This window comes from Rhinopithecus roxellana, chromosome 10 (genome assembly GCF_007565055.1).
Source record: "Rhinopithecus roxellana isolate Shanxi Qingling chromosome 10, ASM756505v1, whole genome shotgun sequence".
In the NCBI taxonomy this organism is placed as follows: domain Eukaryota; kingdom Metazoa; phylum Chordata; class Mammalia; order Primates; family Cercopithecidae; genus Rhinopithecus; species Rhinopithecus roxellana.
Genome location: NC_044558.1, coordinates 105,108,383 through 105,179,576, shown reverse-complemented (window position 1 = coordinate 105,179,576; position 71,194 = coordinate 105,108,383). Strand labels below are relative to the sequence as shown.

At 50.5% G+C, this 71,194-nt stretch overlaps 1 protein-coding gene and 1 long non-coding RNA gene across 3 annotated transcripts; one reads left to right on the top strand and one right to left on the bottom strand.

Moving 5' to 3' along the window:
* Positions 1-51,896: 51,896 nt before the first annotated feature.
* LOC115899893 lies at positions 51,897-54,942 on the bottom strand. Of its 2 annotated transcripts, XR_004059478.1 has the most exons (4): positions 54,703-54,942; positions 54,341-54,588; positions 53,077-53,157; positions 51,897-52,085 (listed from the first exon to the last, which is right to left on the bottom strand). It is a non-coding gene; the product is annotated as an uncharacterized LOC115899893 (long non-coding RNA). The 2 variants fall into 2 exon arrangements; XR_004059477.1 differs by lacking the exon at positions 51,897-52,085 and having other exon boundaries at positions 52,657-53,157.
* Positions 54,943-59,562: 4,620 nt separating this feature from the next.
* Positions 59,563-62,837, top strand: FZD10 (frizzled class receptor 10). The gene has a single exon (XM_010354981.2). It carries the CDS (start codon positions 60,041-60,043, stop codon positions 61,784-61,786), a length of 1,746 nt encoding a protein of 581 aa, XP_010353283.2. The 5' UTR covers positions 59,563-60,040; the 3' UTR covers positions 61,787-62,837.
* Positions 62,838-71,194: the final 8,357 nt, after the last annotated feature.

The window sequence follows — 71,194 nt, the reverse complement described above, 5'->3', positions numbered from 1 at the left end:
TCAGCACTCGCAGGGGACCCCCAGTCCTGAATGTTCACCTTCCAGGACAGCATCTTCTGACGGGTCCTAGGCATGAGTGCCGCGCTCCTGGGGAAGCATGCTGAAGTGTTTTTATTGAATCATCTGTGATGTCTCAGAGTGGGGAGTCAAGTCGTTGGCACTCCCTGACAGGCTGTGCTATTTCAGGCACCCTCCCTTAACCTCTAGCTGCAAAGCTTCCTCCTCTAACCTTCCTTCTGCTGTGCTTTCCCCAAACATGGTTCTCAAAGTTTTCTGTCCATTGGAATCTGCCGGGCAGCTGGCTACAAAACTCGACTGCTTTCATACATCACTGATGGAAGTGTGGGCTGATACAACGTACGGGGAATGCAATGGTGTCAAAACTATCGAACATTTCAAATGCCTACACCATTTGACCCTAAAATAGGAATCTGTCTCAGACAGACTTGCCCATGTGGATTTTTTATTACACCGAAAGACCTGGAAGCCATCTAAAATGGCCACATAAAAACAGGGATGGGAGTCCTTCCATACGATGTGATATAATGCAGGCATTAAAAAGAAAAAGGGAAATTTCTAAAAAAGATAGCAGCAGGGCCGGGCGCGGTGGCTCACGCCTGTAATCCCAGCACTTTGGGAGGCCGAGACGGGCGGATCACGAGGTCAGGAGATCGAGACCATCCTGGCTAACATGGTGAAACCCCGTCTCTACTAAAAAATACAAAAATCTAGCCAGGCGAGGTGGCGGCGCCTGTAGTCCCAGCTACTCCGGAGGCTGAGGCAGGAGAATGGCGTGAACCCGGGAGGCGGAGCTTGCAGTGAGCTGAGATCTGGCCACTGCACTCCAGCCTGGGCGACAGAGCCAGACTCCGTCTCAAAAAAAAAAAAAAAAAAAAAGCAGCGAGGTGCATAACTGTGGAAACAATGTTACCATGGGAGGAATGAAGACAGAATATATATGTGTGTGTCCTTGTGTGTAGGTATCAATATATAAATACAGATACTGTGATGGTTCATTTCTTGTGTCAACTTAACTGGACTAAGGGATTCCCAGGTAGCTGGTTAACATTCTTTCTGGGTGTGTCTGTGAGAATGTGTCTGGAAAAGATTGTCATTTGAATTGTTAGATTGAGTAAAGAAGGTCTGCTCTTGCCAGCGTGGGTGGCATCATCCAGTGTGTGGAAAGTCCGAATGGAACACAGAGGCAGAGGAGGGGCGAAGTTACTTGCCCTGTGTGATCTGGAAGATCCATCCTCTTCGGCCTGTGGGAATCACAGCTCCTGGGCCGCCAGCCTTTGGATTCGGATCAAGACTTACACTGCCTGCCCCTGCTTCTTGGGCCTTCGGACTTGCACCAAATCACTCTACAAGTTTTTCTGGTTCTCCAACTTGTAGGTGGTAGATCATAAGGCTTCTTGGCCTTCATAGTCTCATACATCACTTCCTACAATAAATAAGTAAATATTATATGTATGTGTATATAAATATATGTGTGTATGTGTGTGTGTGTGCGGGTGTGTATTGGTTCCGTTTCTCTGGAGAAACCTAATAGAGATACACTTACATATCTATCTTCATAAAGGAAACCGAATGTATTTACACGCATAGATTATATGTCTATAATAGACACGTACTTGCCTATACTCAAATCCACCATTTAACCCTTTTCCCATTCGCACTGAGAATACCTGCCAGCAGCACTTGTGGGCAGTGCGGCATTCTCCCCAAGATAACTTTGTCGTGAAATATCTCACTCTTGTTATCATTTTCACATCGCTCTAGTATGTCGACGTTGGAAACAAAATACATCGTTCTATTTATAGCCTTCTGTTTTCAGCAGTGGCAATTCCATTTACAAAATATGGTAATTCTCCATCACTGGAAATGTCATATCCTAGAACATGTAGCGTTTCTATGCGTGATGTTAACATGGTTCTTGAACAGTTATTAGCTGAGGATTCACTTGATGAATCTGGTTTTTCTGAAGTAGACGATTCTTCATATGATTCTGATGTTCGTTCTGTTTAGAAATAACACCCTGAAGTTGGGTGCGGGGGCTCAGGCCTGTAATCCCAGCACTTTGGGAGGCCGAGGTGGGCGGATCACTTGAGGTCAGGAGTTTGAGACCAGCCTGGCCAACATGGCGAAAATCCGTCTCTACTGAAAATACAAAAATTAGTCAGGCATGGTGGCCGGCACCTGTAGTCCCAGCTACTCGGGAGGCTGAGGCACGAGAATCACTTGAACCTGAGAGGCAAAGTTTGCAGGGAGCTGAGTTCATGCCACTGCACTCCAGCCTGGCCAAAACGAGACTCTATCTGAAAAAATAAATAAATAAGTAACTCCCTGGACAGGTTTTATATTTTATTTTCCCATGGAAAATCAGACAGACTTGCTTCAGCCTCAAAGAATGTGTTTATGTAAAATTCAGTGAGTGCTGGCAGTGAGCTGCACTTTTTTTTCTAAACAGGAAAAGTGTTAAACATATGTGTGTATAGGCCTAAAATATCTCTGTAGAGATACCAAAGCAATTGAACCCATGTCCATTTGCTTCTGAGTAGGGGAACGTAGTGGCTGGAGGTCAAGAGTGAGTAGGAGGATGATTTATGTTTTATAATACATTCTTTGGTACTGATAAATTTGGTACTATATACATATATCCCCTTTACATAAAGATAAATAAAGTGATTTGTTTATTTCCATTGCCCAGACCCCTCTCCAGACCTACTCAAGCAGCCTCTTCAACCATCCAGCCCAGGCATTCGTTTTTTTAAAACACACCTGCTCTTGTTCTCCTGACACACTCCCGCGTTGAGAATCTCTGCCCTCGGGTTCTGCACTTCTGATATAGATTAACATGCATTTACAGCGTGGGCAAGTGGCTATGCTTTGTCTCCCCAACTACCTAAGCTTTTGAGGGCAAGGACTGAATTTTTCACAGCTATGCATGGAAGATGGGAAAATTTTGAATGTATTCACTTCAATAAATGCCAAGAATACTGCAGTACCATAGCCTGATACTCACACTACTGCTTGGACCAACTGTGGTAGACAAAAAATGACTACAAATTCTTTGCTCCTTCTCCCATTGAGAGGTGGAATTAAATTCCCTTTTTCTTGAACATGAGCTGGCCTTGGTGATGATTTGCTTGATCCGTAGAATAAAGTAGAAGGAATGCTCTGAGCCTTCTGGGACTATGGGATAAGAAGCCTTGCAGCTTTCACTCGGGCCTCCTGTAACACTCACTCTGGGAGAAGTCAGCCACCATGAAACAAGTCAGTCTATCCTGAGACCACCATGCTGTAAGGAAGCCCAAGAAGCTCTGTGGAGAAGACTATGTGGAAGGAGCAGAGGCCTCCAGCCAGCAGCCCCAGCTGAGCTCCCAACTGAGAGCCAATACCAACCTACTGCCCACGTGAGTGAGCCATCCAGGCAGCAGATCCTCCAGCCAGGTCAGGTAGCCCAGCCAACACTGCATGAAGCTAAGATGAGCACCCTCCACCAAGTTCCACCCAAACTGCAGATTCATAAGCAAAATAAATGATTGTTGTTTCTTTAGGCCACTAAGTTTCAGAGTAGTTTGTCTTTCAATAAGAGATAACTAGAATACTCTCTGCCCAGTACAATTGCATCCAAGTGTCCTATTACACAATTTGTGTCAGAAGGTTCTATTAGTTCTCACTGATGAATAATTACAACCAGTTTAGGGCATTCACCATTTGCCAGCCTTCATGCCAAATACACTCTTTAAAACCTATGAGATACTTATTATCCCCATTTGACAAATTTTACAGAGAACATAAATGCAGTGAACACCACCAAGAGACATCTACTCAGCCTCCCTTTTCTTGAAACAGGCTCTCTTCAACCATACGGTTGCATCCAGGGACTGCCAGTAACTGTGTTCAAACAGTGTGGACCAGCAGCCACACACCAGTCGATGGAACCAGGAAAGGGCGTTTCACCTAAGTGGGACCAGAGAGTTTCTTCCCTGGGAATCGGGAAGTGGAGCTACGAGGTTGTTGGCTTCATTTGACTTGAAAAGATAGACTTCAACATAAGAGAGACGCTGGTGGCATTGCACCCCACGGACTGAGAAGCGATGAGGGTCAGGTCAGAACCGTGAGCGGAGTGTGTGGCAAACACACGCAGAGAAAAGTGAAGCAAGGAGAAAGCAGGCCCAGGTCCAGCCGCTCCGCTCCTCCTGGGCTTCCATGTTGGGTCCCCGCTCTTTTCCTGTGGGCTCTGCTGTTTTTTATCAGTTTTGAGGAAAGGGAATCTGCTTACATTCCGAGAGGAACATTTGCCCAGGACCCCAGCGCCGACTCGCTGCAGAGCCAAGATGGAAACCCCGGCCTGTGCTCCTGACCTCGACCCCTCAGTCGCTGCGGTGGCGGGTGGGTCCTTTTCTGCGCCCTCCACAATTTAATGAAAATCCAGCAAAGTTCAAGCATCCACAAGAACACTCAGCTTTCCCTCTAGCACTACAAGTGGGAGCCCTCTCTCCATTCATCCTGCTGACTTTTAGATCTATTTTAGACGAGGTAGCTGACATCCGTATCCTCCATCTGTAAATATTGAATATGCAGACCTTCCTCAATCTCCCTCCATAACAGAAGCAAACACCACATATCCCCACTACTCAGTGTTGACAACTCTTCCTGCTTCGTCCACCCTTGTGAGCCGCAGGAGTTTGTAACCAGCAGCAGAACAGAGGAGGTGAACATTCTCTTCAAGACCCTATCTTTATAGCATTTTACAACAGCAACTTTAAAACATGCATTCAAGTTGGAAGATCTACAGCGTGAATACCCACTGCACCCATGGGTAGCACATACCCTTTTCACCATTGATATTTTCCCCATTTGATCTATCACACATCTCCCCATTATCCATCCCTCTATCCATCCATTCCTGCATCTTATTTTTAATATCATTTCCCCATCCTTTGCAGACCTCAGTGTCCTCCCCACCTCACGCATCAGCAAGCACCTTTCTTGGACTGTGCTCTAGAACCGTGACCTCTGAGGTACCTCCCCACCACCCCATCGTCAGGGGCAGTTTTAAAAGGAGAAAGAAAAAAAACAACTTTGGAGCAGAAATTTAGAAGAAACTACAATGTTTGTGATATAACTCGTAAAATCATTGAGTGGATCGATTTCTCCTTGAGATGTCCTCCATAGTAACTGTCCCTGTGCAAACACACAACAAAATTAAAGGAAATACAATATAGGTTTGCCTCTCTATTACTGCATGAAATTAAGTAGCAGATTTGATTTTTGCAAAAATTAATTCCTATTTCAGAAGCGCCACATTATACAGGCACTTTACCAACTATACTACACCCATCCTTTTTTTCCCCCTCTAAGGAGCATTTTTATTAGTTACCAGATCTCTAACATAAAACATGTGCTTAAGAGAAAACAGCCCTAAGATCCCTTCCCCTTCGCCTAAGGTCTGTCGTTGGCATCTCTGGACTGACAGAGATTAATGGGCCATTCCCCACGTATGTTCTCCCTCTGTTTCATGCTCCGCAAGTTTTATTTTTCGCAGCAGTTGTAAGCTTTTGGAGATCAGATATGACTCGTAGACCTTAGCAGCACTGAGCTTAAAGAGCATTGCAGGAGAAAAATGGGCAGGGATACATCTCACGTGTAATAAATACATGATGTAATTCTCTTGAAGAGTATTGGTAATCGTCATAAAGATTTATGGAGCACTCACTACATGTCCAGCTCTATGCTGCACTTTGCACGTAGCTTCTTATCTAATCCTATCAAGGACAGGGAGGCCATGAGCAAGTTGCTCCCTTCTTTAGGATCTAAGGCCAATCCTTTAAGTTGAAATTAACGTAATAAAGGGTCCATTTCTCTGTTGGCTGCACAAAATCAAGATTAGTACTTCTGGTGAAAATGAACTTTGAGTGATGCACCTACCTTCGGAAAGAATAATCACAGATAACATCCACTGCACACTTGCAGTGTTCCGGGCACTGGACCAAGCACAGAGCTTTCTATCTGTCCCGCAGTGTTCCGGGCGTCTTCTCCATTTTACACATGAGGAAGGGGAATTCACAAGAAGCTAAAGACATCTAAGTATCTCTAGAGAGTAAATGTTTTGAAAGCCGGCTATCTGGCTTATCAGTTGGTTCCATTTCTAAGTTTGATGAGGCCAGGAATGGCATCATGCATTCCATTGACACAGGTCGATTGAAGGCCTCCCAGGTGCAAGCAGGTGTGAATGTGGGGTGAGCTCAAACAACAACACACAGCCTCATGTCTTCTCCCTGGCATCCAGCACAGCCAGATGGGTTGTGGAAGAGTCACCCATCTGTTTCTGTGCCGGCCCACTGACACCCTCTGTACATCCGGCCAGTGTAATTTATTTTGTTCCTCCTTTTTGATAATGAGTGTATTGCTCTTTGTCTCCAGACAGCATTTTTCACTCCCTCTTCTCTCTTGTCTGTAAATTAGTTGGTTGTATCTCCAGGAAGCAGAGACCAAACCAGAGAGCATCACTCTAGATGTCTAGCAGGGAGTGCCCCTGGGGTCAATACCCTTGGCACATGGTATGTGCCAGAAATAACCTCAGCAGTGTTTCCCATCCCAGCACTGGTGACTTCCCCATCAAAGGGTGGGGTCTATGCTCTATTGACGACGTCTTTTATTTTCTGTACCCTGAGGCTTTGACATCTGGGCCTTGTTGACCCTGGAGAGACTGGCCCTCCCTGACTTAGCCAACGTCTAGTGGTAGTGAACAATTCACCTGCAAGTGGTATTTTCAAACGCAAACCAGTCAACCGGAGTCCATACCCCAACCACTACTCTGCAGGGCTCTCACACCCTGGATCACTATCCACCTGTTCCAGTCATGCCAGGACCAGGCACCAGACAACGAGGGAAGCTCCTAGGTCCAGTACCTACCAGAGTTACTCAGGCCAGTCAATGATGAGCACACTTACCCTGCCTTGCCTGCTGGATTAGTTCATTTTCATGCTGCTAATAAAGACATACCTGAGGCTGGGTAATTTATAAAGGAAAGAGGTTTAGTGGACTCACAGGTCTACATGGCTGGGGAGGCCTCGCAGTCATGGCAGAAGGTGAAGGAGGAGCAAAGGCAGGTCTTACATGGTGGCAGGCAAGAGAGGGTGTGCAGGGGAATTGCCCTTTGTAAAACCATCAGATCTCATGAGACTTATTCACTACCACAAGAACAGCACGAGACAGACTCACATCTGTGATTCAGTTACCTCCCACTGGGTCCCTCCCACAACACATAGAATTATGGAAGCTGCAGTTCAGGATGAGACTTGGGTGGGGACACAGTCAACCCCTATCACCTGCTCCTCCTACAGAAATCCCCAGAAAGGCTCTGGCCCACAGCTTCTCCCTCTGCCTCTGCCTTCAGCTCTATCTGGTGCTCCTGAGTGGCCTGGCATGGCCTGGCATGGTGTGGCCTGTCCCTTCCTCTTGGGAACTGTAACAAACTGTCTTTTCAAAGGCCGACGTTTCCTGATTTGTTGGTCTTACTGTACTTCAAATGCTCTATTATACTCTGTATTTAAAACATGCCTTCTCCCCTTAAACTGGGTCTCCATGCCTGGCTTTCTAATGAAGTCTAGCAGGACCAGGGCTGCCCGGCTTCCAAGACTGGGCTGTGAAAGGTGACACATCCTTCCCTGGTGCTCTTGGCAGGCACACTTAAGATGTGTGCGCCACCATGCAGGGAGTCCAGGTGCTCCGGGGCATACTCTGGAGGGTCACATGCAGAGGCTGCCGAGAACTGGAATGGCCCAGAGAGCCCAGTGCTCCAGCCCCAGCTGCGTATCCCCTGGAGGCCAGCCCTACACCCTCTTTCTGCATAAAAACCACTCCAGTGCGTCTAGAATTCTGCCATTTATAATAAGATGACTGTGCTCTAAGCCCCCAGAGTTTGGAAGGATTCTTTACACAGCTGGAGGGGTGTGGGACAGCACCTGCTGAGGGGGAAAGAGGCAGGCTGGGTGATGGGAGACACTGAGGTGGGTGCGGCCCCATGGAGGCAACAGCAACCCCCGGAGGCCCTGACACCGGGCCCTGCAGAGTCCTCCCACGCTGAGGAGGGGGGATGTGCCTTCATGCCCCCAGAGGCCCGCTGTCCATGCAGAGCAGCATGACCTTGGGGCAGGGAAGACTGCAGGGGGGACTCAGCCTCGAGATCTCTGCTGTCAGGTCAGCTGGGAAGCAGGGCTGGGTCTACAACCAGTGGAATCTGGCGGCATGGCGTCCATCAGCCCCAAAACTAATGGTGCCTCCTGGGCAGCACCTGTCGGGGTCATACAGAGGAGTGCCCATGAAAGGATGGGTGTTTGCTGTGTGGAAAAATCTGATGGTTTCTCAAAAGGTCAAACTCAGAGGAATCCCATGAACTGACCAGTCCACCCAAGGGAAATGAAAGTGCATGTCCTCACCCAAATGTACACGCAGAGGGATGTTCATCGCAGCACCATTCCCAAGACCCAAAATGCGGAAACAGCCCCAAAGTCCTTCAATGGACGCCTGGATGAATAAACGTGGTGTGCACATGTGACGGAATATGATTCCGCCATGAAAAGGAATGCGTCACCAACACGAGTGCCAGGCTGGGGGGGCCAGGAAAGCAGACTTGGAGACAGAAGCCAGACACGGAAAGCCACATGGCCTAAGTCCATGTGTGTGAAGTGTCCAGAGGAGGAAAACCCGTGGAGACTGGAAGGGAGAGGGCTGCGTGCCACAGGCTGGGTGAGGGGACAGGGACATGGGGAGTGACTGCTTAGTGGGTACATGGTTTCTTTTGGGGGTGATGGAAGTGTTCTAAAATTTGATATTGCCCATTATCACCGGACCTGTGAATATTTTAAAAACCATGATGAGTTCGAGATTAGCCTGGCTAACATAGTGAAACCCCACCGTTCCTACTAAAAACACAAAAAATTAGCCAGGTGTGGTGTCACACGTCTGTAATCCCAGCTGCTCAGGAGGGTGAGGCAGGAGAATCGCTTGAACCAAGGGGGCGGAGGTTGTAGTGAGCTGAGATCACGCCTTGCACTCCAGCTTGGGTGACAAGAACAAAACTCCTTCTCAAAAAAAAAAAATGAAATTTTACATATTAAAATGGTGAATTGTGTGGCTGTGGATTAGATCTCACTTTATAGTAGATACAGAAAGCTCTGTTAGCAGAATGCCAGGGCTGGAAACCCAACTGCCACCCACAAGCTCTGTGACCCTAAGGAGGGTTCTCAGCTTCTCAGGGCTCAGTTTCTTCATCTGGAAAGTGGGGGCAACAATTGGGCTGACCACACAGGGTCTGGACTGAAATGACTGATGTGTGTGCAGAGCTTAGGGCGGTGGTGGGCAGGTGGGGTGCGTGCCCTCCGTGTCGGCTGTGACTGTCCTGCCTTCCCTCTCTCTCTCCAATTCCCATGTCCAGACCCTCCTCCCTCATTCCTGGGCAGCAGCGCACAATGCCTGCTCCAACTTCAGCCTGGAGGAGTCTGTTTCCTTTGCCTGAGAAAGCATTTGCTCATAGAAGCCTGCGTGGATGCAGCAGGTAGCAGGCTCTGGCCAAGGTGCCTCCCGCAAGCCCCCTCTGCCGTCTCTCCCACTCTTAGACAGTAGATGCCGTCAGGACCCCTGCCCGGGGCTTGGGGCATGGAATTGTCTGCAGGTCTAGCTAGAGGCAGGGTCAGGATTCCACTCGCTGGGCTGGAAGGTCCGTGGATAGGATGTTGTGTGACTCCGAGCTGCACCCAGAACCTGGCCCGCCCCGGCAGGCAGGAGGGGCTCCACAAACACTGGATGAATAGGCTGGGACTTCAGCAACCACCTGCAGGAAGGTCCCTGGGGACAAACACTGTTCGATGGCCAGTTCTCCACAGCGGAGGGTGCCATCAGGTGCTTCCGGGACTTCACTCAGCTCCTCTGTGAGCTGGTGCAGATGCGCAGGGCTCCAGGCCTGCCATACAGAGGTGGCCTGGGCTGTGTGCCTCATTCACACTATCTTGGAGCATGAGCCGGCTCAGGATCCCCCTCACTGACCTGCCCAGCTTTTCTCAAGATCTGCAGGGTTGAGGCTGTGGTTTCAAAGTGCAGGGAGGCCCAACGGAGCCCCTGCAGTGGCTCCCCTCCCAGAGAGGCCAGGAGGAACTCATCATGCCCCCTGGGCTGGCCCAAGGGCAAGACAGACTCTTGACCTCCCCATGGGGGCTGCTGACCCTGGAGCAGAGGCACCAGAGGCCGGGCTTGGCCTGGGGCCCTGCCAGCCGCAGGTCATTCCTTTCCTCCAAAACACACTGCCGTCTCAGAGGGTTTGTTCAGAGGAAGCAGTGGTGTGCTCTTGGGAAGGTCTGAAGCCAACGGGGCTGGAAGGAGAGTAATTTGCTACTTAAACCTCAAAGATTTAATTCTGTTTGAAGGCCACCCCTCCAGTGCCACTTCCTAGAGATAATCGTGCAGTTTATAAGAAACTATGAGACTCATTTCAGAAAGCGCTTCCAGGAGGCTGAAGCCAGGGGTCTGGGAGTTGGACGGGCCCTTCCTCCCACCTGCAGGGGCTGCGGGCGCAACCTCACTGCGGAATGAGCAGCCTTCTCTGGAGGTGAAGCTGGGTGGGAGGGTGGGGGATGAGAAGCGGCTGCAGAGGAGGCGGGGGCTCTGAATCCACCCAGCCAGGCCAGCCCTGTCTCTAGGACTACGAGGAATGTTCTGGAAGGGTTAGAGTGCTGTTTGCCTCAGGGAAGAGGGCGTGGTGGGCGGGCTGCTGGACTGGCAGAGTACCAGGGGGAATTTCTAGGACCTCCGCTGGCATCTCTGAGACCCAGCAGGGCAGGGGGTGGGCAGGGCTGCATGGCACAGGGGCTCCCAGACCTGAGCTGTGGAGGTGGGGCCCTGTCTGCCCCCACTTTGGAAACCTAATAGGGTTTGTTTGCTTATTTATTTATTTTTTAAAGAAATTTGCTGTTTTCCAGGCAGCTTCATTGAAAGCCAGGGTGTATTTCCTCTATAGTTAGGTTGTTTACATTGCAAAAGCCTAATCCTCTTGTTAGGCTATATTGTGTCTCCTGGGCTCCTTAATGAAAGGCGTTTGTCCAGGATTATTCCTTCACAGCAGATGAGAGCCTCCAAGACAGCTCCACTCTGAGAACGGGCCTTGGGGCTGCAGCGTGAGCATCAGGGGCTCCAAAGAGAGGGTCAGGCTCGAGCCACTTGTGTACAGGTGCTGCTCCTGGCCTGAGCACCCCAGGCTGGCTCCGAAATCTAGGGTGAGCAGAAAGGGAGGCAGATTCTCACTGTAAGAGGCACAGGGGGAAGACCCTATTTGAGTGGGCTGTGTCCCTTTTGGTTTTGAGCCTGCGGTTTCCCCAAAGGATGTCCACATCCTAATCCCTGGAATCTCTGGGCATGTCACCTGACATGGAACAAGGGACTTTGCTGATGTGATTAAGGACTCTGAGATGAGGAGATGATCCTGGAGAATATAATCACAGGGGTCCTTGAGGAGGGAGGCAGGAAGGTCAGAAGAGGAAGCAAGAGGCCAGAGTGATCCCAGGAAGGGGTCAAAAGCTATGCGCAGGCAGCTCCAGAAACTGCAGAAGGTGGGAAACAGACTCTCCTGGGAGCCTTTGGAAGGAGCACGGCCAGCCCTGATTTCAGCGCTGAAAGACTCATTGCAGACTTCTGGCCTCCAGAGCCGTAGGAAAATGAAGCTGGTTGCTGTTTTGTTTTGCTTCTAGAGACAGGGTCTCACTCTGTGACCCAGGCTGAAGGGCAGCAATGGTGGCAATAGTGCAATCACAGCTCATGGTAACCTCAACCTCCTGGCTCAAGTGATCCTCCCACCTCAGCCTCCTGAGGAGCTGGAGCCACAGATGTGCACCTCCATGCCTGGCTAATTTTTCTTTTTTTTATTTTTTGTAGAGACGGGGTCTTGCTGTGTTGTCCAGACTGGTCTTGAACTCTTGGGCTTAAGTGATCCTCCTGCCTGCCTCAGCCTCCCCAAGTGCTGGGATTATGGGCGTGAGCCACTGTACCTGGTCAAGTTGTGTTGTTTTAAGCCATCAAGTTGTTGGTTGCTTGTTACAGTATCCACAGGAGACCCATGCAGCCAGAGTCCCTCTCCTGCCCTGCCCCTGACGCCAGTCAGCCACGAGACTGGGAGGGTCCTGCCCTGGGAGAGTCCAGCATGAACACAGGGACCAAGGTGCAGCAACTGGACTCCAGACAGGAAGCGCTCTGTCCTGAGAGCTGCCCACACCAAGCTTAGGGTTTGGGCCCCCAAGAAACCCCCATCCAATCTCTTCCCCACCTCCTTTGTCCCCCAGCAGACTTGCTTCTCACTCACGTTCTTTTTCTCCCCTGGCTCCAGCTTTTTTCTAGACCGCCTGCCTCCAGCAGAACGCATCAAGAAGATTACAGGGCAGGCGGGTGTGAGAGCAGCTCCCGGGGTGAAACCAGAGGAAAATCCCCTGGCCCTGTTTCCCCAAACTTCCCTTTGATTTTTAATTTTTTTCAAAAGTTTCTTCATCACAAAATTTCCGGATGCAATGTCCCTGGCAGCTCACACAGCAAGTTTTGGCAAACACCAATGTCTTACTTCTCATTGGGCTGCAAGAAATTAGAGTAATCACCCCTGACACACAAAGGCATGAACTCCCGATGCAATTAAGGAGAGGTGAGGGGATGAAAGGAATCCTGGCTGTGGATGAACTCTCCTTCTCTTCTTTTCCCTTAGAAGTCACAAGAGGCAACTTGCAGTCTAGTTGGCTTGGGGGCACCTGGGGTTGGGGTGTAGCAATGTGGGCAGGAGGCGGGATCCCTGGCCTCAGCAGAGGGGGCCCCCAAGGTCGTACTTTTTGGCCTGGTTCTGCCAGAGATGATGTGAGCTCCAAGTTCTGGAGCTCCCTTTCAGCCTCGTATCTCCACTTTGGCGCAAGAGGGCAGTTAGGGCAAGTTCCTAGCTGTCCCCAAGGCTCCTCCGCCCCTCAGCTGGGAAGTGGGGTGGTGATACCACCTAGCTTTCAGAGCTGGGTGCAGGTTTAAGGAGGCACGATTGAAACCTGGTGCCTGGCACAGGGAAAGCTCAAAAATGCATGGTGCCATTCTACATGTCATCCTCACCTCCACCCCATCAGCACCACCTCCCATGCAACCCTCCTCAGTGATGACGGTGGCTGTGGCCTCATCTCCTTCCATGAAGACGAGCATGGCTCCCTCCTCTTTGTGTTGGATCTGGGGCCCCGGGAAGAGCTGGGCACACGGCTGGTGTGTAGTAGCGGTTCACTGCTTAGACACTGCTGTCTACGGAGGGTCCCTCACTTGGTTGTGGTTGCTGTTCTAAGGCCTCTTATGGAGTCACCATGACACATCCCTCAAAGCCAGGGTGCGAGTTACATCCCATCACCAGGCCAAGCACCATCCACACAGCAGCCCCAGACGTGGGGAGCGTCACTGTGGTTGTTATGGCCGACTTGCCATGTAGGCTAAGATTGTGCCCCTTACACACACAGACATCCTCTCTCTCACACCCTCACACAATCCCACACTCATTCACTCCCACATTTACACACATACACGCTCACACGCATGCATACAGTGGGGCATTCATTTACACACACTCACACCCATGCACACACACATCCTCACACATATGCATCCTCACACACTGTGAAACACACACGCACTGGCTCCACGGTCACCCCCACACCCACACACTCTACGAGGGTCACACAGGCCTCTCCAACTGTGCCCTCCCTGCACCGTGCAGACCCCCAGATCTGGCCTGGGAGGGGACGCACACGTGCCACTGGGAGCAGGCCTCTGGTGTCCCGTCCCCTGTCCAGGCTGGTGAAAGTGCAGGTAGCTCCTTGGCCGCCTGACCCCGTGCAGTGGATGCTGCCCATGGGCTGGGCCGGAGGTCGCCGTTCCCTTGCACACACCAATGCCCTGTGAGGCATCACGGTGGGGACGGGAGCTCACACCTCAACTTAGAGACCCAGTCTACTCACAACCACTTTTAAGGAATACAGTTAAAAAGGGTGCTCATATCCCTGTAGGGCCCTTCTCACGATGCCCACCGTAACAGCCCAGCCCTGCGGGTGCCTGGCAGGGGTCTCCTTCTCCCCAGCACTTCGAGACCTGGCAGCCCCATCCAACTTTGGCGGCCGCAGGGCCTGACCTGGACTGAACCCCAGAGCCCGTGACAGGCTGGCCACTCCAGGGCGGGGCCTGAATTCTGCAGCTGCTCCTGAGGCCAAAAGCTGTTCTGAGGGTGGGGTGGGCTGCCAGGCTCCATTGACGCCCTCCCGCACTGCAGGCGCCTCTCTGGAACCTCCCGTATGTCCACCATCAGATTCCACGGTCTGTGGCCTGCGGAGAGGGTGGGGACCGACTCTCTCAACACCTCTGTGTGAACTGGATTCCCTGGGGGACTGGGGGGAATAACAGAGAAGCTCGCAGAGTGCCCCCGAGCCCAGAGCTGTTTCTGATCTCTCCTTAAAAGCAATCTCTGTGGAAATAGCCCAAATGACCATCCGTGGATGAACAGATACACAGTTGTGGTCCATCCACACAACAGAACATCATCCAGTCACAGAAAGGGAGGAAGTGCTGATCCATGCTACAACGTGGATGAACCCCAAAAACATGATGAGAAAGGCCAGATACAAAAGGCCATGTAGCATATGATTTTATTTCCACAGAATGCCCAGAAGAGGCGAATCGCAGAGATGGAGAGCAGAGGACCGGGGGAGGCACTGGGGGGTCGGGTGGGAGTGAGCAGTGACCGATCACAGGTTCAGGCTTTCCTTTGGGGTAAGGACAACGTTAGGAAGTAGAGAGAGGTGTTTACACAACCTTGTGAAGATATTAAATGCCACTGAACTGTATGCTTGAAAAGGGTTCATTTTATGTTACACGCATTTCAACTCAATTTTTTTAAGTGACCTCTGATTTTTAAAATACGAGTCAATATTCCCAGTGACTCATTTGACCATGGGAAAATCCACTCTTTTATGGGCCAAATGTTTGCAAGGCTAGAGTTCTGTCTGAAATGGAAACTTCATCAACAGCCGGGCATTCGGTGGCCAGGCTTTTACTTGGAAAATTGGACCAGATTTCTTGGCCATCATCTTAATTGTGTTCAACACAGAGGGACAGAAATTTCTAAATCACAACTTTGTCTGAGTGGAGAAATCAAGCCCCAAATTCTTAAAGGGATATAGGAAAGCAAGTCTCTCAGCCATGCTTTTTGAGAGGGATGTTGGTGAAGGGTGTTTAGTCCTCCCCATCATAGAAGAGGAGAATCTGGCCACCCAAAATGCGGGAACTGGGTTCTGTGGACTGGGAAGGTTTGAGAAGAGTATCAAAAATGGGGGAGGTTCGCCTTTCCCAACTGCAGCCAGATGACACACAAGGCTCTCCTGCATGTGCTTCCAGAATATCTCCAGGCAGCCAGAATGTGTCCAAATGCCAGGAGAAAAATAGAGTACAACAGTGTCAACGACCACAGCAGTAATGAAAACTATAATAATCGTGATACCCTCTACCAAGCCCAGCCCCATGTGTCATCCTATGCAGCAGCTAGGATGACATTAGTGCCCCATTTCATTCTCCCGTGTCTCCGTCCCTACATCTGAACAACCGGATAAATAACAGTGTCCACTTCATTATGCTGTCATCATTATTGAATGAAGGTTCAACTACCAATATTCCATTTTTTAACAAAAGCCTCAACTCACATTTATTGGCAAGTGGTGATGTCATCTGGGTCCAGTTCCATGCTGCCAACAGAAGAATCATTCCTTATCTTCCCATGATGCGCTATACTTCTCAACAGCTTTGCCTGCATTTGGCAAGCGAGAGTCATCCATAGCCTGGAGTCAATGTGAAGTTTGCAAAGTTGCTGAGAGGTCAGGCTTTTGTGAATGAATTAGAAGAGGATAATACAAAACAAAAATAATAAAATACCTTAGGGAAAAATAATTTATCTCGTGCCAACTAGGCCTTGAGAAGGTCATTTCTAAATTACTGTCTCAAGCTGAATTATAAACAACCACTGAAGGTAGAGAAAGGCGGGTGGGGAAGCAAGTGTGGACAGGGCGCAGAAGGCTTCAGGAAAGACAAAACCAGGGAGGGAGTCAGACTTTGGGAGAGGAGGCTGTAAATCTGTGGGTCTCAGCCTGTTCAGATTGCTGTAACCAGCTACCATAGACCACGTGGTTTATAAGCAAGAGAAACTTATTTCACACAGTTCTGAGGCTGGACATCCGAGATAAAGGCAGATTGGTGTCTGCCGAGGGTGTCTGCTGAGGGTCCTTCCCACATAGACACAGGCGCCTTGCTGTGTGTTACAAGGTGGGAGGGACAAAGGGGCTCCCTTGGGCCTCTTTCCTAAGGGCACTGACCCTCATCCACGAGGCTCCAGTCTCATGACTGATCATCTCCCAGAGGCTCCATCTCCTGGAACCATCAGCTTGGAGGTAAGAATTTCAACATAGGAATTTTGTGGGGGACGCAAATGTTCAGACCATAGCGTTGTGCCCTCTGCAGAGCTGGCTGAGATTATAAAGTGCCCACTGTATAGAAAGGACCTGAAGCAGAAAGCGTGCCCAGTCTCACCCAGGATGGAATAGTTACTGCAGCGTGGACAAGGCAGGCATGTCAGAAAAAAAAAAAAAAAAAAGCGCCATGACCATCATCATCGTTATCACCATCATCGCTAGCATTTCCTGAGCCCTTGCTGGTTCCAGAGATGGTGCAAAGTGCCTTACAGGCATCATTTCACTCAATCCTCCCAACAGCCCGGGGACGTGTGTTCTACAGTTACCTCATCTGCTGGATGAGGAAACTGAGGCTCAGGGAGGTTAACAATTTGCCCAACGTCCAATAGCAGGTGGGGAGTGTGGGGAGTGGAACCCGCAAGAGCCATGGCGAGGCTGAACGGTGAACGCCTGTGCAAGGGAAGCCAGGCTCTCTGCAGGGCTCCCACAACGTCTGCGTTTCTGCTGGGAATAATTGCCAGATACCATTCTTTGCACTGTGACGTGCAAACTCACTGTTTTTCACTAATTATAAGACACATTCTTTGTATTTTAACCCCTCTAAAGTTAGGATGTTGTGTCATGGCTTAGTCTTAGATGGCAACAATAATGGAATCAATGGTATCTTAGCCTTAAGGAAAAGTTGGGTTCCCAAACCCGAGTTCCTAGAACTATTAAGTTTTTGTTTTATGGCAGGCATTTATTTTCTTCTTGTGGCCACTGGAGTTTAAAAAAAAAAAAAAAAAAACAACTTCTAGAGCAGGAGTGTCCAACCTTTTGGCTTCCCTGGGACACAGATTGTCTTGTGCCACACATAAATTACACTAACACTAACGATAGCTGATGAGCTTAAAAACAAAAATCACAAACATTTCTCATAATGTTTTAAGAAAGTTTACAAATTAGTGATGGGTTGCATTCGAAGCTGTCGTGGGCCACATGCAGGCCGTGGGCCACAGGTTGGACAAGCTTGTTCTAGATAAAGAAAAAAAGTGTGTGCGTATGTGTGTGTGTGTGTGTGTGTGTGTATTCATATATATATATATATATATATAGGCTGTTAATAAACTACTCAGTTTATGGTGCATGTTATATAAATAACCTAGTGTTCAGATTTCAGATTATCTATTGCTCTTTAACAAATAAAAAATTTAGCAGTTTATAAACATGGTTTTCTTGCAATTCCATGGTCTGGAATTCCTGCTGGGCTGGGCTGGGTGACTCTTCTGTTCTCCTTGACCTGGACAGGGCCCATGTGGAGGTATCTGGTTCCAAGAAGAGCTGTTCTGGAGGGTCCACAGTGACTCTTCTGTTCTCCTTGGCCTGGACAGGGCCCATGTGGAGGTATCTGGTTCTGAGAAGAGGCTGTTTCGGAGGGTCCACATGACTTCACTCATACCCTGGCAGGAAGGGCTGGAAGGCTGGGCTCAGCTAGGACTGTGGGCTATCCACATGGCCTCGCCAGCATGCCAGCCTCAGGTAGAAGTATTTCTTCTGTGGTGGCTGAAAGCTCTGGAAGCACATGTTCCAGGAGACCAGGCAGAGCTACAGGGCCAGGATGGTGTAGCCTAAGAAGGCGTGCATCATCTCCTGACCCCGTGTGGGAGAGGATGGCCTAGATGGTGTAAACTTGGAAGGAGTGCATCCTCACCTCCTGACTCAGTGTGGGAGAGGACGGCCTGGGGGGTGTGGTCTTGGAAGGCATGCATCCTCACCTCCTGGAGATGCTCCAATGCCCAGTCTGGAAAGGGTGCCACCTGCCTCCTGACCCCATTTGGGAGAGGATGGCCCAGATGGTGTAGCCTTGGAGGGCGTGCATCCTCACCTCCTGACCCCGTGTGGGAGAGGATGGCATGGATGGTATAAACCTGGAAGGAGGCCGGGCACGGTGGCTCAAGCTTGTAATCCCAGCACTTTGGGAGGCCGAGACAGGCGGATCACGAGGTCAGGAGATCAAGACTATCCTGGCTAACACAGTGAAACCCCGTCAGTACTAAAAAAAATACAAAAAACTAGCCGGGCGAGGTGGCGGGTGCCTGTAGTCCCAGCTACTCGGGAGGCTGAGGCAGGAGAATGGCGTAAACCCAGGAGGCGGAGCTTGCAGTGAGCTGAGATCCGGCCACTGCACTCCAGCCTGGGCCACAGAGCGAGACTCCGTCTCAAAAAACAAAAATAAAAAAATAACCTGGAAGGCGTGCATTCTTACCTCCTGACCCCGTGTGGGAGAGGATGGCCTGGAGGGTATAAACCTGGAAGGCGTGCATTCTTACCCCCTGACCCGGTGTGGGAGAGGATGGCCTGGAGGGTATAAACCTGGAAGGCGTGCATTCTTACCTCCTGACCCCGTGTGGGAGAGGATGGCCTGGAGGGTATAAACCTGGAAGGCGTGCATTCTTACCTCCTGACCCGGTGTGGGAGAGGATGGCCTGGAGGGTATAAACCTGGAAGGCGTGCATTCTTACCTCCTGACCCCGTGTGGGAGAGGATGGCCTGGAGGGTATAAACCTGGAAGGCGTGCATTCTTACCTCCTGACCCCGTGTGGGAGAGGATGGCCTGGAGGGTATAAACCTGGAAGGCGTGCATTCTTACCTCCTGACCCCGTGTGGGAGAGGATGGCCTGGAGGGTATAAACCTGGAAGGCGTGCATTCTTACCTCCTGACCCCGTGTGGGAGAGGATGGCCTGGAGGGTATAAACCTGGAAGGCGTGCATTCTTACCTCCTGACCCGGTGTGGGAGAGGATGGCCTGGAGGGTATAAACCTGGAAGGCGTGCATTCTTACCTCCTGACCCCGTGTGGGAGAGGATGGCCTGGAGGGTATAAACCTGGAAGGCGTGCATTCTTACCTCCTGACCCGGTGTGGGAGAGGATGGCCTGGAGGGTATAAACCTGGAAGGCGTGGATTCTTACCTCCTGACCCGGTGTGGGAGAGGATGGCCTGGAGGGTATAAACCTGGAAGGCGTGCATTCTTACCTCCTGACCCCGTGTGGGAGAGGATGGCCTGGAGGGTATAAACCTGGAAGGCGTGCATTCTTACCTCCTGACCCCGTGTGGGAGAGGATGGCCTGGAGGGTATAAACCTGGAAGGCGTGCACTCTTACCTCCTGACCCCGTGTGGGAGAGGATGGCCTGGAGGGTATAAACCTGGAAGGCGTGCACTCTTACCTCCTGACCCCGTGTGGGAGAGGATGGCCCGGAGGGTATAAACCTGGAAGGCGTGCATTCTTACCTCCTGACCCCGTGTGGGAGAGGATGGCCTGGAGGGTATAAACCTGGAAGGCGTGCACTCTTACCTCCTGACCCGGTGTGGGAGAGGATGGCCTGGAGGGTATAAACCTGGAAGGCGTGCACTCTTACCTCCTGACCCCGTGTGGGAGAGGATGGCCTGGAGGGTATAAACCTGGAAGGCGTGCACTCTTACCTCCTGACCCGGTGTGGGAGAGGATGGCCTGGAGGGTATAAACCTGGAAGGCGTGCACTCTTACCTCCTGACCCCGTGTGGGAGAGGATGGCCTGGAGGGTATAAACCTGGAAGGCGTGCACTCTTACCTCCTGACCCGGTGTGGGAGAGGATGGCCTGGAGGGTATAAACCTGGAAGGCGTGCACTCTTACCTCCTGACCCCGTGTGGGAGAGGATGGCCTGGAGGGTATAAACCTGGAAGGCGTGCACTCTTACCTCCTGACCCGGTGTGGGAGAGGATGGCCTGGAGGGTATAAACCTGGAAGGCGTGCACTCTTACCTCCTGACCCCGTGTGGGAGAGGATGGCCTGGAGGGTATAAACCTGGAAGGCGTGCACTCTTACCTCCTGACCCGGTGTGGGAGAGGATGGCCTGGAGGGTATAAACCTGGAAGGCGTGCACTCTTACCTCCTGACCCCGTGTGGGAGAGGATGGCCTGGAGGGTATAAACCTGGAAGGCGTGCACTCTTACCTCCTGACCCGGTGTGGGAGAGGATGGCCTGGAGGGTATAAACCTGGAAGGCGTGCACTCTTACCTCCTGACCCCGTGTGGGAGAGGATGGCCTGGAGGGTATAAACCTGGAAGGCGTGCACTCTTACCTCCTGACCCGGTGTGGGAGAGGATGGCCTGGAGGGTATAAACCTGGAAGGCGTGCACTCTTACCTCCTGACCCCGTGTGGGAGAGGATGGCCTGGAGGGTATAAACCTGGAAGGCGTGCACTCTTACCTCCTGACCCCGTGTGGGAGAGGATGGCCTGGAGGGTATAAACCTGGAAGGCGTGCATTCTTACCTCCTGACCCCGTGTGGGAGAGGATGGCCTGGAGGGTATAAACCTGGAAGGCGTGCATTCTTACCTCCTGACCCCGTGTGGGAGAGTATGGCCTGGAGGGTATAATCCTGGAAGGCGTGCATTCTTACCTCCTGACCCCGTGTGGGAGAGGACTTCACCAGGGCACAGGTGCCAGAGGCTCCCACACCAAGAATGAAGATGGTCACCTTCATAACCTGTTCCAACTCACCCAATGGCTACCATTGGACGCCTACTCTCTGTCAAGCATTTCCCTCGGCAACAAGTAGAAAAGACACTCAAATGATGTCCTCAAGGCCGTTACGCTGCAGTGATGTAAGAGGCAAGTGACATAAGAAAAACAGGATCCTTGGAAATAGTGATAATCACTCTAAAGAATGAAACAGGGGCCGGGGCCTGTGACTCATCCCTCTAATCCCAGCGCCTTGGAAGGCGGGTGGATCGCTTGAGCTCAAGAGGTGGAAACCAGGCTGGGCGCAGTGGCTCATGTCTTTAATCCCAGCACTTTGGGAAGCCGAGGCAGGTGGATCAGGAGGTCAGGAGTTCAAGACCAGCCTGGCCAACATGGTGAAACCCCATCTCTACTATGGGCATGGTGATGCACGTCTGTAGTCCCAGCTACCCAGGAGGTTGAGGCAGTGGAATTGCTTGAATCCGGGAGGCAGAGGTTTCAGTGAGCCAAGATCGTGCCACTGCACTCCAGTCTGGATGTCAGAGCAAGACTGTCTCAAAAAAGAAAAAAAAAAAAAAGGTAGCTGGAAACCAGCCTGACAGACATGGTGAGACCCGTCTCTTAAAAAAGTACAAAAAAGTTGGGTGTGGTGGCGCCCGCCTATGGTTCCAGCTACTTGGGAGGCTGAGGCAGGAAAATAGCTTGAACCTGGGAGGTCGAGGCTGCAGTGAGCCGAGATAGCACCACTGCACTCCAGCCTGGGGGACAAAGTGAGACCCTGTCTCAAAAAAAAAAAAAAAATGAAATAAATAGGAAAACGTAGTGACATAGTGGAGGCTGGAATGTTAGAAACAATGATCACAGAGGCGTCCTGAGGAGGTGACCTGTGACAAGCTATCTGAATGATGGCAGGGAATGGCTGTGGGACTCCCTGGGAAAGTGCATTTGGGGACAGGGAAGAGTGCGTGCCAAGGCTGCAGGGTGGAGCAGAGTGGGCTGGGGTCCCCCAGGGACAGAGGATGGGTCTGTGAGGGCCCGGAGTCGGGGGGGCTGGGACAAGGACCAGGAGGAGATCCTCAGGAGGTCAGGAGCCAGGCCAGGGGTTCTCAGGGGCCATGGCACAGGGTGTGGGTTTTATACCAGGTGCATTGGGACCCATCCTAGCACCTGCTTGGAGGCGGAGTCACTGAGCAGCTGAGTCATTTGTGGCTGGTGACCAGCAGGGTCTATCTGGAGGAGGGGTGGTGTGGCGAGCCCAGCCTGCCCTTAGCACACCCGCACAGGGGTGAGGCTGGGCTGCATCCACCCGCCTCCGGGCCGGCCCCTGCACCTCAGATGACTCCTCCCGGGCTTGTCATTCCTGCCCACGCTTGGCTCACAGGCCTCACAGCCACTTGGGGCCTGTGCTTCCCGGTGATAGGAAGCCTCACGCAGTTTAGAAGGGGACCTGGGCCTCTGCCACAGTCGGGGTCAGGGCAAGGAAGGGCGGGGTGGGGGCAGCCAAACGAAGCTGGCTAGGAGAAAGCATCACCTGGAGACGCTCCAACACCAAGCCTGGAAAGGGTCCCACCTGCCTCTGCATTCGTTTGGATGCGTCTTTCGTAAAAATCAAAGAAAAAAAGCAATGCTTGTTTCAGCTGTCAACAGGAAGCTCCAGGGTTGCCCATAAGTTTAGGAGAAGCCGTTCTGTCCCCCTTGATATCCCCAAAATATCAAACGCTCACTGGTGCGGCCTTCTGCACTGGGTGTTTCGTCAAGTTTTCTTGATTTTTAAAAACTTTTTTACAACCCCTTTAGCCCTCAACAAATATGCAGTCCACATCAAGTGCATAATAAATGTCTGCTAATTGTGTGATGGTGGTAGGCAGAATAATGGCACCCCCCACCAAAATGTCCACATCCAAGTCCCTGGGCCCGTGAATATGTCACCTTATATGGCAAAAGGGGCTTTGTGGATGTGAATAGGGGTTAGGAACTCTTGAAACGTAAAGATTTTCCTGCATTACCCGGTGGGACCAGTCTAACCACAGAAGTACTAAATGTTGGAAGACTGTTCCCAGCTGTGGTCACAGAGAAACAGGATGGCAGAAGAAGGGTCAGAGAGATGAGAAATTGGCGGCTCTGAAGATGGAGGAAGGGGCCACATACCAAGGAACGTGGGTGCTCCTACTGGCCGAAAAAATAGGGGACTAAATCTTCCTTGAGAGCCTCCCCAAGAAACACAGAACTGGCGACTCCTTGATTTCAGCACTTCTGACCTCCAGAGCTGTAAGAAAATAAACATGTTTATTTTGTGGCTTGTTTTAAGCCACTAAATTTGCGGTAATTCATTAGGGCAGCCATAGAGTCTCCTCCAGTGACGAACTCGTGCCTCCTCCCCCTATTCTGTGGTGAGACGCACATTCTCCTGAAAGACCGAGTCTATCATTTTTGAGATAGGATGTTTTTTGCCCCAGGCCTTTTTCAGTTGCAAGTTCCTAAGACCAAACTCAAATGTCTAAAGGAAGAAAAGAAAGGAATGCATTGACTCTGATGGCAAGAGAAGGATCTGGGCACTGCTAGATTCAAATACAATCGTCAAAACCATCTCTCAGCCCTGCTCTCCTCCAGGTGTCCTCGTTCTCAGGCAGTTTGCTCCCCACGATGTCTCTTATGCAGGGTTCCCAGCTGTATCCTCTTTGCTTCGAGCCCAGCGGAAATGAACCTTGTTTTTCTCACCTGTGTGAACTGAAGTTCTAAGCCTGGTGACTATTGGCCAGAAGGGGATCACATGCCTATCCCTGAACCAATCACAGTGGCCAAAGAGATGCAGTGCTCTGATTGGCCAGGTCTGCACATGCCCATCCCTGCAGAGCGATAGGGCTGAGAATAAGGGGAGATGAGTTCCCCAGAAAAAATGTAAAATCCCGTTTCTGGGAGATGGGAGAAATGGATGCTCAGTGTCGAAACAAATGTCTCCTGTGGGAATATTGAGAATTCACTGGTTTTGCAAAAGGTCATCTGGAAGCCCTTTGATGAGGCGGTGTTTGAAAATTTGCAATGCCGTTTGCAGAAATGATGCTCCCAGTGAACATTTGGATTCACCCGTCCCGGTCCCTCCAGCATGAGGCACGGACGTCACCACCGACCCTTGAGTCCGATGGGAAAGTCCACCTCCTGGGCCTGGGCATGGGCACCTCGCCCTGGGATCTCTCCCAGTCCTGGTTCCACCCTCTGGGAATCCCTCCTGATTGTTTTCTGTCCTGCTGGGACTGGGAACATTCACTCTTGTGTTTGTTTTCACAGAGTTTGCAAACTTGAGCCTTGGCCTTGAACCAGGGAAATAATCGGCTTTTTCCATCCGCCCACTGCCATCCCCAACTGGCCCCTGGAAGAGCCCTGGGAACACTGTGGGTAGGACCTCTGCTTAGCTGGAGAAAAGCCGGTATGCCAGTCAAAGCTCCCAGCTGAGCTTGGCTGAGCTTGGCCACCCCTCAGCACAGCCCATCACGGCTGGGCTGTATGACTGTCACCCAAGCCAAGTCCTTCCCTCCCATGAGCCATGATTTACACTCTTCCAGCTACCCCAAGACCTTGTTCAGATCCTCTGAAATGGCTCCAAAGGTGCGGATCCCGATGAGACTCAGAGGTCAGGGCCCAAGCCCCTCCCCACCCCATTTTCCCATCAGTCTCTGTCATATCAACCCACTTTCAAGGGTCAGACGCTACAGTACTGAAGGCCAAACGCACACACACCCAGGGGACGTCAGTCCTTCAGCACAGCAACAGAAGGTGACTCACAGCTAATTCTGCTTAGGCTATACTAAATTGGCACAGCCAGACTAAAATATTTTTGACTAATTCATTTGGCAAGAGCATCAAAGCCCAAAAAGGCTTGAGTCCAAGTTTCCCCCCCTTTTAAAAATAAAATAAAACAGAAACAAAAACAAATCCTGGCATGAAGAGAGGCAAAACTCTGACTATCTTTCATCTTCTGTGTTCACAAGAATGGAGGTACCACAGGGCATGACCTGCGTCTGGGCCGTTCACTGTGACATCCTGCTCCTAGCATCCTGCCCGGCCCAGAGCAGGTGCTCAAGAAGTGTTTGTGGGATGGTGTTGCTAGACAAGAAAACACCCTACACTTAATGGCACAAAACAACCATTTGATTTTACACATGGCTTCTGAGGAGCCAGAGCTTGGACAGGGCATACTTGGGCTGTTTTCTCTCTGTTCTATGTTCTGGGGCCTGGGCTTTAAGCACTTGTGTGTGTCCAGGACTGACTCGGTAACTGGAGTGCAGACCTGGAGGTGTCTGGTCACACATGTGGTGGTTGCGGTGACTGTCTGCGGATTGGAGTCTCAACTGGTTTCTTGACCACAGCACCTACTTACGTGGCCTCTCCATGTGGCCTCTCCACATGGGCTAGCTTGGGCTTCCTGGTAATATGGCGGCTGGATTCCAGGAGTAGCGTCTTCAAAAGAACCAGGAGGATGCTTTGTTACTGTCTATGGCTTATCCTCAGAAGCATCTTATCCTCACAGCATCACTTCTGTAGTCACAAGCCCACTCGAATTCAAGGGGAAGAAATATAGACCCCTCCTCTTGATGGGAGGGTTGGGGTCAGAGTCACCATGTGAGATGAGCCTGTGGGATGGCAGTTGATGTTGCAGCTGGTTTGAGGAGCATGGTGTGCTGCAGATGGTGGATGGATGAGACCCAGATGGGAAACTAAACCAAAGCATCTTTGAGGTGACTTACTCAACGCCACTGAAAGGTTTCATATGTGGCCTTAAGTATAATGCAGAATCACTACAAGTGGCCAGATGGACCTGAGGTTTGGAGATGAATCACCGTCAGCCTTTTAACCTGCATGGCAAGGCTGTGTTGCGGCTAAAAGTAAAGCCATGCTGGGCATGGTGGCTCACACCTGTAATCCCAGCACTTAGGGAGGCCAAGGTGGGAGAATTGCTTGAGCCCGGGAGTTCAAGACCAGCCTGGGCAACACGGTGAAACCCTGTCTCTCCAAAAAAAAAAAAAAAAAAAATAGCCGCTAGCCAGGCACAGTGGCATGTGCCTGTAGTCCCAGCTACTTGGGAGGCTAAGGCAGGAGAATCACTTTAGCCCAGGAGGCGGAGGTTTCAGTGAGCCTGGATCATGGCATTGCACTCCAGCCTGGGTGACAGGAGTGAAACCCTATCTCAAAAACAAACAAACAAAAGTGAAGCTAGGTCAACGTCAGTGTTCCAGCCATGAGGTTGTGTTATCATTTTGCAAGACATTATCATTAGGAAAACTAGGTAAAAGGTACATGGGGTCTCTATATTATTTGTGAATCGGCAATTATCTCTGTAAAAATTTCAATTAGAAAAATGTGGAGCCAGGCTGCCAGGATGTAAGGCTCGAGTGTGTCACTCACCAGCTGGGCAAACCCAGGTCCACAACTTACTCTCTTTGTGCCCAGTTTCCTCATCTGCAAAAGGAGGCTAATAATAATAATAGTATTAATAATAATATCAGCTTCATAGAGTTGTGGGGATACACAAAGCTAATCCGCAGAAAAGGGTTGGAAAGAACAGCTCGTGCTGAAATGTCCTCATGGAATTTCACCAGCTTTCTTGTGATAGGAGATGTCTTTCCATAGAACCCACAGGCCCTGAAGATGACCCACATTAAAATTAGGAACAAGCAGGACAAGGGAGCTGGTGATGACTGTCTTGGAAAAGTCACACCCTGGAGACATCTGTCCAGGAGATCCACTGGAAAGTTGTATGTTAGCCAAAGCAGTCCGCTGGCTGTAGGCATTGCCCATGACACCAGCAGAAAGAGCCAGGGTGGAAAAAGATAGCAAGTGTTTAAAAGAGCTGGCCTGTGGCATCAGGAGGCACAGGTCCCTAGGACAGATAGCCTGCATGCCGTACCCTCTCCCAGACACTGAAAGGTCTGAGCTTGGAAAGGAAGACATTCGAGTTCATGATTTGGAGGGTCATGCTAGGTGCCAAGCTCTCTAGCTTTTTTTCTCATCTTTACTACTTACGACAACTTATAAGACAGCTTTTATGACATTCCCACTTGACAGCTTAGTTTGCAGAGGTGCAGAGAGGACAAGAAACATGCCTAAGGCCACCCAGCTAGGAAGTGAAGCAAAACAGGAGTTGAAGCCAGCTGGCTGGCTCCATCTCCTTCGTCTGCTCCTGGCTGCCTGCATCAGAGACGACCCCTTGGGCTGGGGCTGCACACCTGGCTCTCACCTGCCCCCAGATACCTTGGTGCTAACTCCTGCCTTTGCATTTTTGCATTTTGCCTATCCTGTGATTGCAGATGAGCTGCTTGCCCTACCGTGTGCACGGATGGCTCAGAGTGGGCGCAGTCCACACCGTGATTAGCAGCAGCAGAGCCCCTGGATACCCCTGCCCGGAGCTCCGCGGGGTCAGCCATGCAATGGCACCATCAGATGAGCTGGCAAGGGCCTCCCAGACAGGCAGAAAGAGGGCTTGGCAGCTGCACCATGTGTATGTAAGTCCCAGGTGGATGTCCCTGGCCTCAGTTTGTCAGTCTATAAAATGGGCATCATTTGGCTGTTCTGAGGATTAAATGAAGGGTCGCAGGCAAAGAGCTTTGGGTTCCTCAGAGAGAAATCCAGACAGAGTTAGCAAAATAACAGGAGCAGCCAAAAATCCTGAAGGCCCTTGGCACCTTTTTCCTGTACTCTAGACAGATGCCATCTCCCTGGCGCCATCTGTGCCCACACCCACAACCCCGCTCATCTGTCAGGGGCTGGGGTGGAGGGCATTCTTCAGCTTTCTTGGGATTCTCCCCAACAAAATTGGAGCAGTTTGTTCATTCTTGAGTCCACCCCACATGCTCTGGGCCCTGCTGGGCACGAAAGGAAACCACCCTTCTTGCCTCCCTTGCTGCCTGGCTGCTAGGTGGGTTCAAACAAAGGAGGCCCTGGCAGCAGAAACCTGGAGGCCAGGAACAGAGAGAAGCTGGTGTCTGTCCCTCTCTCTCTGCCCTGCAGAGGCAGCTTTTCCTCACGGCTCTGCCTCCCATGGGACAGGCCTCCTCCAGGGTCCCTGCTCCTGTCCAGGTGGCCGTGCGCGCCTCTAGCTCGGATAGGCCCAGGTCAGGTGACATATCTCCTCCCGGTGTCCCTCCAGCCCACAGGAGGTGGAGCTCCCTGCTTCTGCCTGTCTCTGGGTGCTGTACCAAGGCTACCTGTTTTCTCACTGTCCATCGCTGCGCCTCCAAGCCCCTGGACTTGTTTTCAGCTTCCCGTGTTTCAGCTTCCTTAGAGTGATTTTGATGTCTTCTCTGCACTCCAGACTTCCACGTAGAGGTAGCAGGAGTGCTGAGAACGCACAGAGCTCCCTGAGTCCCGTGTGAGTTATGTTTCCTATAGAGCCAGGAGGCTTCTTCCATGGTCCTTTATTTTTATTCATTCGTGTATTCAGCCGGACTCGCCGAGCACCCATGATGCATCTATGTGATGCCATCTGGGGGTTTAAAGAGTTTATTAATAGTTTACACAAAAAGTGCTCACGGGGTGCATGGGTGTGACCCACAGACTAGTGGAATAGGAGTGCGGACGGTGCTGAGTGTGGGGACTGAGCCAGCCAGCGGGGAGGGGTCCAGCTGCAGACCAGGCACCCCTGAAGCCACAGGGCAGGGCAGAGCGAGGACCCCAGGCAGAGCCAGGGTCATCTCAGCAGGACCGGCCAAATGAGCAGACGAGTGTTCCTTCCCCTCTCTCAGAACATGGGTGGTTTTGAACAGGAGGTAGGCACGCTCTGGGGCTGGCATCTCTGCAGGCGGACAGCAGCTCTCGGTGGGTGTATTCATTCTGCTTGCCACAGAAGACAGACAGTGCTCTTTAAAGACTGTTGGAGATTGTGAGAGGTGGATTGAGGGGCTCCCCAAAGATGTCCACGCCCTCATCCCTGAAACCTGCGACTGTGTCACCTTACAGGGTAACAGGGACTCGCAAATGAGCTGAAGAGATTTTCCTGGGTATTCTGTGTGGGACCAGTGTCACCCCCAGGGCCCTTAGAAGAGGGAGGCAGGAGGGCTGCGGCAGAGGAGGAGAGGCGACCAGGGAAGCGGAGGTCGGAGGGATGGAGGGTGGGAGTCAGGAACATGGGCGCCTCTGGAAGCTGGAAGAGGAAAGGAAATGGATTCCCCTTACCCCCCGGAACCTCCCGGGGGACAAAGCCCTGGTGACGCCTGAGTTTAGCTCCGTGAGACCCATTTCGGACTCCTGACCTCCGGGACTGTAAGGTGAGTCATCCGTGTTGTTTTAAGCCCTTAGTTGGTGATTTGTTACAGCAGAAATAGGAACTCATTATATACGGGTAATAATGGCTGACCTTTACTGAGCATCTCGACTGGGAGCCAGCCGCTTAGAAATGATCCCTTTGATCTCACAATGCCCCTCTGAAAGAGCACAGTTATGCACATTTTACCACAGAGAAACTGAGGTTTACCGCAGACAAGCAGCTTGCACAAAGTCAGAGGAAAAGGAAGTGGGCACCTGAGTGAGACTCTACCAGGCTCTGCTGGGAGCCCTTCATGTGTACGGGCTGATCTCAGGCTTGCAGCAAGCCCATGAGGTCCAGGCAGTCACCATTCTCCTCATGCTTACAGATGGGGAAGCCGAGGCACGGCTCATCTCCGAGGTTCCCGTGTTAGGAAACGTCAGAGCCAGGATTTGAACTTAGGCAGCTTCTCGACGGAGTCTGCGCTCTGGATGCCCCGGGGAGGGGTGAGATGGAAGCCAGGCATTTACAGAAGCCAAGACCAGGGAAGATCATGGACCATGGACGACAGCACCCCTGAGCCATCGAGCCCCTGCCACACTTCCCAGAATGCTCTCTGTGGAGCATTGAATAGTGTTCACCCAAAAGTCATGCCCTCCTCCAAATGTCACCTCATCTGGAAATGGGGACACTGCAGATGTCATGAAGGTAAGGACGGAAAAGAGCACACACTGGAGTAGGGTGGGCCTGAAATCCAAGGAGAGAGCCCTTCCAGGAAGGAGGAGAGGAGACACAGAGACACACATGAAGGTGACGCGGAGGCACAGGCGGAGACTGCAGTGGAGTCATGCGTCCACAAGCCAAGGAACGCGGAGGGCTGCCGGCACACCACAGCTAGGAACGCCGAGGGCTAGGAACGCCGAGGGCTAGGAACGCCGAGGGCTGCCAGCTCTCCACAGTTGCACAGAGGCCTGGAACAGATGCTCCCACAGAGCCTGCACAAGGAGCCTCTTCGTCCACACCCTGACTTTGGACTTGCAGCCTTCAGAGCACTGAGAGGAGAGGCTCCTGTTGTGTGAGGCCGGCAGCCCCAGGACACACACTCTTCCCCTGGGGCAGCTCCTCCCTCCCCGGGACCACGAAGCACCCCAGAGAACTGGGCTCTTGACTCGGGCGAGGCAGGAAACTCAGGCTTGCTCTTTAAAACACATTGAAAGGATCCTGCAAAGGGTAAAATAAATAAGCAGATGAATGAGATAAACGTTCCACCTGGACCCGAAAGACACAGAAGAACAGGCTGCAGCCAGGTCCCGGCCAAGTTCTCCGGTTCTGCTTCCTCTGCCCGGGCGAGGTCCCGGCAAAGTTCTCCGGTTCTGCTCCCTCTGCCCGGGTGAGGTTCTGGCAAAGTTCTCCGGTTCTGTTTCCTCTGCCCGGGCGAGGTCCTGGCCAAGTTCTCCGGTTCTGCTCCCTCTGCCCGGGCGAGGTCCTGGCCAAGTTCTCCGGTTCTGCTCCCTCTGCCCGGGCGAGGTCCTGGCCAAGTTCTCCGGTTCTGCTCCCTCTGCCCGGGCGAGGTCCTGGCCAAGTTCTCCGGTTCTGCTCCCTCTGCCCGGGCGAGGTCCTGGCCATGTTCTCCGGTTCTGCTCCCTCTGCCCGGGCGAGGTCCTGGCCATGTTCTCTGGTTCTGCTCCCTCTGCCCGGGCGAGGTCCTGGCCATGTTCTCTGGTTCTGCTCCCTCTGCCCGGGCGAGGTTCTGGCAAAGTTCTCCGGTTCTGCTCCCTCTGCCCGGGCGAGGTTCTGGCAAAGTTCTCTGGTTCTGTTTCCTCTGCCTGGGCGAGGTTCTGGCAAAGTTCTCCGGTTCTGCTCCCTCTGCCCGAGTGAGAGCCACCAGGCCTTCCTGTTTCTGCAAGCAACGGTCCCCAGCCCACTCCTCATGCAGAGCTCCCTCTTGATGCCAAGGCCTGTGGTGTGTCCCCGCCACTGCCCAGCTATCTCTACTGCAGAAACACAGGGTGGTCAGGGCAGGCGGCGTTCTGCAGCATGCACCCCCCAAACCTGGGGCCAGGCACACAGACAGCGCTCCCCAGCATATCCCTGCCGATGCAGGCCTGGGACCCAGGGGACTGTGGTGTGTGTGTGTGATGTGTGCATGTATGTGTGTGCTGTGTATTGTATGATGTGATCAGTGTGTGTGCATGTGTGTACAGATGTGTGTATATGTGTGTACATGTGTGGTGCATACATGTATGGTTATGCATGCATGGGTATGCATATGCATGTGTGTGATGTGTGCATGCACATATGTGTGTATCTGTGTGCATATGCACATGCCTGTGTATGTTTATGTGTATGTGTATATATTTGTGATATATATATGGGCAGTGCAAGTGTGTGTGCTGTGTACTATATGTAGGTGAATCTGTGTGTATGCATGTGCACAGGTGTGTATGTGTACATGTGTACATACGTGAACATGTGTGGGGCTTAAACCTGTGATTGTACATGTGTGTGGATGTATGTGCATATGTGTAGGTGCATATGTGTATGTGTATCTGTGTGCATGTGTGTTTATGTGTAGTGTGTGTATATTTGTGATATGTGTATGTGTAGTGTATGTGTGTGCTATGTACTGTATGTATGCACATCTGTGTGTATGTGTGCATGTGTGTATGTGTAGTGTGTGTATATTTGTGATATGTGTATGTGCAGTGTATGTGTGTGCTATGTACTATACGTATGTGCATCTGTGTGCATGTGTGTATGTGTGCAGTTGGGTATGCAGATTGTGTATGTGTGTAGTGTATACATGTGTGGTTGTATATGCATGAACATGTATGTGCATTGTGTGATGTGTATCCACGTGCATGTGTGAATGTGTGTGTACATGCTTGTATATCTGTATTTGAGTGATGTGTGTTTATATGCATGCATGTGTGTGTATGTGCGTGTGTGTGTGTATGTTTACATGTCTGTATTTGGGTGATGTGTGTGTACATGTGTGCATGTATGTGTGCACATGTATACGTCTGTATTTGGGTGATGTGTGTATGTGTATCTGTGTGCGTGTGTATGTGCACTTCTGTATCTGTGTATGAGTATGTGTATCTGTGTGCCTGACGTGTACATAGAGGTACGTGAATCTGTGTGAATCACATCAGCAAAGTCTCTTATGCTGTAGAAGGAGACATAGTCACAGGTTTCAGAGATTAGGGCCTGGATGCCTTGCAGTCCACCGCGAGCCTGCCACAGGAAGTGTTCCACAACCCCCACCGGGTCATCCTCAGTTACCCCTTTCTATGAGTTAAAAAAAAAAAAAAAACGGCACTCAGGTTCAGCTCTGCCTACAGATGCCTCCGTCTACCCTAAGTCCTTTTTTTTTTTGTTTTTTGTTTTTTTTTGAGACGGAGTCTCGCTCTGTCGCCCAGGCTGGAGTGCAGTGGCCGGATCTCAGCTCACTGTAAGCTCCGCCTCCCGGGTTTAGGCCATTCTCCTGCCTCAGCCTCCTGAGTAGCTGGGACTACAGGCGCCCGCTACCTCACCCGGCTAGTTTTTTGTATTTTTTAGTAGAGACGGGGTTTCACCGTGTTAGCCAGGATGGTCTCGATCTCCTGACCTCGTGATCCGCCCGCCTCGGCCTCCCAAAGTGCTGGGATTACAGGCTTGAGCCACCGCGCCCGGCAACCCTAAGTTCTTAACAAATTCTCTTTTGTTACCAAGATGTACAAATCAGGCCATTTCACTCCCATGTCCCGTCGTCCAGCTTCCCTTGAGGAATCAAGGCCTCAAGGCTCTGCTGGCCACTCTCTTCTATGGGGGTAAGTGGCTGGGATTCCCTGGGGCTGCCCCTTAGAGGAGGCCTGGACCGTCCAGTTTGCCACAGACCTCACCGCTCCTTCATCCTCCGTTCCTGAGAGCAGAAGTCTGCCAACTTTTCTCACACACTTGCACTTCCTCTGAAATGTCTCCTCATAGTGGAGTGAGGGAAGACTGGGGCGTTTCTTGCACGCACAGCTCTATCCCAGGCCCAACCCAAGCTGGATGTGCTGGGCGGCTGTTTCTAACCCAGGACTTAACCCTCCTTCATGCTCCCAGCTGGGCCCCCACAGGCGTTGGTGCCTGTGACCCCCACTCTAAGTGTCTGACTTTCCATATTCTTTGTCTGTTTTTCTAGTGTGACCAAGGAGCTTGTGTTTTTAAGTCCTGGAACAAAACATGGGTTACTGTTGTGGGTTGAACTGCATTCCCTGAAAAGATTGGTGGAGGTTCTAGAAACACAGGACTCCAGAATGTGACTGTGTCAAGAGACAAGGTCATTGTAGATGTAGTTGTTAAGATGAAATCATACTGGAGTAGGCTGGGCCCTACTCATCATAAGAGAAGAGACACATAAGAGACACAGTGTCATCATAAGAGAAGAGACACAGAGACTCCACGTGGAGACGGAGGCGGAGATGGGAGCGATGTGGCCACAAACCCAGGGTTGCCACAACCAGCAGAAACTAGGAGGAGGCAAGGCAGGAGCCTCCCCTGGAGCATCCAGAGAGAGTATGGCCCAGCCAACACCTTGATTTTGGACTTCTTTTAACCTCCAGAATTATGCAAGAATAAATGTTGCTTGTTTTAAGCCACCCAGCTTGTGGTCCTCAGTTACGACAGTCCCGGGAAACTAATACATCTAGTAAGTAAAATAAGAGAGGTTTCTCCGCGTGAATTGAAATGATTGCGAGCTCTGCAGGGACAGTTCGCAGACACCTGAAAACAAATACTGTCCAAACCTTGGTAAACAGCTGTCTTTTATTTCAGTGAAAGCCTTTGGGCCAGTTTTCGTATGTTGGAAGCACTAAATCTCTCGCTGGCAGAGATCTACAAGCAGCTACAAGCCAGCAGCTCACCTGCAGCAAAACGCCTGGAGGCAGGTCCATGCAATGCCCACATCTTGCATATCATTGTGCAGTTAAACAGCTCGTGAGCCAGAGAACACCTGCGCCCAGACAGCTTCCCAGGCGGTAAGAACTGTATTTGACCTCCTGGTAGCACGAATGACTGAATAACGACAATTAAACAAAACAGGGCAGTCTCCGTGCTTCAAAATGCGCACTTCAGCCTAAAAGAAGCACGGTGTGTTTACTTTCTGAGTCTGGCCTTCCCTGGGTGCACAGTGAGGCACTTCTGAAAGCTTATGGGCACACCCGCTACAAAAAAACAGCTTACACTGGCTCGGTTGCCAGTCCTGGGGCATTTCAGAAGAATTGAGTCAGAAAGGTGTTTTCTGTGGGTGATTCAAACGCTCCAGGTCTCCGGCAATTTGTTGCATGAAATGGAGAATAACTAGTCTTGGGCTCGGGCGTGGCTGTGTGTGGCTTCAGAGGTGAAGCTGCTTGGAGGCCAGGGGCCGGCCCTGGTGCTTGGATGCTGGGGTGCAGATCTGGGAATGGGGTGATAGCCCGGTGGAAAGTGGGAGCTGGCTTCTGGGTCTTGGAGAGAGGGTGAGAATATAACCACGGATTTGTCTGAAAGCCAGACAGTGGAGAGTCAGCTTGGCTGTGAATTAGGCCTAGTTTGAGTATAAAGACAGGAAGTGAAAACAGAGATAGGGAGGTCAAAAAGGAGGGGGAGGTGAACAGAGAGGCTTAGGTCCCCGTTGATGACAATAGCTAATGACATGTGAGCATGGGATCTCTTTGCTTTCTTCTTCTTCTTTTTTTTTTTTTTTTGAGACAGGGCCTCGCTCTGTCACCCAAGCTGGAGTGCAGTGGCACAATCATGGCTCAGTGCAGACTCAACCTCCTGGGCTCCGGTGATCCGCCCATCTCAGCCTCCAGAGTAGCTGGGAGTACAGGGGCGTGCCACCATACCTGGCTATTTTTAGTACTTTTTGTAGAGAAGCGTTTGTTTTGTTGTTGTTGTTGTTGTTTTTGCCATGTTGCCCAGGCTGGTCTCGAACTCCTGGTTTCAAGTGATCTGCCTGCCTCGGCTTCCCAAAGTGCTGGGGGATTACAGGTGTGAGCCACTGCATCTGGCCAAGGGATATCTTTTGAGATCTTCTTCCCCCAGAGTTTAATTTCAGAATCCAGTGTGACTGTTAAAGAAGAAAATAAACAGGCTTTCTATTTTACCTGGAGCATGTCACCATCTTCATCCAAAGACCTAGTTCCATGGGGCTCCTTCCCCATGCTCCCTACACACACTCCTGGGAATCAATTGTTTTTTATGATTGTCTGAAGTGTGTCAAGCTCTTGCACACACACTCTCCTCCTCTTTTTCTCTGTCTTAAATTGCCAGAAACGTACAATTTTCCTAATAGAGAGTTTATTTCAGGCTCATCAAGATAAAATAAACTCCACTGATGTGCACCCGGCCAGGCGCAGGGCAGAGCTGCAGCAAGCGGCCCGCGGGCAGAGGGGGCAACGAGGGTCCAAGCTCAGTGTCTGAACATCATATCAGCATCTGGGGGGGCCTCCATGTGTGGTCACGTGAACTCCGAGAACAAACCTGGCTGAGCACAGTCAACCTTGTCACTGTCATGACCCAAGGCGTCCTCTGTGACTGGACGTGGGGCTGGGTGCATTACATAGGTGACTCGTTAAGCCCTAGTGGCTAACTGGGTGCATCCGTCAAGGCTCTGCGGAGATGTGACCAGCAGAAGGCAGACATAGATGACGCTGTGGATATGGGTGTAAATATGGGTATGGACAGTTGGTCGATAGAGAAGGGTTTGACGGCATTAGCTCACACAATTGTGGACGCTGGCAAGTCCAAAATCTGTAGGGCAGGCTGGCAGCTGGAGCCTCAGGGAGGATTTCTATGAGGCAGAGTTTCTCCTCCTTCAGGAAACCTGCTTTCCCCCGGAAGGCCTTCTGTGGCTGGGTGATGTGCTCCCATTCTCAGGGGTAAGCTACTTTATTGATTGTAAGCATCAACCCCATCTCCAAAACCCTCGCCCAGCAACCCTGAGATGAGGATTTGGGTTCATCTCCAGGTACACTAAGCCTGGCCACATAAAACTGACTGCCACACGCTGACATTCTCAGATGAGAGGTGGGAGGCTCAGAGACGCCACCTCCTTTGCCAGGGTTGTGGAACAGTGGAAGGGCTTGTGTGGTCAGGTCTTTGGGCCTCATTGCCTGTGGTTCTAAACCAGCAGAGTGTGGAACGCCTCGGCTTCCACTGACCCTGTGACCCTGGCAGGGCCTCCACCATCAAGACCACCGAGCACACCCTCCTTCCAGGAACGACATCTTCCTTCCTAAGAAGTTTCTCGTGGGTGGGAGGGATGGGAACGGGACTCCTGACACCTCCATGGCACCCCAGCCCCACCCTCGCATGGGAGACCACCCAGAAGGTTCTTCCAGCCCCTTCTTCAAAGCCCTCCTGCCTCACTTAACTCAGCCCAGGTTAACGGATGAATGTGGGAAGAGACGTTCCCAGCAGCACACTGTCTTGTAATCCCAGGGGCCCTGAAAGAAGGGGGCTGGCAGCAGCACTGTGGTCTCGGAATCCATGCGAGAGGAAATGCGTCTGTCCCTGCATTTTCCGCAGACCTCCCCCCCACCGTCTCCCCCACGTCCCCACAGGCTGTCATATTGTTTCCAGTTGTGTTTATGGTAAACTCAGGCCATAACGTGCCTCTGTCGTTGTAAAAGATGGGAAGAGTCTTAGGAGAGAAATGTTCATCCCAGGCCTCTCAGCGGCACTTTTCCGGGGGTAGAGGTGAACGGGAAACATGAAGGGGCTGCTTGCAGACCAGTTTTTCCCTCTGTGCCAAGGATAAAAAGAGAAAAGCGTTTGCTGAAGATGGAAAGGAAAGAGACACTGTGCAAACTGAACATGCACAGTTCCTGAGGAAATGGCCTGTGCTGGGGGCCGTGGCCTGCTGACGTCTCTCCAAATATGCAAGTCAGAGAAGGGCTGTCTCGCAAGTCACAGATTGCAAAAACTATGGCACAAGCCTGAACTTTCAAAGGGACAAGGACGTGCACACCACAGCCCCAGCCCCAGCCCAGGGTGTAGGCCGTGGGGCTCCGCTCCCTTCTGGGCATCACTGCTCTGTGTCCTTGGGAGAGTGTCTCCACCTCTCTGGCACCTCCCTTTATTCTGGAAACCTGTCCATCAGGCCAGGGGACTGGGGTGGCGTGCGGCCTACCTCCTCCCACCTTCCTAGCCCAACCCCAAAACCAGAAAAGCAGCCAGCTTGCACTCTGAACCCAGAACGAAACCAGGATTGAGCTTGCTTTGTGTGTGCCACAAACCAGACACTGCATCCAACCTCCAGCTCTAGGGCCAGGAACTCCAATCACCCAGCATTTTGGGGAAACTAAATCAAAGCTAGATAGCTTTTCTAACATGTTATATTATGTTAAAGATTAAAAATGACATTGAGAAGTAAAAATACATTGGAAATAGCTGGAAAAATCTAAATGTTCAGGAACATTGGGGGATTCATTAAAAATTCTGACCCAATGGAACGTTGACGAGTCACAATGATCTTTCTAAAGAATGTTCCCTGCTGGGCAAAGATACTCATGGTACCTTACGTGAAGAATAAAGTAGGCCATGGAAAGCATGTACAGTAAGATCACACTTAGGAAATTCTATATAATCGTGGTGCTCAGGCTTTCAGAAAAAAGACCGGAGGAGGCGCACGGAGTCACAGGGGCATAGAGTCTGGGTGGTGGGCCTCTGAGATTTTCACTCTCTCTGTGTATGTGTATTTCATGTGTTGTACATTTCATATAATGAATGTATTAATTCTATGATCAGAAGGAAGTCAATGTTTTTGCGTTGTGTGTACGTGTGTCTCAGGGCAGTGTTATAAAAGGGACTAGGTCATCAGCGTCCTCGGCTACCCCATGGCAAACCGCCCTTGTTCTTTTTTTAACCTACAACAGCTCAGAAGCCAAACTTCAACTGTTCTCTTTAAGGGTTTTTTTCTTCACTCTAAGAGCCAGAGACATAGCAAAGAACCCGGCCCTGGAGCAGTAGGCACAGGCTGCTGACCGGCTCTGCCCCGCCTCTGGGACCCTGGGCAGGCTGCTTGACCTCCCTGGCCTCAGTTTTCCGAACTGTGAAATGGGAGCACTCATGACACGATCAACCTCTGGGAAGGGTGGGTAGGGTTATATAATGAGAACACCGGTAAGTGCTGGGTCATAATTGGTGTCACCAGAACTAACATAAATGGCAAGAGAAGCAGTCAGTGCCTGCACATCCAGGCCATCTGTCCTTCATCCCTGCATTGCATCGCTACCCAACCCTGCTCTAGGCTCCACAGAGAGATGCAGACCACCCCCTCTCCCCACCAAAAAAAGAAGAGAGATATCTTGTGTCTTTAAAGAGGCAATGTCTTCAGATGTCCAAGTCAAACAGAACAGAAAAGTTAGGCCACACTCCACCACCTGTCCCTAGGATGCAGATCACAGAAGTTCAAGGGAAGATGGGGGTCAGGGCAGAGGCAGCCAAGGCTGGTTCTAGAGGGAGGGCAGGGCTGGGAGCTCAGTGGGGAGCTTCACCCAGCTGGAAGCAGAATCTCCTCTATCCTGGTGTCCCAGGACGGGCTTTTCATGACTTGTAGTGGTGGCACTGACTCGCGCCCCCCTCCTCCCCCAGTTACAGCCATCATCCACTGCTTTGCCACAGGTGGCTTTGGAAGGACCTGAGCAGGGACCTGTTTTACAAGCTGCTCTGGGTGAGCCTGCCTGAGCCCTAGAGTCCTGCCTTCTTGTTCCCAGCTTTAATATTGGCCCAGGGGTCAGCAGAGCTGTTTCCCGTGTGTCCTCGGGGGCATGGCAGTGAGGCAGGAGGACCTCCACAGCTTACCCAGACACCTCCCTCTCTCTATCTGTGCAAATCCTGCAACTACTGTAATGTCCTCGATGGCAAGAATGGGCGCCCCTGTCCCCCATCAAGGCACTGGCTCCTGCAGGCGGTGCCAGCCTTGCAGTGCTGTGGTGAGAGGGGCATGCTTTGTGTTAGAACACCAGTCTCTGCAGAGGTGGAAAGCACCCTCACCCCTGGTACGTGGTCCTGTCTTCTCCAGGCAGAAACAAAGAGCACCCACAGGACAGCCCAGGCTTCACCCAAGCAGCGCCCTGGAGAAGGGAGTGATCTTGTCTCCTTCCTGCATCATCTTTCAAATGGAACAGGATCCGAGGGCAAGACCAGCAAATCGGAGCTGCCTGCCTGGGCCTGGGAACGTCAGCGTGGGATCTCCCGCCCTTTCCCCTGCAGCTTCAATCCAGCTAGGGCTTCATTCCCTCTGGAAGGTGCTAAGTGGTTCCGGGGTGTGGTAACCCTTGTCTGGTCATCTGGAACGCTGGAAGACCTCGCTGCTTAGTGGGATTTCAAAGGAGAGGGATGTTGGAAGTGGGAAGTTTATTATCCTTAATATTAGAGTTTTGGTGAGGTGCCCACGGCTGAGAGAGTTTGAAACATCCAAGGGTGGAGATTTGGACCCAGTATCATGTTGCTTATAAGGAAAGTCAGAAAACACCACATGTATACGGAGCATTTGCGTTAGACATCAGAAGCTAGAGGAGGCGCCCTTCTCTGCAGCAACCTCAGCTGCCCTGGGCCGAGGCACCTGCAGGGAAAATGCTTTCATGGTTTAGAGACATAGATGAGCCACGCAGCCCTGTGTCAATCCAGTGGGGCCAGCCCTGCTCGGAGCCTGCTGCAAACAGGCCTGTTTGTGTTGGCTGGTTTGTGCCTCCATCAGCCAGGGTGACTCACCGGCATTTAGCTTGGGGTGAGAACCAAAGGCCAAGTCCTGGTGAGAACCCTTTCCACAGGTCCTAATCGAGTCATCTCACCGGGCTTCGCAAGCAGTCATTAGGCTGAACAACTCCTGACTGTACATATAATTATGCTCCCCACACACAGGGAAACTGAGGCCAACAGACTTCACTTTCTTAGTTCTGTAATTGGGCCAGCATCCAGACTCTCTTGTCTCGTTGTCTAACCCAGAAGCAGGGGTTATTCCGGATGAACTGGGAAGTGTTCTTCCAAGCCTGGTGTCTGGATCAGACATCACCTGCTCTCTACCAGGCAGCCGTGCCAGCCACAGAAGGGACGGTCGAGACAGTAGCACGGGGCACATGAAGAACTGGATCCCAGCAGATGTCCTGTCTACAGCGCACGGTGGCTACTCACCTGCAGCTGGAGCTGTGCCCAGAAGGAGATTTTTTGAGAAGCTGAAATCTCTGGTTTTTGTGTGAAATACGATGATGTTTTAAAGTTCACTCACAAATTCAAATGTCTTTAAAACACTGCACAGTCCAAATGCAGCAGGTGTGGAGTGGATTCAGCCCTAAAGAAATGAACATGGGCTGGGCGCAGTGGCTCACGTCTGTAATCCCAGCACTTTGGGAGGCCGAGGTGGGTGGATCGCCTGAGCTCAGGAGTTCAAGACCACTCTGGGTAACATGGTGAAACCCCATCTCTACTAAAATACAAAAAATTAGGTGCACATAGTGGTGTAATCCCAGCTACTTGGGAGGATGAGGCATGAGAATCGCCTGAGCCCAGGAGGCAGAGGTTGCAGTGAGCCGAGATTGCGCCACTGTACTCCAGCCTGGGCGATAGAGTGAAACTCCGTCTCAAAAAAAAAAAAAAAAAGAGAAGCATGTAAAATGAATTGTGATAACATTTTATTTAACTCGATGATCCAAATGATGCTCATTTCAATGTAAGATCCATATGAAGATTACTAATGGGATGATGAATCTTTGGGGTCCTGGGTGATTTCTCCCCGCCACGCATCTCCATTTGGGCTGGCCGCATTTCAGGTGCTGAGTGACCGCTGGGGCCATCACACAGGCCAGCCAGAGATACCATCAGATCCAGTACGTGGGGCACCCGGCTCACACCAGAACTCCATTCACCAAACCCGAATCTCACCTACCAGGTGGAGAACATTTTCAAATGTCTCTTGAATGTCTGGGGCTTCTGGCATGCTGGGAGAACTCGCTGATTAGTGGGGTCTCAAAGGAGAGGGATGTTGGAAGTGGGAAGATGATTAACATTGCACTTTTGGTGAAGGGCCCACAGCTGAGAGTTCAAAACATCCAAGGGTGGATATCTGGACCCAGCATCATCATAGCTTCTAAGGAAAGTCAGAAAATGCCACATCTATATGGAGCATTTGCGTTAGAGGTCGGAACCTGAGGACTCAGCCTTAGTATCTTGCTTCAAGCTAAATACAAGTGAGTCACCCTGGCTGATGGAAGCACAGACCAGCCAACGTAAACAGGGCTGTTTGCAGCAGGCTCTGAGCAGGGCTGGCCCCACTGGATTGACACATCCTTTTTTCTTCATCATTCTTTTCTTTCTTCATTTCCAAAGTCGTTGCCATCGCCCTCGTTGCCCTGAACTGTTTCAGTGATACTCACATGGCTTCTGGGCCTTCTCTCTGCCTTCGCCCACTCTCCTCCCAGAGTTACCAGTGTCATCTTGGGAACCCGCATCTGATCTCACCACACACCAATGGCACCCCTGCAGATCCTCTTCCCTCCCTAGGGTCTCACCACACACCAATGGCACCCCTGCAGATCCTCTTCCCTCCCTAGGGGTGCCACGGAGCTTCCAGACACCGCACCTTTGTGCATTCCGTTCCCTCATCTGGCACCCCCACCACCTTTGTTCAGGTTGAGGAATTCCTAACCACCTTTCTAAGACTGTTAAATGTTGCCTCTTCTGGGAATTCTTCCCAAATAACCTTTTTCTACCCCACACAGCAAAACAAATCCCCCTTGCATTCTAGGCCCTCCACTGGAACACCTGCTGTGCAGTCCTGGGCTTGGCTCACATGCACTCCCTCTACGCCTCTGAGTCAGGATGATCTGAGCGCATGCTCTGCACTGTTTCTGTACCTCTGAGGTCTACGTGAATTGTATGCTGAGGGCTGTGGTGCAAAACCTGTGTATGTGGCAGGGTGTTACAGCCTTTACACTTTGTTCACAGAGTCCTCATCCAACCTTATAACACAGCTACAGTTATTATCCCCATTCTGCTGTTAAGGAAACCAAGACTCAGAGAGGCTCATCAACTTGTTTACAGTCACACAGCTCCTAAGCAGTGAAGCCAGGATTCAAACCCAAGACATCTAACCATTCTGTTAGGCCACCTCTGAATTCCTGCATGGTGACAGGGCCAGGACTTGTTAATATTCTAGTGCCATGATGGGGCACAAGTGCTTCCTGGGCCAGTGCATCAACAAAGAACAACAGCATGAAGGCACAAGCAGAGCCTCCCAGCCAGACCTTTGCCTGGCTGGCTTGTCCTCATCCTTCAGCTCTCAGGGACGCGTCACCTCCTCAGAGCCAGCCCTGACCACCCCAGCTAAGCAGGTACCCTCCCCCCCGTCCCCATCCCCACAGTTCGTCCCACTTTCCTGTTTTATTATCTCCACAGCACACAGCAGTGCCTGAACTTATCTCCCTTGCCAATTTGTCCATCCTACATCTCCCCCACTATGATATCCATCCTAGTGAGAACAGGTGCCAGCTGAGCGCGGTGGCTCATGCCTGTAATCCCAGCCTTAGGGAGGTTGCTGTGGGAGAACTGCTTGAACCTGGGGGACAGAGGTTGCAGTGAGCCTAAATTGTGCCACTGCACTCCAGCCTGGGAGACAGTGAGGCTCTGTCTCAAAAAACAAATAAACAAACACAAAAGGAGAACAGGTGCCCTTTCTACTGGCAGTGGCTACATCTGCAGTTCCTAACACAGTGCCTGCACAGAGATGATGCGTGCTGCACACTCACTGAATGACTGAACAAAAGGGTGAATGACTGCATCCCTGGCTCCCCTCAGACACTGCCTTCTTTACCAGGTACTGGCCTTTGTCAATCTGTCTGGACAGAGCTCTCAGTCCAGACAGCTGAGAAGTGGCGTAGAGGCCACCAATATGTCACAGAGTTACAGCAATAAGGTGCAACAAGGCTGAGAAATCTCCATAGGCACAAGCAAATGGAGTCGCTTATCCCAGTGATGAAACTCCTCATTCTAAAGCCAGCAAACATTTCTTATAAAGATCCAGATAATAAATGTTTTAGACATCTGGGCCAGACGGTTTTTGTGGCCACTACTCCATTGGAGTGAGAAAGTGACCATCTGCGAATTGTAAATGAATGGGTATGGCTGTGTGCCAATAAAACTTTATTTACAAAAACAGGCATTGGGTCAGATCCCAGGGCATAGTTGCTAACTCCTAATGCAATAGCTTCACACTGATGAAAGAACTAAGCGGACATCTAGCAGAGTTTAAATATTATACCAGAATAGGGGGTGGAGGTATTGTATGCAAAGAATTTGTTTAGGAAGATTTGCCTATTTCAAACCTGCATAATTCAAGGCTGATTTTTGCAAAGAAGCACACATCACTGAGGATTTGTTCTGTATTTCTGTTGACCAGCTCAAATGGCACTGACTTTCCACGCTACGGAAGATGTGGTTTACTATTAACGTAGGCAGCCTACTTTAAAATTACGTTTTTACTAATTTAAAAAATTGGGGTGTGTGTGGTATTTATTCCAATTTTGGTCTAGTGAAAGTCCATAAATGTTTGTCAGATTGCCCTAGTCTGAAATCCCAGAATTTGAATTCATATAAAAGGCAGCTCTGTGGCATGTGCTGGTTTTGCTGTCTCTCCCCTTGGCCCACGAGCCACTCGGGAACACAGCACTCCCTTCCGATTCTCTCTGCATAGGGAGATTTGATGTAGCAGGCACCCAGCACATGGACCACACAGAGGTGAAAGCACCTGCTTTACCTCTCAGGTTGAGAAGGAGTTAGCAGAGCAGCAGGGACCTCAGTAACACAGCGGAAAGCACTCTTCCCTTTTTCGAGACGGAGTATCACTCTGTCGCCCAGGCTAGAATGCAGTGGTGTGATCTCAGCTCACTGCAACCTCCACCTCCCAGGTTCAAGAGATTCTCCTGCCTCAGCCTCCCGAGTAGCTGGGATTACAGGCGCCTGCCACCACGCCTGGCTATTATTATTATTATTTTGTACTTTTAGTAGAGCCGGGGTTTTGTCATGTTGGCCAGGGGGTCTTGAACTCCTGAACTCAGGTGATCCACCTGCCTCGGCCTCCCAAAGTACTGGGATTACAGGCATGTGCCACCGTGCCAGGCCGGAAAAGACTTTCTGATTATAAAGAATGTATAGCAGTGATTATAAAGAACATATAGCAGCGATTATAAAGAATGCATAGCTGTGATTCTGATCATAAAGAACGTATAGGTTCTGAGGTCTTTTCTCCTGGAAGTTTGTTTGATAATAGCTAGTGTAGACTCAGTCCTTCAGGAAGCAGGAGGAAAGAGCAGAGAATATTCCTGGCATCCTTTCACACCTGGCATCTAGGAAGGAAAATGTTCTCTACCAAGTATGACTTGTGCTTTTTCTTTTTCCACACACTTTACCAGCACTTAAAATCCACGGTGACCATGGCCTCACCACTCAACCACATCAGACGCATTTTGCAACAATGCTTTTTCCTCAATGAAACCTGCCGCTGTAAGTGGACCTGCTATTACACTGGTAATTAAGCCACTCCCTGGGCCAGTGGATACACATTCAAGCTGCCAAAATATGGTACAACAGGCGCCTTCCTCAGTGGGGCCCTGATGGCCTGACTCCCCTGTTCCCCTTGATAGCGTGTTCCAATTCCCATAGATTTGCATGGAAGTTGGAGTGGGGACTACCTGTTGCCATCACCGAGGGGCAGACAGTGGCTTTGGGACCTTACCCTTCCAGTTTCAACCACACCCATCCAGCAGCAGCTCACCCCAGCAAGCAGCTCACCAAATACCGTATGGTGACCAAAGAGATGGTTTCCCAGGGCACTCACTGGAGACAAAGCAACCACAGCCATCCAAGTGCTGCCATCCTATTTATTATGCCCACCAGCCCCGGGAGGATTGAAGGAAGTCCTCTGAGTGACCAAAGGACATCTGCCAGTCCCTGTCCTCCCCTGCCTGCTGAGGCCCAGCTCTGCTTGGATGCCTGCCTCCTCCACGGGCTCTAAGGGGTGCCTCCTAGCTGGTCTACGCCAATCCCAGTAGTCTCCTGTGATGCTGTTCTGGCCAATGAGATGAAACAGAAAGTCTGTTGTGGGGTTTCTGGGAACAGTTTTCATGATTAAAAAAAAAAACAGAAACATCGTAGAGACACAGGACAATGTGATTCCTCTTTTGATTTCCTTTTGTTCCACTGAACAGGCACTGCTTGTGGATGTGATGGCAGGAGCAGAGGCAGCAATCATGAGCATGAGAGGACAGCTGGCCCAGGCCAAGTCAACAGGCTGGAAATGGCACAGCAGAAAGAAGAAATGAATCCAGAACCTCAATGAAGCTCTGAGTTGCCATAAAAACCAACCCTGGAACCATCCCAGCTGTAGAATTTCTCCTTCTAGCAAATGACACATCCTTTCACTGTTGAAGGCATTTCCAGTCAAGTCTTCTGTTACCTGCAGCCTGAAGCATTCTAACCTACAGAGAGCCCACTCCTAGATTCTTCCTGGATCTGGTTTGTAAGAATTACTCAGATTTAATGACTTTGATCCCCGAAATGATGGAGAAACACCTTTCCTGGGCTAACAAGGGAAGAGGTACCAGCTCTCCCCTTCTCTTGTCCCAAACCCAATGGCTTTAGCCCAAAGGGCGGAGGAAAAAGTGCAGAGCAGACGAAGCTCGGGAGCTTGAGCACTGGATGTGCTGTATTTAAATTCCAAGTGCCACCTGTCTATTCACAGGCGCAAACCCCAACCCACAGGAGATGTTGGCTACTTTATGGTTGCTTAGCAACCAGTGATCACCCTTCTCCTGTACTGCAGTGCCCAGCTTTACTTTTGGGGGACCTCCTCTACCCGATTCTCAGCACAGTTAGCTCAGAGAGGTCTGACTTCTTCCTACCTAATCAGGATACCCCATCCCTCTGGAAACAGTGGATGGTTCAGAACTAGGCACACAACCTGAGCCAGTCCAATGAGACTCCACCTAGGTCCTTGCAGGGCAGTCTGCAAAGGGTGAAGCCAAGACAGTGAGAGGCAGAGCCAAGAGCTGGAGAATGGCTCAGGCTTAAAAGCACAGCTGGATCTCAGCTTTTCAATTCCACAAGCCAGTGAATTTCTCTCTTTCTTTTCATAATCCAGCGTAGCTTGGTCTTCTGCCCTACCTATCCAAAGGAATCTTAAGTAAGGCAGTTCCCCCACGAGGGATACTGACCCAGACGCTGGGAATTGGATTCAGCTTGCACCTCTCTCAAGACCATGCGCTGAGACCGAGGTGCATTTCTTATGTATAACATGGTAGATTGTAGTAGTGATAATACGGTTTCCCATAAAATTTCCTGTTTCCTTCTGGTAAGGGAGCACCTCTTTCTTCCAGGGAGCTGTACCATGTAGTAGAGATGAGGTTCAGTGAATCTTCCCTCCCACATCCTCCCCGCCCAACACCCTCCCACACACACCCAAAGAGTCCAAGACCACGGCCTGTCCAGCTGGAACTAATCCATTAAGAGCGGCTGGTTTAGGGGCGAGCCCATGACCCAAACTGGGCCATTCATATTGCTTCATGGGACGTTTGCTGAAACGCATGGAGGAAAGGGTCTTTCTTAAAAGGATGCTCTCAGCTTGGCATTGCTGGGGCCGTGTTTGCCAAACTGGGGGAAGCCTTGAAGAGAAGGACGCAGCACAGAGGAAAGCGGGGCACAAATGTGCGTCCTCGTTTTCCAGAGCCAGCCTCTGCCAAAGCATCACCCTTTATACTCCCAGACGCAGGAATCTTGTTTAGTGTAAGCCAATTTGAGTTGGATTTTTGTCACTTCCTAACAAGACTCCTAATGAATGCATTCAATAACAAACGCAGCAACACCAGCAAAGATCGGCACTTGCGAGTGTCCCCGTGGCAGATACTGTGATAGGCTTTTCTCATGAATAATCTCTAATTACCCATTGAGGACACAACTCCCATCCTACAGATAAGGAACTGATGTTCAGAAAAGTGTCCTAACACATCCAAGGCTATCTACAAGGTAACCACTAGCCTTTGTGAGAATCAAGAAAAGGTGTCCCCTCTCAGAGGAGGCCTCCGAGGGGTACATGGTTAGGTGGATGGGATCTCAAGGTCTCTATGCACATTGGAGAGAGGAGAGAGCCCTTCCTTAAGCCAGACACAGACCCATGCCAGGGTGCACGGCCTAGGAGTGCGGTGTGGGCTGGATGGCAGCCCCCCCAACCCCAGGCAACCAGGCACCTTGGTGCAGGTCACACTCATGCACCTGAAGGATGCCCCAGCTGCCCAGACCCAAATGACCTCACTCATATACTGTACAACCAAGCCTGGAATTTCAGTCCTCCTCATCAGTTCCGGTCCAGCCAGAGAAACACAACCTGTAATAGGATGTAAATATATTAAAAGATGCATTGCAAGGAATTGTCTTATGGGATTCTGGGAGCTTGGAGGCAAGTCCGAAGTCTGAAAAGGAAGCTGGAAATTCTCAGGCAGGAGGTGACGCTGCGGTTCGGGGCAACACTTCATCCTCCTCCAAAATCCTAGTTCTGCTCTCAAGGCCTTTCAGCTCCCTGGATGAGGCCCGCCCACATCCTTGAGGATAATCTCCTGTACTGAAAGCCAACTGATTGTAGATGTTAATGGCATCCGAAGACCTTCCCAACAGCACCTAGGTTCATGTTTGATGGGTTTACTGGGGACTGTCACCCGGCAGAGTTGATGCATAATGAATGCAGGTGGTCTCGCCACTCAGATTCCTCTCCAGGAGTCTCCAGCCCTCATCTTCTGGTGTGGGGCCATGGCCTACACTCGTCTGGCAGGGTCCTGGTTCACCCTGCCTGCCCCAGCGTAATTAGCAGCCCCCTTTACACTTTCAATAATGTCTCGTTTGCATTGTGGAAGACAGCATAGAAATTCCTTAAAGACCTAGAGGCAGAAATCCCATTTGACCCAGGAATCTCATGACTGGGTATACACCCAAAGGAATAGAAATAATTCCACCATAAAGGCATGCACACGAATGCTCATTGCAGTACTAGTCACAGTAGCAAAGACATGGAATCAACTGAAGCACCATCAATGACAGACTCAGTAAAGAAAACGTGGTACATATACACCATGGAACACCATGCAGACATTGAAAGGAATGAGATCATGTCCTTTGAAGGACATGGATGGAGCTGGAGGCCATTATCCTTAGCAAACTAATGCTAAGGATAATTGGGTGGAGGACACAATCCCACAAGGTGCTGTCCCTTGCACGGCCACGGTAGAGGGAATGAAGGGGCTCCTCTGCATTGGAGCCCTGGGACTCCTCTTGTTTCGCACGTCCCTCCTTGGTGCATAAATAGGTTAGCAGCCAGCTCCACACCTCCCAGCTCTGGAGACAGCAGGGCCGAGTGTGTGCGGTGTCAGAATAGGTCAGGAGCCAGCTCCACACCTTCCAGCTCTGGAGACAGCAGGGCCGAGTGTGTGCGGTGTCAGAATAGGTCAGGAGCCAGCTCCACACCTTCCAGCTCCAGAGACAGCAGGGCCGAGTGTGTGCGGTGTCAGAATAGGTCAGGAGCCAGCTCCACACCTCCCAGCTCCGGAGACAGCAGGGCCGAGTGTGTGCGGTGTCAGAATAGGTCAGGAGCCAGCTCCACACCTCCCAGCTCCGGAGACAGCAGGGCCGAGTGTGTGCGGTGTCAGAATAGGTCAGGAGCCAGCTCCACACCTCCCAGCTCCGGAGACAGCAGGGCCGAGTGTGTGCGGTGTCAGAATAGGTCAGGAGCCAGCTCCACACCTTCCAGCTCCAGAGACAGCAGGGCCGAGTGTGTGCGGTGTCAGAATAGGTCAGGAGCCAGCTCCACACCTCCCAGCTCTGGAGACAGCAGGGCCGAGTGTGTGCGGTGTCAGAATAGGTCAGGAGCCAGCTCCACACCTCCCAGCTCCTGAGACAGCAGGGCCGAGTGTGTGCGGTGTCAGAATAGGTCAGGAGCCAGCTCCACACCTCCCAGCTCCAGAGACAGCAGGGCCGAGTGTGTGCGGTGTCAGAATAGGTCAGGAGCCAGCTCCACACCTTCCAGCTCCAGAGACAGCAGGGCCGAGTGTGTGCGGTGTCAGAATAGGTCAGGAGCCAGCTCCACACCTCCCAGCTCTGGAGACAGCAGGGCCGAGTGTGTGCGGTGTCCGTGCAGAATAAGTCGTTCATTGAATTATTGAAGAAACACACACGGAACACTGCCCTTGAACTGGGAACACATGGAGGCTCCTGTTTGGTTCCTGCCTTTATGCAGCTCACACTCTTAGGGGGAAGCAGGTGGCCAGAAGAACGGATGCAATGCCTCACACCCAGTGCCCTGCACAGGGAAGGGAGGGAAAGCCCGGGAAATTTCTAGCCAATTGCAAGATGCACGGATCCCAGCCCCAGTGAAACTTAGGATCCAAGGTGGTCACAGAGTGAAACCACTCACTGTTCTCTTTACAAGCACAGCTGCAAGGAGCTAAGGCTGCAATGCTGGCACCGCCATGCTGCTGTCTTGGGATCCACTAAGCGCACATTAAGGCCGTGCTCCCAGGCTGAGCTCAGGAAGAAGAGCAACACACCATTTTCGCTTGACTCCACTAATGGGCAACCTTGAAACCGAAAGACTGGCTTCCCTTGTCTTCTAGGCCAGAAGGCCCACTCCCGGGCCCAGGAGAGATGAACAGGCATTCTTGGCATAGGCCGCAGGCCCCACTGGGAAAGTGGGTTCTCTCACCCCATGAGGGCTGGGTGAAAGTCGGGCCCCGCCATGGACTGGCTGTGTGCCCTAGAGCCTCCGTTTCCTCCTCTCTAAAGTGGGAAGACTATGGCACCAGCCCGGGAGAGGATTCGATGACGTGACACTTGGAGACCACTTGGCAAAAGGTCTCGCCCTATTTGGGCTTTCCAGGGGCACAAATTGGGTGGCTTAAAACTATAGAAATGTATTCTCTCACAGCCCTGGAGGCCAGAAGTCCAAAATCAATGTATCTGCCAGGCTGTGCACCCACCAAAGGCTCCAGAGGAGGCTTCTTCTGCCTTTGCCAGCTTCTGGCAGCTCCAAGCATTCCTTGGCTCACAGCCACATCACTCCAGTCTCAGCGTGGCCTTCTCTCATATCTTAAATCTCCCTCTGTTTTTCTCTTACAACATCACCAGTCATTGGATTTCAAGCACAGCCAGATAATTCAGGGTCATGTCCTCTCAAGATTCTTAACGTGATTACTTCTGCAGAGACATCATGTAGAGCTTCTTCCAAATCAGATCATAGCCGCAGGTTCCCAGGATCAGGACGTGAACATGTCTTTTGGGTGAACACCACTTAACTCACTAGAAGCACTCAGCAAGTGACTCTCAGGAACGGGGGCTCTGAGAACAGCGGCTGTTAGGACTGTCGGTTCTCTGCCTGTCTCTACCCTCCCTAATTCTAGGGAGGAACTTCATTTACTCTGCAAACCCTAGGACTCCCTAAACCTAGCTGAGGTCTCTCCTGCATAGAATTTCAGAAGGCTTAAAAATAAAGCTGTACAAATGTGTAGATATGAAAAGTCGCGGAGAGGGTGCCGGCTTTATGCTGTTGGTGGTGGCGGTGTTTTATCTTTTCTCTCTTAGGGAAAACAGGAGGATGGAGTAGAAGAATGAGTTTTCTGGCAGGGCACGGTGGCTCACGCCTGTAATCCCAGCACTTTGGGAGGCTGAAGGGGGCGGATCACAAGGTCAGTAGATCGAGACCATCCTAGCCAACATGGTGAAACCCTGTCTCTACTAAAATAAAAAAAAATAAAAAAAAAAAAAAAAAGCTGGGCGTGATGGCACACACCTGTAGTCCCAGCTACTCAGGAGGCTGAGGCAGGGGAATCGCTTGAACCCGGGAGGTGAAGGTTGCAGTGAGCCGAGATCGTACCACTGTACTCCAGCCTGATGGCAGAGCAAGACTCTGTCTCAAAAAAAAAAAAAAAAAAAAAAAAAAAGAATGAATTTTCTATCAAAATGGACAGACTTGGTCCATGGTCAAAATGGACAGCCAGCCCAGGTTTGCGTGGTGGTTCTCTAAGCAGAACCCAGCCCCTGCTGACGATGTTCTCTTCTGCCTCCGGGGTCCAAGCCACCATCCTGTCTCCTCTGAACCACCGTGGCTGTCTCCTAACTGCTTCTCTGCTTCACTCTTCCCCCTGCTGCTATATGTCCTTGATGCAGTAGCCAGAAGGGTCTGGGAAGACTGAAGTCAGAGGCTCTCTCCAGAACCCTCCATGGCTCCCCATTTCACTCAGAGTCAAAATCAAAAGGCCCGTAGATGCCATCATGGCCCGATTTCTTTCCCTCCCACTAACTCTCTGCACACCTCTTCTGTCACCTACCTTCTGATGCTGGCCCCGATGCCCTGCCTTCCAGCCACTGGCCCTCTTTTTCTTCCTCAAAAACCCCAGGTACAGTGGCACCTCAGGGCTGTGGCACTGGTAGACACCCCATTATCCCAGCAGGCACTTCCAGAAGTACCCTCAGCTCTCTGCACCCACTCCTGGTGTCTTTGCTCAGTGGTCTCCTTCTCATTAAGGCCTTCCCTGCTCATCTTGCTGAAATCTGCAACAACCCTTGCCTAGCCCTCCAGATGGCACTGAGCTACTCACCTGCCCCGCACGCCACTCACCGTGGAACACACTCTACCACGCACGTGTGCAGACCCCTGCCATCACCTCCTCCCACTGGAAGGTGAACTCCGTGAGGGTGGAGACGTCTGTCCGTCTATCCCCTGCTCTATTTTAACCGTCTGGCAAAGCAAGCACACTCAGCGCAGTACTTATTTGAAGGCAGGGAGCAGAACAACTGTTCTGGGACTGACTTCCTGGTGGAGGAGGAATAGAAAATAAACACGTAAGCAGACAAGTAAGACAATCGACAGGTGGAAAAAGTACAACAAACAAAATAAGAGTAAGGCTGCTCCAGGACAAGGGGCTGGGGAGGGGGCCCCTGAGTAGGAGGCGGCCTAGTGGACGCGTCAACCATGAGCAGACATCAGTCAGCCACGAGGAGGCTGGGGACGCAGCCTCCTAATGTGTCACCTCTGAAAGCTAATGACTGTGCCTGCGTGTGTGTGCACGACATGCATGAGCCGGAAATGCAGCTCCATAATTACATTATATATGTCTGTGTATATATATATGTGTGTGTGTATGTATATGTATGTCTGTGTGTATAATATACACACACACGTGTACATATATAACCTATAGATATATATAGGTTGTATATGTGTATAGTATATATACACATAATGTGAATATATGTGTATTATATATACACACACACATATATATGTACACATATATAATCTATACATCAGAGAGACTGACCTGCCAGCAGATGGACAGACATTTGTTAGAGGGGACAGAGTGGACATTTGTCAGAGGGGAGAGAGTGTCTTTATTCCTGAAGTTGGTTTCTCAGCTGCCAGGGCAGTGGCCAAGCCCTTCTCCAATCTTACCTCACGAAACAAGGGTGACAGGCATTCAGTGATAGCAAACCCATCTTTCCTATCCTATTTTGGGCCCTAGAGAAAAGTGTCATTGTGCATTTAAATTGTCGTTTGGGATAAGGGGAGCAGAGCACACAGCTATTGGAACCACAGTTTCTCTTCATGCTATCACATGAGGCTGGAACCTGAACTATATCTGGGAGGCTGCGGAAAGTGGGAACGGAGTTTCAGATCCATGCTGAAAGAACAGCGAAAGGCTCCCAAAGAGCTCCAGGTGGCATCTGCTGCTGAGTCAGCAAAGGACTTGTTCTGGACACAGGGGCTGTGGGAGCTGAGCACGGGATTTCAGGTCCTGCTTCACCTCCTTCTCACAGGGAAGAAGCTGTCCACTGCTCACTCCTGGTTAAATTCAAGGAGGAAGGGACACGCAAGTGTAGCAGCCCTACAGAAAAGAGAAAGACTTGTAAGTGATGCTATTAGTAAACCATCTTGCCTTCCAGCCCGTGAAGACAAATGAATTCAACAAAGAAAAGTCAACTAACCAGAAAGTTTACAGACCAGTGAATCCCAAAGGGCTAGCATTATGTGCCCGACTGGGTTCTCAGAGCTTACTGAGTTATCTCACTTCATCCCTACCCCAAACCTGATAAAGTAGGTGTCATTGTTCCCATTTTACAGCAGAGGAAACAGAGTCTCAGAGAGGCTAAGTAACTTGCCTGGGGTCACACAGCTGAGGACACGGGTAAACAAACACACATTAATACCTCCCACATTGCTTCTTCCACCAGTTCCTCCCTGTTTTTGGCTCTGAAGAATCCCTTCAGACACCATCACGGGGAGTATCAACATGATAGGAAAGTGGTAGCCTCGGCCCAGGCCAGGAGTCCCTGAGCAAAGCCATCAACCACGACTTGATCGTCACCTGGCTATGGACAGGAGAGCAGAATGAAGTCCCATTCTGAAAGTCAGGCTGCATCACAAGCACCGGCTGTGCCTGCATCTCCGTGGAGGCAGGAGGCCAGGCGTAGGGGGATGGGAACGGTGTTGGCTCCACCCCCAGTGGCCCCGTGGCCTAGGGTCAGTTCCTCATCTCTGAAATGGGAACCTTCTCTGGACCAGCTTCCCGGGGTACCTGTGAGGAGGCAGTGAGCTGCTTCCTATCAAGGCTTAAGGCAGCACCTGTCAAATGCTCTGTCAGCCTTGGCTCTTGTTAGCCTTTTGATCATTTGCTTGCCTGATTCTCAGCTTGTGTTACTGTGTGCCTGACACTAACGTGTCTCCAAACTCCTCCCCACAAATGTCACATTCCAGTGCCTCTCCTTATTGTGTTCTCTCCTTCCGTTCATATTGCATTTCAACAGTAACGACAGCTACTCATCACTGAGCACTTGTTTGGTGCTTGGTATTGCGATCAGTGCTTCCGAGTGTGTTATGACATCATCCTCACCGTGCCTTGGGAAGTGGGAACTCTGCTGGTCCCATTTTACAGATGAGAAAACTGAGGCAAAGTGATTAGAAGTGGCATAAGTGAGGTCACGGGGCTAGAAAGTGGAAGAGGGGGAATCAGACCCACGCATCTGGATGGTTTCCTCCCCTGCTCATCACTGTGGTGTCAGGCTGCTCACGTGTTTGGTGAGAGGCTGAGGACTCGGAGTCCACCTAAGGTGAAAAGCAGGAACAGGGTTCCTTCTCATTTCTTTGTAAGGCAGAGCCAGGCTCGTGGGTGTCCCCACTCTGTCGCTGAAGGGACAGCTTCTCTGTGTCATCTTTGTCTCCTCTGTCACCTATACAGGGGCCACAGGCCTGTGATGAGCTGACCCACTCAGCTCCCAGAGCAGGCAAAAGAAAATGGTCCCAGGGTACAGGAGGGAACCTGAAAGAAAACAGATGGGAAGGTGAGTGAGTAATTAAATCAGCACATCCCAAACCGCTAAGGGAGGGGACAAGTAGCAAAGCAATTAAGGCCAAGTATGAAGTCTGAACTCACAGAATGGGCACGTGCTTCCGATAAACCCTCCGCTCAAGCTGCTCGGAATACAAACACCAACCACAGCAACACATGCATATGCTCTTCTGTGTCGTGTTTCTGGAATTCTGTGATGTCTCTTTTCTCATAGAATTCTTCCAGAAACAGCCCAGTACAGAATTACAGGTTGAGGCACTGTGAATAGGGGCTAGCTCTGCCCCAGGTTAAGGGTTAATTTGTTTGAGTTTCAGAACAGGCAGGCGAAGCTCTCCTGGATTTTAAACAGATAATGCCCTTGTCATGTAAGAGCACTTAGATAGAAGGCTGGCTTTGTCTCTTTAAATAAATAAATAAATAAATAAATAAATAAATAAATAAGACGATGTTTGTTGTTATTGTCGTTGCAGTTGTTGCAGAGATGAAAAAGAAATCTGTGTCTTTAAATGAGGAGGGGCTGCATAAGGAGGCTTGGGCAGCAAAAAGGCTAATACGCTGTGGAAGAGAAGGAGTTTAATCTAATTTAGTTGGAGGGTGTCTGTCTGCGGTGTTGTTTTTTGGAGTGTGGGAATAGAGGCGGGAAGCTGCCCCCTTGAATGGTCCCTCCTGAGCCAGGAGCAGTGGGGAGCCAGTCGACGCCAGCGATCCAAAGCCCGGCCTTGAAAGAGGATTAAATCAATGCTCTGATTTGCAATTCACACTAATGCACCCCGTGGAACCTTTGGTAATATTTCAAACCACATTTCAAGGGAAATGGCCATAAAATAGCTGCCTAAATTGTGCTGGAGCCACGTCGGACACCCCACTCATCCGCTTTAGGATGGGGGTGCTTTGGGGTTCATTCCTCACCTTCCCCAACCCTCCACATCTCACCACCAGTGTTTTTAGGGGGGAATTAAAACTTCTGCGCCTGTTGAATTCGCTGCAACTTGCATGGCCTTTCTGGTGGAACAAAGTGTGTTTTCTTTGCTAAGTATCACTTCAGATCACTAAAGGTATTTTCCCTGGAGAAAAAGATGGGGGCACGCCACGGGGAGCATGCCTACTTGATCAGAAAACATAATTTTCTGTGCATGTTTTATATCTGATAAGCTTCTGCAGAAACGTGATACTAGATGAGGTCAGAGAAAATAAGGCCTATTCACATCAGACCTCTCTGCATGTGAAGCAATTGTTGGTAAATAGATCAGTTTTCATTCTTATACTTGAAGGTAGAATTGGAAATGTCCCGGACTAAATACAAATATTGACGACCCGAGAAGACGAGAGAAGAAACACAAGAATCACTTAACGTGGATCCTCACACTTGAATGTGCCAGGAGAGCTCATTCAAGCAGCAGTTACTGAAAAGGCATTACCACAGCCTGAACCACTTTCTAGCTCAACCCTCACCAGCACTATTTCTGTTTATGAGCTTCCTTCCTCTTCCACGAGTTTACTCTCGCAATCAGCTTGTAACATGCTAAGCTTATGGTTTAATTTATTTCTATTGTTGAAAGACTCAGTACTTTTTTATCTTAAAGAGATTATTTGGGTTTTCTCTAATCCCATTTCAGAAAACCTCGCACAGTGTTTATAATTTCCATTGACTATTACATAATGAGAAAAGATACAACTTTGATTTTTAGCAATATCCGTGTCAAAGTACTTTATACTTTTGACTTTGTGAGTTTAAATGGAATGAAACTGGGCCTCTCTTTCAATTCCCCTCCACCTCCACCAAATATTTAGTTCTTGTTCAAAACGCTGCCTGACTCCTGAAATATTCTCTTTCAAAAACCTCATACTTTCTCTAGTGAACGTTTGCAAGAACTTGAAGGTAGATAGTGTTTACTGATAGCTTTCCGATAGACAGATATTTTTAGGTGGTTGGGGGTAAAAACATATTCCTTGTCTCTGCACGTTATGTGAAATCATGTTTAATTATAAAGTTTCATTAAAAACCTTTGCTCAAAATTTTAGAAGCCTAATAAGATTTCCATTAATTTAAACATATCACTATTCCCACGACAGCTCCAAAGCTTTCTTTTCCCTCTTTCATCCATGGTTAAATATGTAAATAAAATGTCTAAAGTCATTCTTCAAAGAAGACAAAAGAAAAAAGAGCTGAGGGAAAGACAGCCATAAAATTCCTCCCAATTCTCCATAACATTTGCCAGAGGGGGGTCGGTTGCCAGCCAGGGCTGAGCAGCGGGGGACCCCGGCTGCTCCTTAGACTCACACATCTCAAATCCCACACACAGGAAAAAAATAAAATAAAATATCTTTTCAGCTGGGGCCATCAAAAGAGCCTTTTCATTTATTAGTTACAGACTTATCTTCCAGTTGCTGATTTCTCAGAACCCTCATTTCTCTATAATAAAGTCTATTTGTTGGTTTCCATCTCAGCTGGACAGGGTGAAGCACTTCTGCCTACATTTTTATAAAAAACGAGAGAAAAAGGCAATCTGAAGTGGTTATAGCTAAAATAATGGGCCTGAACACGGCTGAATTAAAACAGCACAGAAAAGATCAATTAGGAGGCACTTACTCAAATACTTCACACCCAGCTCCTGGCGTTTGGCTCTTGCCCTTGCACTAAATATTTCCAATAGTTGCTGAGGGAGAGACACTAAAAAGGAAAAGAAGGAAAATGGGGCCCAGGAAGGACCTTTGCAAGGAAAATTCTAGAAAAGCCAAGTGATTTCCGCTGAATCAATTTTAATTTAAAGGTTCTGAAAATTACTCACTAGACCAAAACAAAACAAAATAACCCACTATCATAATAAAAATGACATTCTTTTAAAAATGAAATCATGCGATTTTTCACTTGGGAAATAACACAGTTGAAGGTGGTGTTCTAACTGCCCGGAGTTTCTACCTTCTTTTTCACTTTCTCCCTCACCCGACTTCCTCCAGCACCTCCCAGTGAGACCCAGGACACCCAGGGACAGGGACTCAGGGATGGGTGCCTGAACCTGCCTATTATTTCTGGGATTCTGGGCGCTCAAATGTCTGTTGAGCGGATGAATGAATGAGTGGAAAGGTGAGATTTCCCCAAGTTTCTTACCGCTGTAAAAATTGTAGGGCTTGTTTTAATTAAAAGCCAATACTCTCCGAGGAAGTGGCCCACTTCTGCACGGCGTGCAGAAAGCTGGTCAGTGACGGGGGTTCCTGGCGGGCCCCCTCTCCTTCCCGGGCGCTTCCTAGGGAGACCTTGCCCCGTGCGCAGCGTCCCCACCGCGAGGGCCCGTGCAGCCGCCCCCCAAGCCGGGTGGAGCGCCGCCAGCCCGGGAAGCCCCAGCACGGCCTCCAGTGATGTCCGCACACCCCACCCTGCTCCGTGGAATTAACCTCAAACGGGCAGGGGGGGAGCGAGGCCGGTGGACGCGGGACTCGCTCCTCTGACCTCTCACCGCCCCCCCCCACCCCCCGCCCCGGAGTTAGCGGGAGATTGCACACGCGATCCGGGGAGTTTCCGAACTTTGAAAGATCGCGACCCGGAGAGACCCTGGGAGGAGAGAGCCGGCCACCTCCTAGGGGTGCTGTTTATTTAAGGGTCAACCCAGGACGCTACGGGAAGCACCTGGCGCATCCTCGGGAACCGTGGGGCTTGGGGGGTGGGCGCCCACCGCGAACGCCCTGGGCGGGGAAAGGGAATGGGGAGGGGACGTCCTGTCCTAAGTGACCCCGTCACGGACCCGCCCCAATCCGAAGGGGGTGAGCTCAGACGACCGGCCCAGGACGCTCCTTCTCCACTTTCCAGGAAAACCGAACGGCTTGCGCGCCTCCGCGTCCCTGCGGGAGCTGGAGGGTCCCCGGGCAGGCGCTAACGCACTCCTCCCACGACCCATCCCATCACACCCATCCCACCCCACTCCGGGTCCTCCCACGGAGCTGCAGCCAAGGAGGGCGCTGGCCGGGCACATCACTCGCCAAATCACATAAATACCCCACGAGCGAATGACTTCCTATAATAAATAAACTCAGCCGCCGAGAAGGCATCTCCAGCCCTGCTGGCGCGAGGCCCCAGCTCTGCGGCTTTGGAGGGGGCGGGGGTCACCGCGGTACAAACCAAGCCCCCACTTCCCGCGGGGTGGGAGGCGGTGTTCAAAGTCCCGGGACGCTTCCCGCCCCTCCCCCTCCCCGCCTTCTTAGAGGAGACCTCGGAAGAGCGGCCCTAAAATCCGGATTCTCAGAGCCCCTCCCCCTCCCCTTAGCTCGTCTCTTTGAAATTTCAAAGAAAACCCCTCCTCGGAGCCCGGAGCCTGGAGCCCTGGGCTGCCAGCAGCTCCCCAGCCTCGGGAAGATGCGGGCAGGTTTACAAGCAAGGGGCCACTTTATGGCCCAGGCTATAAAACGCAAATCCCACCTCTCTTTGAAAGCGCCCTCCGCCCGGGACTCACCATAAAAGGAAGAGAAGATGCGCCCCGCGCCCCTCGCCGCGGACAACCCACCCCCTTCTCCCGCCAGTCCCCGAACTTCCCGTAACCTCGGCGTCCTCGAGGTTCCGGGGACCATCCCGGGGACCGCCGGGAAAAGGGGCGCCGGTGGAGAGGGCAGCGAGAGGCAAAGTTGGAGGCCAGGCAGAAAGAGGGCGAGGAGAGGCGGGCGGGACTGCCGGAGAGGGTCGCGGCGCGCAGAGCCCCGCGCGCCAGGCGGGCTGTCCCGGAGCTGGCGGGCGACGCGGGCGGGACTCGGCGCTGCGCCCCCCGCGGGCTGGGCTGTGGGCGGGGGGTATGGCCCCCGCGGGGCCCGGGAGCCCGCGACGGGGCGGCGGGGAGGAGGGTTGTCCCGGGCCGCTGCGCTTTCTCATGCAAAGCAGTGGCGGGGCGGGGCGCGCGGCCCGGGGGCGGGGCCTGTCAGCGCTCGGCTTTTCTGCCCCCCTTTGCCTTTTTGCGAGTCTTCTCATCCCGGGACGCAAACCTCGAAACAGCTGCCGGCTGGGCCCGGCCGAGGCCGGCGCAGGGAGGGAGAAGCCGCGCGGGCCGCGGAGGCGCCGCGAGCTGGCCCGGCCTCGGTGCGCCCGCGCCGCCCGCCGGCTCCAGACGCGCCACCTGGGCGCTCCAAGAAGAGGCCGAAGTTTGCCGCGGCCGTGAGTTGGAGCTCGCGCCGGGCCGCTGCGCCGGGAGCTCCGGGGGCTTCTCTCGCTTCCCGGTATTGTTTGCAAACTTTGCTGCTCTCCGCCGCGGCCCCCAACTAGGCGGACGCCGGGCGCGGAGAGCCGAGCCGGGGGCTCTGTGCGCAGCGCTCGGGCCAGGCGGGGCGGGCATGGGCGGGGGCCCGAGCAGGGGTAGAGAGCGGGGGCTAGCAGCAGCCCGTGCCCGGGAGCGGCGGCGCTGAGGGGCGCGGAGCTCCCCGCGAGGACACGTCCGACGCCAGCATGCAGCGCCCGGGCCCCCGCCTGTGGCTGGTCCTGCAGGTGATGGGCTCGTGCGCCGCCATCAGCTCCATGGACATGGAGCGCCCGGGAGACGGCAAATGCCAGCCCATCGAGATCCCGATGTGCAAGGACATCGGCTACAACATGACTCGCATGCCCAACCTGATGGGCCACGAGAACCAGCGCGAGGCGGCCATCCAACTGCACGAGTTCGCGCCGCTGGTGGAGTACGGCTGCCACGGCCACCTCCGCTTCTTCCTGTGCTCGCTGTACGCGCCGATGTGCACCGAGCAGGTCTCCACCCCCATCCCCGCCTGCCGGGTCATGTGCGAGCAGGCCCGGCTGAAGTGCTCCCCGATTATGGAGCAGTTCAACTTCAATTGGCCCGACTCCCTGGACTGCCGGAAACTCCCCAACAAGAACGACCCCAACTATCTGTGCATGGAGGCGCCCAACAACGGCTCGGACGAACCCACCCGGGGCTCAGGCCTGTTCCCGCCGCTGTTCCGGCCGCAGCGGCCCCACAGCGCGCAGGAGCACCCGCTGAAGGACGGGGGGCCCGGGCGCGGCGGCTGCGACAACCCGGGCAAGTTCCACCACGTGGAGAAGAGCGCGTCGTGCGCGCCGCTCTGCACGCCCGGAGTGGACGTGTACTGGAGCCGCGAGGACAAGCGCTTCGCCGTGGTCTGGCTGGCCATCTGGGCCGTGCTGTGCTTCTTCTCCAGCGCCTTCACCGTGCTCACCTTCCTCATCGACCCGGCCCGCTTCCGCTACCCCGAGCGCCCTATCATCTTCCTCTCCATGTGCTACTGCGTCTACTCCGTGGGCTACCTCATCCGCCTCTTCGCCGGCGCCGAGAGCATCGCCTGCGACCGGGACAGCGGCCAGCTTTATGTCATCCAGGAGGGGCTGGAGAGCACTGGCTGCACGCTGGTCTTCCTGGTCCTCTACTACTTCGGCATGGCCAGCTCGCTGTGGTGGGTGGTCCTCACCCTCACCTGGTTCCTGGCCGCCGGCAAGAAGTGGGGCCACGAGGCCATCGAAGCCAACAGCAGCTACTTCCACCTGGCAGCCTGGGCCATCCCGGCGGTGAAGACCATCCTGATCCTGGTCATGCGCAGGGTGGCGGGGGACGAGCTCACCGGGGTCTGCTACGTGGGCAGCATGGACGTCAACGCACTCACCGGCTTCGTGCTCATCCCCCTGGCCTGCTACCTGGTCATCGGCACGTCCTTCATCCTCTCGGGCTTCGTGGCCCTGTTCCACATCCGGAGGGTGATGAAGACGGGTGGCGAGAACACGGACAAGCTGGAGAAGCTGATGGTGCGTATCGGGCTCTTCTCTGTGCTGTACACCGTGCCGGCCACCTGTGTGATCGCTTGCTACTTTTACGAACGCCTCAACATGGATTACTGGAAGATCCTGGCGGCGCAGCACAAGTGCAAAATGAACAACCAGACTAAAACGCTGGACTGCCTGATGGCCGCCTCCATCCCCGCCGTGGAGATCTTCATGGTGAAAATCTTCATGCTGCTGGTCGTGGGGATCACCAGCGGGATGTGGATTTGGACCTCCAAGACTCTGCAGTCCTGGCAGCAGGTGTGCAGCCGTAGGTTGAAGAAGAAGAGCCGGAGAAAACCGGCCAGCGTGATCACCAGCGGTGGGATTTACAAAAAAGCCCAGCACCCCCAGAAAACTCACCACGGGAAATATGAGATCCCTGCCCAGCCGCCCACCTGCGTGTGAACAGGGCTAGAGGGAAGGGCACAGGGGGGCCCAGAGCTAAGACGTGTTTTTCTTGGTTGTTTTTTTTTCTTTTTTTTTTTTTTTATAAAAGCAAAAGAGAAATACATAAAAAAGTGTTTACCCTGAAATTCAGGATGCTGTGATACACTGAAAGGAAAAATGTACTTAAAGGATTTTGTTCTGTTTTGTTTTGTTTTTTTCCAGCGAAGGGAAGCGCCCCCAGTGAAGTAGCCTCTTGTGTAACTAATTTGTGGTAAAGTTGTTGATTCAGCCCTCAGAAGAAAACTTTTGTTTAGAGCCCTCCGTAAATATACATCTGTGTATTTGAGTTGGCTTTGCTACTCATTTACAAATAAGAGAACGGATAACTGCTTTGCAAATTCAAGAGCCTCCCCTGGGTTAACAAATGAGCCATCCCCAGGGCCCACCCCCAGGAAGGCCACAGTGCTGGGCGGTATCCCTGCAGAGGAAAGATGGGACCTGGGGCCGCCTCACACCCCAGTGGACTTGGAGTCGCTTAAAATAGACTCCGGCCTTCACCAGTAGTCTCTCTGCAAGACAGAAACCTCCATCAAACCTCACATTTGTGAATTCAAATGATGTGCAATACATTTTTTTTCTCTTTCCTTGAAAATAAAAAGAGAAACAAGTATTTTGCTGTATATAAGGACAACAAAAGAAATCTCCTAACAAAAGAACTAAGAGGCCCGGCCCTCAGAAACCCTTCAGTGCTACATTTTGTGGCTTTTTAATGGAAACCAAGCCAATGTTATAGACGTTTGGACTCTGATTTGTGGAAAGGAGGGGGGAAGAGGGAGAAGGATCACTCAAAAGTTACCCAAAGGGCTTATTGACTCTTTCTATTGTTAAACAAATGATTTCCATGAATAGATCAGGAAGCACTAGGTTGGCAGAGACAAACTTTGTCTAGTGTATTCTCTTCACAGTGCCAACAAAGAGTGGTTTCTGCTTGTATGTATTTGTAATATATGATATTTTTCATGCTCCACTATTTTATTAAAAATAAAATATGTTCTTTAGTTTGCTGCTAGTCCCCGGCTCATGGTGAGGTTTCCCTTCTCTGTGTGTGGAGAGAATACAGGACACTTTCTCCCTTTGCTTTTTAAGCAAATTCTGGGGGTGTGCTTCTAGCCAGAGAGTACTGGTTAGTTATCTATATAAAATTGCAGATCAGAGGATTCCAAGATTGGAAGAATGATTCACTTGTGAGTTTCAGAGGAAAGGCAGGCAGGCAATGTGTGAAGTTGGAAGTCGTTTCTGTGACTGTTGGTAGCTGGACATGAGGGCTTAGTTGTAGACACAAGTCACCAAGGAGAGCCTCACCACTAAACATGGACCCACTCATGAGCCTGGATTAGCCTGTTTTAATATATTCAGAGAGTAGAGCTAACCAATTAGGAGAATTAAATCATTTGTATTCAATTGACCTGCTAGCCTCAAATGGTACCTAGACAGAGCTGTATACATCAGCTTGAAGTGTGCTGGCTTTGCAGTGACTCTGAACCATGAAGACATTTACAAAACAGATTATAGACCTGGACGGGATAAAATACCTGCTCAGGGTGGTGAATCCTTAAGAGGAAGTTAAGCAGCTTTGGAACTTCATGGTACTCGGTTCTTCTCCAGGGTTTGCTGTTAGAACTGGGTAGCTGTAAAGAACTGGCCCAGGTCTGCTGGTCAAAGGCACAGTACACTCAAGTTCCAGCCAGAAGGAAGCAAGGGCACAGTACAGTCCTACTGTGGTGAGGACTCTATTAATATAAAGCAAGCCAAGCTGCCCCTGGGGCCATGCTTTTGTCCAGCTCCAAGTTAAACAAGGAACTCTGGAGAACTTGGAGCTTGGATGACACGCTTACCAACAATGAGGGGAGCCTGGAGCCAGTGCAGTCTGTTTTCTGAAGAGGGTGTTCAGAAATTCAACCTGGTAAACATAAGCTCACCCATCAACACTAGGGCTGGAAACAGACTTACATTGGTTTTGGGGGGCTACTGCACGTGGCCGTGAATATTTGCAGGGCACAGGAGCGGGCAGATCGGTGGTTTGGGAAACCCCAGCTAGGTAGGCAAAGTAAATGAATGCAAAATTCCAAAGAGCTTTCAGTGCATTAAAAAAGAATGTGGAAAAGCTTTAGAAATGCCCCCAAATACAAATTTCTTTGTTGACTGCTTTCACCTAGTCCCCCAAAAGACTACACAGAAATATCGATGTCTCTGTGCATGTGTGTGTATAGCGTTTCCTTTTTGTCACTCTTAGGGAAAATAAAAATAAAGTATTTGGAATAGAACTTTCAAAAAGTCCAGAAGGGTAACGCTGTCCGGATGCTGCTGCAAGCCACAAGGCTGGATATAACCCAGAGACATTTGGTTCTACAATACCTGGACTACAGCAGCTTCAGACCTGCCCATGCTCAGGTATGTAGGCTTGAAAATGTGGCCCCAAGGAAAGACATATTCAACAACATAACTAAGAGCCTTTGTTGTTATGTAGCCCTGAATGGATCTCACTGTGGATCCATCCCAGAAATGACTGATCTTGCTTACGAATGTGAAGGGATTGTGACATGTGGTTGGGTTGGGTGCAGCTGGGTAAGTTTAACAGTGAGCAGTGCAAGTAGCAGCTGTAGAACTTCCAAGCAAAACACTCCAAGGTCCTCTCTCTCTCTCTCTCTCTCTCTCTCTCTCTCTCTCTCTCTCTCTCTCTCTCTCTCTCTCTCTCTCTCTCTCTCTCTCTCTCTCTCTCTCTGCTAAGCTGAAATCTGACCTTGCCTCACATACAAACAGTGAATTTTAGGAGAAGCATCAAGGCCTAAAAGTCAGAAAGCTGAAGAAAAAAGAAAAGAAAAGAAAGAAAATAGAAAAGAAAGAAGAAAGAGAGAAAGAGAAAGAAAGAAAGAGAAAGAAAGAAAGAAAAAGAAAGAAAGGAAAGAAAGAAAGGCAGGCAAATCACTAGTCCTTAGATTCTCTTTAGCTCAGTGCAGGGTTTCCAAAGGAATTATTGATAGCATTAATTTGGAGATTTCTCAGCATCCATGCCCCGCGGCCTTAGTTTTCGAAAAATGGCAGCCTGTTTTGGATGGCAGTGGTGGAGTCATAGAAGCCCAAAGAAGGAGATTGTCCAAGATCTACACCCATTCATCCCTCCCTTCCTTCCTCCAGCCTCCAGCCATTCCCCACCCACCACATGCTAAGGCTGAGAAATAGGGCTGGCACCTGGTCTGTGGTTTTGCGGTGGACAGGAGAGACTCGCATGGCACATCTTATATGTGCTTCTGTGAAGCGTCAGTCCTCCAAGTGGATGTATTTCCACAGGTCCTCTAAATGCATATACAAAGCAGAAGATGCAGCCTGTGTGAGGTCATAGCAAGGGGAAGCTGCAGGGTCACGTAGAAGGCAAGAGAAGTTATCAACAGAATCAAAAACTCCATCAGGACCCAGACTGGGTCTGGCCCGTGACCCCCTATGTAAGCCCACACCTTGCAGAGGGCTTTGGACGTAGTAAGAGTAACTACAATAATAGCAATGGCTGTGATAATAGTAATTGTAGCAGCACAGCCCTGAGAGCGCTTGCCGTGTGCTGAACAGGTTACTGGGACTATCTCAGTGAATCCTCACAACGCATTCAGGGAGGTACTGTCATCAGCCCGGATTTACATGTGAAGACCCTGACACACAGAGGTTAAGTAAATTCCTAGGGTCACATGACAAGAGACCCAGAACAGGAACTGGGTGGTCTGATAACAGTTCTGGAACCCCCAATTCAGTAAGCAATTGTTGAATAAATGAGTGAATGAAGGATAGCTGACCACTTTACATGCATTCATTCAATCCTCTGACAAACTTCGGTGGTACTACTCTCATGCTCATAATATCACAGACGAGGAATTCGGAGCACAGAGAATTTGTGTCACTTACCCAAGGTCACACAGGCAGCAAGTAGAGAGTCTGGCATGCACACCTGGACTGTGGGGCTCCAGACCTGCACCTCTGACCACCAGGCTTTCCCACCTCTCTGGTTTCTCAGGACTTGACTAAATCATTTCATCCTCACAGCAGCACTGCTGCACCTTTATTCCAAGCAAAAGGGGAACAAGGTTGCATGGCAAAGAGCAAAGGCCACTTGGCCAGTGTAGGGGAGCCCAAGGGAGAAGGCTGCGGCAACCTGCATTTTTGCAGCAGTCGGGAGGGTGCTAGCAGTGGGGTTGGGGGGAAGCAGGTGGATGGAGAGGTCCTTAGAAGGTAGAACCAGGATTAGGTTTTATGTAGAGAGGGAATAAGAAGGAATGGTCAGGGAGGACCACACCGTTTCTGACTTTGGTGGCAAGTAGGTCTCTCCAGGGACAGAGGAGAGAGAAGGGCAGACCTCAGGGCCAGGTGAACAAAGAGGAGGTTGCAAGGGGAGCTGTGACTGGGAGCAGTCCCTTAACCACCTGGGCGCCGGGTGCCCATTTTTACTATAAGAGGATTGGCAGAGGAGATTATGTAAATGGCCTTATCCAACGTCAAAATACGTGATCCAGATAGCGCTAAGGGGAAATGCAGCAAGCGTCTTACAGGAGTGAGTTAGGAGGATCCATCCACTCCTGCCCATGACAACTGTGATCCAGATAGCGCTAAGGGGAAATGCAGCAAGCGTCTTACAGGAGTGAGTTAGGAGGATCCATCCACTCCTGCCCATGGTAACTCAGCCTCTAGATCGTTAACTTAACCCTTGGGCGACCTGAGCAAAATTAAAATCAGCTCTAAGAGCTCATAGTTTTAAATTCTCCACTAGCATCTTTGGAGATGCTGCTTCAAGACAGAGAAACAGAAGAGAAAAATCAAGAAGTATTCTTGAGGCCATAGATATTATCCTACATTCTAGATTATTTTCTCAGAAGGAGGAGAAAGACTCATAGAAAATGGTAACAGATTGAAGTGCAGACCGACATCTTACACTTAAAGCATGTGCAGATATAAACCTCATTTAAGACTGAACTATATCTTGCCTTCTCTATGAGCTGGTTTTTAGTTTGACTCAACCACTTACACATTGCTTCACCTTGAGCAAGAAACCAGAACTTTCCTGCCTCTGTTTCTTCATCTGTAAAATGGGCGTGATAATGTTACCTATCTCACTGGACTGTCACTCACGAATAGCTCTCGCTTACTGAACAAGTATGACATGCTCAATTGCTTTAAGTTCTCTGTGTTTATTAATTCGTCTACTCCTCACAACAGCCCTAGGAGACATGGTATGAGATGAAATGAAACCATTTGTGTAAAGTACTTGGAAGGCTGCTTGGCGCAGAGCAAATGCTCAATAAAGTGATCTATTTTTATGTTTTTTGTCCCTCCCCACAAATAAAGTTAAATCCTGTAAGCTAATGAGTAGCGCTCTTTAAAAAAAAATGAGTTTTTTTATTACAGAAACACTTTTTCCAATACTATGTTCAGGTTCCACAGAAAACCCACTGATCTTTCAAGTTTAAAAGGCAGGCACAGAGACTCTACAGCAGTGAAAAATATTCTCTGTCTTTTCCTTTGAACACAATAGCATCATAGCTGACTTCCCAGGAAATCAGACCTCATGCACGGACACCTCTATACGCAAATGGATAAAGATGGCTGTAATATGGAAATGCAGAAAAATGGTCAGACTTCAGGGAAGCTCGCGAAACGCACGCAGGCAGCATAGTGTGGGGTGTTTTTAATGTTTTATTAAGAGTGATAAGGCCAAGCTGGAGGGAGGAGGGAAGGAGACGTTTGAAATCTGAAAGAATAAGTTTCAGCTGCTGAGGTGAGCTGTCGTAACTGGGGACACTCCTAGGAAAATGACTCTGTTGGATCCCACACAATGTCCGCAGCCCATCCAGACTTCCCCAAAGTCTGCGCGTGTCGCTTTGTTGTTCTAAGACTTTCTGAATGTCTCTGTTTTTATATACATTGTTTGGTACCAGGCTGCCCTCCCAGGGCCTTTGGTTTATAGGAAGGGGTTCATAACAGCAACCCTTGCCACACACCCATCTCCTTCCCAGACCCTGGGGGCTTCAGGGGTTCTGTAGACAGGATGGGATGTTCCCAGGTGGTCTTTTGCAACAGATGTCCTCAAAGGATGCACTTCACGGCATTTTAGGGAATATTTGCACTTTAAAAAATCCACAACCTGTCCTCACAATGTTTTAAGTATTTTAGGCAGAACTACAAAGTAATCCACCCTGACATGATGAATCCGTACCCGTTTTCCGAGGGGGCGATGGTGATCGGGAGCTGCAGGTGTTGACTTTGATCAGAATTGACAAGCTCAGTGGGGTGGTGCAGCTCTTCCCCTCCCCAGCCCTCCCCATTCCACCCTTGCCCCCAGGGCAGCAGCACCTGTTTACCTCCCGCACTCTCCCTGCACTATTTTTGCTTCTCATAAAACACTTGGATGTTGTTGGCTCTGAATAAGGTCATTCGTTTGCGAACTGCCTCTCTTCCTGCAGCTCATCTGAAATAGTCTTATTGAACTTGGGTCAATATCACCTCGGTTTCTTTGGCTTCCAGGATCACAGCAGAAGGCTCAAATTTGAACTAAATTCAGAAGCATTTTAGGTCAGCAAAACTTTTTTTTTTTCTTCCAAGGGACTTTATGTATTAGGAATGTAAGTGCCAACTTGCTTTTCCACACATGACACAGGGCAAAGAGAACATGAGATAGGAAGAAGTGGTGATTCTGATTTGCTATCATGATGACTCAGGTCTAAGTGGACAGAACAAAGGCAATAAGAACAAGAGAACAAGGCCAAGTATAACATTTGACATTCTTCCATGGTAGTCATGATTGTGACCATTTAAAAAAAAAAAAATCCTACAGCAATGTTTTGAGCTGAATCTTATCTCTTGAGTAAACAGAGGGCATCAGAGCAAAAAACCATACAATAGAAAGGAAGCATCAAATGAAGTTGGAAATGTAGGATTTTTATTTTTAACTCACCTCTACCTTCTAAAGGCTCTATTCTTTCCAAGACAAAAATCTTCACACATGTCCCAGGGGATGAGCCAAGGGAAAAATAAAATCAGGTAAAATAATCCCTCTGGGTCGGGGGTATGCATGTCACTCGGTCTGGTCAGTGAGATGTGAGGGGAGCTTTCCTGGTGAGATTTAAAAAATGGGGGTGTGCGTGTGGGAGTGAAGGAAGGTTCTAAAAAAGATTTTGCTTCATGATAAAAAAATGATGAGGAAACCTGTTCTTATTTTTCTGCACATAATGTGGTGTGTGAGAATCACATATGGAGCTGTTGCAACCATTTCGTGACCATGAGGCAATACGCCCAACATTAAAGCCAAAATTCTGAGATGGCAGGTAAGCAAGACAGAGCCAGCCTCGTGAGCACTCATTAAACGACTGCACCGCCAGGATTCTTGTTATGCCAAGTAACCAACACTGCCTGGATCCCCTGAAAGTGGCAGGTGGGGTGTTCTGTGCCTCTTAGGAAAATACACCTGATAGAGCAAACTAGTCCCTGGTGTCTCAAACCCTACTATGAACACAAATCACTGAGGCTCTTGCTAAAAGGCAGCTTCTGATTCTGTAGGTCTGGGTAGGACCCCAGATTCTGCATTTGTAATACATTCCCAGGTGATGTCGATGCTTCTGATTCTCCTGACCCCTTTGAGTGAAGAATGTATTTGGCCACCCACATGAAGTTCAGAACAGCCCCACTTATTCATGGCTGTAATTATGTGGACACGTCTTGGGCATCACTTCCTGGGTGTCCTATAGTGGACTAGCTGTCAATTAAAACAATTTCTTATGTTGAGTTAAAATTTGCTTCCTTGTGACTGTTTCCTATTATTATCTCTACTTTTACCACATAGAGCTTCACAGAGCAAGTCTACTTCTTTTTCCACGGGAAAGCCCCTTATGTATGGGAGCTTTTTACAAATGCAGAATTTGGGGATCCCACCCAGATCTACTGACTCAGGAGCTGCCTTTTAGCAAGAGCCCCAGTGATTTGTATGCACAGTAGGGTTTTGCGATGCCCAGGACTAATGTGCTATATCAGGTATATTTTCCTAGAAGGCACAGACCACCCCACCTGCCAACTCTCATGGGATCCAGTGAGTAATATGTGCTCCCTAGATCTTTCTTTTTATTCTTAAAACTGTTGCCCAAATAACTTGGTTTCATCTGGCTGGCTGTCCCCTGAATGTGCTTACCATGGTCTCAATTCTTGCCAAGGAAGATGTGCCCAAGTAGAGACAATTCTCCAGGAAGCGTCTAACAAGGAGTGGGATCATTAGACACCCTCAGCAAATGTTATACAAGATAATGGGACACTAAAGGCATTTTTTATTAAAACCAGGGACAAAACAAGGCTATCTACGATTACCAGTCACTACCCCGAACATGATTCACCCTGAAGTCCAAGAAGAAGAGGAAAGAAAAAGGAAAAACCACTGGAGACTGTCATTATTTGCAGCTGTTGTCATTGAAAAGCGACTTAGCTGGAAATAGAATTGATGAGCTTTTCATAAGGAGACCAGGACAAAACATGGCTATAAAAATCAATAGCATCCTCATGCGCCAGCAGTAACCAGTTGAAAATACTAAGAAAATTTAAGATCACATATGCAATGCCTACAACAAGCACAAACTATCTAGAAATTAACATAGGGGGTGTGCAAGCCTTTTGGAAGACAATGTGAAGATGTTCTGACAAGCATAAATAATCGGCTCAAATAATTGGAAGTTCACGTCAGGTTCCTGTAAATATGTCAATTATCCCCAAGTTAATTCCTAAACATAATGCAGTTGCAACTTTAAAATACGTATGTCTGTGGAACTCCACAAAATGATATTAAATCCATAAAATTTGAGCAGTAGTCAAGGCAAAAACCCTGGAACGGGGATAAGAAAGGACATAATCTATCAGTGAAGTGCACCGTGAGTCTGCAGTAACTAAGACAGCCTGGGCCAAGTGTTAAAACAGCCAAACTAATAATAGAACAAAATAGAAAATCCAGGAAGAGTCTCAAGTGAATTTCAAATAAATAAGAAAGAATGGATTACTCCGTCAATACTGTTGAGGCTTAGTTTAGATGTGGGGAAAGTAATATTCCACCCTCACCTCATACCTTTCACCAAAATACATGTTGGATTGATAAAACATTTAAACATAAAAATAATACAGTAATTAGGGAGAAAATGTTATCTAAAATTTTCATTCAATAGAAAGAAAATACTGGTAAATATTTTTTATAAACTTACCAGGAAAATGTCTTCTTAGCATGACATCAAAGCTAAAGCCATTTTTTAAAAAATCATCATTTCACACATAAAAATGTAAAATTCTGTAATGTAAGAAATCAGTTAATTAAAAATAAAAATGCAAAATCTCCATAAACAAAATTAAAAGACAAAAACT

What these genes read in the sequence shown, in the direction of transcription:
- FZD10 (XM_010354981.2), top strand. Translation starts at nt 60,041, where the DNA reads ATGCAGCGCCCGGGCCCCCGCCTGTGGCTGGTCCTGCAGGTGATGGGC.